At 39.1% G+C, this 68,721-nt stretch overlaps 1 protein-coding gene across 1 annotated transcript; it reads right to left on the bottom strand.

Annotated features, from left to right (window-relative positions):
* Positions 1-12,485: 12,485 nt before the first annotated feature.
* LOC309686463 (collagen alpha-4(VI) chain-like) lies at positions 12,486-55,407 on the bottom strand (the record flags this gene model as incomplete). The annotated part of the gene is given in 33 exon segments (XM_082499163.1): positions 12,486-12,786; positions 13,003-13,096; positions 13,704-14,375; positions 15,491-15,581; positions 17,866-18,385; positions 19,050-19,090; positions 19,685-19,720; positions 21,985-22,047; positions 22,359-22,421; positions 22,550-22,585; positions 25,040-25,090; positions 25,530-25,592; positions 27,227-27,289; positions 29,136-29,198; positions 30,025-30,087; positions 35,693-35,728; positions 36,714-36,767; positions 37,860-37,925; positions 38,939-39,001; positions 39,241-39,294; positions 39,503-39,547; positions 41,998-42,024; positions 42,481-42,552; positions 44,852-44,905; positions 46,356-46,448; positions 46,543-46,688; positions 47,261-47,339; positions 49,248-49,597; positions 53,074-53,354; positions 53,356-53,603; positions 53,607-53,641; positions 54,301-54,605; positions 55,385-55,407. Coding segments are annotated over 33 exon segments (4,251 nt in total).
* Positions 55,408-68,721: the final 13,314 nt, after the last annotated feature.

Below are 68,721 nucleotides of genomic sequence, written 5' to 3'. Positions count from 1 at the left end.
TGCTTAAAAAACCCTACTAACCAGAGGCCAAATCTTTCTGAAGGCCTGTCAGCCACAAAAGAGCATGCTTCTGTGAGGCATGTTCAAGAGGACCCCATCAAGATAGACTATATAACCTATTTCTGCTCTTCCAGTGCCCTTGGAAGTGGTATTTTTTTTCCAGATTCTCTACAGAGTAAGACTTGTAAGGCTATGGTTCATTGTTCATTGCTACATTTATATTTTTCTTTTACATTTTTTCAGTCAGGTGTCCTAGAAAGTGATACCCACTGCTGATTTCCAAGCATTATCATTACATAAACTATTCCTTTTTCCTCCCACTCACAGAACTATTTTTTTTCTATTTATCAAATCCAATTGAATTAGCTTTCAGTTACATTTTAAATATTTTAAATTTTCAAGAAAAGGATCACCCAGCATTGTCCTCATGGCTAGGCCATTACAGCAAACATGATTAGTACCAGCGGATATCATTCATCTCCTATAATAACACTTCTTTTATTAAGTATTGGAGCTCTGTCAGATTTTACCACCATTCACACATAACTACATCAGTGTGTATAATAGATATCACCTGAAAGACTTCATTTACTTTTCTTAAGTCACGACATTTTCAAAATCCTGATTGCATAGTGTTAGTCTGTATGCGTTCACAATTAAACATGAATATATATGCATAGCACAGACGGTGAAAGAAAACAAACAAACAAAAAGAAACAAAAAAAAAAAACAAAAGCAAAACAACAAGTTGAATAGCTTTTAGGGAAAATCAGTAGCAATTTCAGAAACTCAAATCAAACCTTTTGTAGAGTCACATATTAGCAAATGAATACAAAGAGACAAATTTCTCACAAGAATTTTTTTGTTGCTGCTTTTTAAGAAAACCTTTTCTGATGAGCAGAAGAGGCAGTTTATAACACTTACCAGTCAACGAGAAAGGTGTCTGAATGGAACATTTCAGACCATCAGGGTCCCTAAAGGGCTTATGGAGACTGATACCCTTTTATAGGGTTTTAATTAATTAGCTAAGGAAAACCCTCCCACGATGGTATTAAGTAGATACATTCTGGTGGTTTGGAAGCCTCTAAAAACCACGTATTTGTTGCCTTCCCCTCCTCCTATTCTTTTCCCTTCTTCACTTCCCACTCCTTTTTCTCTGGACCGAGTGCCAAGCTGACCTTCAGGGCTGAGCTGCTTCAGACATCAGGAGCAGCAGTTCTGAAATTCACAGCTGGCTCCTCCGTGATATCCCTCTTCTGGGATTTTGGCAGTGCAGTCACCCACGGTATCCCTCAGCCCTGCGCACCCATAGCAGTGAGGCGGCTCCCAGCAGCTCCTTCAGGGTCTTCAAGGTTCTCTTCAGGCTCTCTTCCTTAGTTGGGACTAATAATTTGACGCTCACAGTCACAGTTTTTCAAGTCTTGACCAAACTGGTTGGGGGATGGGGCATTGGCACTGTCTCATTAGAATATATCAGGGAAAGTAAATAGGTTGCTACAGAGATTCACTGGCTTTGAATGCCTCATTAACACCACGATATTTCTGGCCTTGCTATCTTACATTCTTGGACTGCACTTTCATGTTTCACTTCTCAAAATCCAATCCATCTATACCGTCACAGTGACTTCTTGGAATTTAAAAAACAGATTTCATGTAGAGATGATGACCAGTTAGCCAAAAGCTGCAGTTGCTCTGTGTCTATGTAACATGCAGAAACCTGTTGCTTTCAAGCCTAAAATTAGGTGCTATAAGAAGAAAATCTACATAAAGCCTTATAAATCTATCTAGAGCCTTTGTGGCTCGAAATATAAACATCTCAAAATATTTTTAGAGTATTTGTAGGCAACCGGAAATATTTTTTTGAACGCAATTTGTTGTTCTCACATTTATTTCCACCTCAGGTTGCCAGTGGATGATATTGTACAACAGAGGAAATCTTTTTTAAAATAATCCCACAGAGTGATGTGCCTGTCAGCACTAACTGCTTACTTATCTCCATTGATTTCAAAGGAAATTTCACCACGATAAGAATTTGATAGTAAATTAAAGCCTTGATTTGCCAAAATCCACAAATGCTTTCTGGATCCAGGGGCAGCCAGCGTACAAGTAAACAAGCACTCACCCACAGACCTCAACTCACAAAAGGAAAAGCACAGAAATATTCTCCAAGATATTTATGGGAAGATGTATGTTCTCCCATAGCTGTGTTTCACCTTCACAGTGCCTACTCCAGTTCCCTTCAAAATCACAGGAGTATTTTGGGCTTTTTTTTTCTTTTTTTGGTGAGGGATAATACTATACCAGTCTCATGAGATGTTTGCAAAGAGTTACCTCTGTCCCACCTCTGCTGAACAAGTCAGTCTGGCACAGACTAGAGTCTCTGGGACTCAGCAATTAGGTGCTATGAATTTCTGCCTCCCTTTCTCAGAATATAGGACAATGACACTTGTGCAATAACACGGGCTCCCAGCAAAATTGGCTGGTGGATGTAAATCACCTGGCAGAAGCTGAGCCTGAACAGGCCAGAAATTATGAAGATGGCAGAGGAAGCTATCTGGAAGAATTTGTAGCCATGATTCAGTCTTCTTGTACTGGCTGTGCTCACTTTTGTTCTTTCAATGCAGTTTAGGAATATTTTGGGAGTCTTTCTTATCAACAATAAATTCTGATATAACAGCATTTGCTAGTAACGGTTCCTTTCACCACTGCTTGGCTACAGGACTCTGTTCTGAGATGGCCAGCTTTGGGCAAACTTTAGTGTAAACTACAGCAATGCAGCATTACTGGGCATACAGCCAGTAGCTCTTTTAAAACTCCAGCAAGGAGTATCCTCAGGAGCTCAGGCTCTGCTAATTGAAGGAGTCTGGCAGAGCATACTGCCTTCCATCACAGATACTGAGGGTAAGTTAGGCACAGCTGAGACAGGGAGACAGGACCAGAACAGGGACAGTATAATTGCAACATGGTCTTTCACTACTAGAACATCTTTGCCAGTGCTGGCAGTGGTGCATTTCAGCAGTAATTTTCTAGAGAGTTGGCTCCTGATGGCCCTTTAGACATGCCCTTTCTTGGGGCCATGGCTGCTAGCACTGCCTTGCCTTGGCAATTCTGTGGCAACTCAGAGACTTCTTGTCACTGAAAGCATAAAGCAAAGACAAACAGAAGTTAAAGCTGTGGTTTGAATTAGCCAAGAAAACTAACTAAAGAGGAATCATATGTTATTTCCCCCCTAGATTCCCCTAGAGAACACTTGATCTTTTTCTTCACATCACTGTTGCAGTAAACTGTTGCCCTCCCTTGCTGTAGATCTAAGTGAAGTGGTTGTTTATGTGTTCTCAGCTATTTGTACAGGCTTGCAATATGTATCTGGAAAGATGTAATACACAGCTTCTACCTAACAGATGTTTTAATTCAATAAAGACATCAAACAGCCCGTGGTTTGCACAATCAAACACTGAACGAAATTAAATAGAGATGATCTTCCATTAGGCACACTTTAGAGCTAGCGATATTTTTATTTTTATTCAAAAAAAAGTGGGATGGGATTTGGAAGTAAGTAATCCTCGATTTTTCCTAAGCTCTTGAAAACTGCTGACAAACATCCCTGGAGTGTGAAACATGCTTTCACCAAGCAAGAAAGCTGTCTGGGCAGAAATGGGTCATACAAGATGCTTCACAACATTGCTTGACTCCAGAAAACAGTGGATGTACACGGCAAAGGTGCCTATCATCCAGCAGGTGTATTCAGGTTTGATGTGTTAGACTTATGCCAGCTGCCTCTAAAGTCATTGGGATCTTTCCTTTGGCTTCAAGCGAGAGACGCAGTGATGTACACCTGATAACAGACTGACCCGCAGAGTCGGAGAGGAGCACTACTATGGGGCTGCCAAGAAACTTGCTACAGAGGTTCAGAGACTGTCTGGACGCTTCCTTCTCTCTTCTTTCATTTAATGAGAAAGAGTAGGTCCCAAGAGCAGAGCACATACCCTGTAGAAAAGGGCACAAAGATCAGTCTGGGAAGATAAAACAGACAGTTAGCGGACCTTGACCTTGCACAAAGCAGAGGTGATACCAATGAGCAGAAGGTGGCACCTGGTTGAATTTTCATCTGCAGAGAAACCTCTTTTCACTAAAGACCCCAGTGTGGTGTTACTCTGCCAAATCAGCTTCTCAGTTCATGAAAACTCCTGGATTTGTCATTGATGGACAGCCTGATACAACATTAGCACCATCTCCAGGGGCTACAACACTGCCTTCACCTGACAGACCTGACAAAGATCTGGACTACGACAATATACAAGCGTGAAATTATCAGCTTTTACAAAACTCTATTACAGACTGCTACCAGGTTTCCACAGTAACATAGGCTTTGCTCACAGATTTAGCCTAGCTGAGGGGAAGAGGAGAGACAGGAAAGAATGGCTGATGACCACTATAACATACTCCAGAAGCAGAGTTTTATGTGAGCCTATAAAAAAGGCACAGAGAATCTCTGGTCTTGAAATAGCAAAAAAATCTAATTTCTTTGTTGCAAAATAGTTGAATTAAAACTTGCTAGGAAGGGCGCGCTATTGTGCGGGTGATTCCTTTGAGTCAGAGGAAAGCCTATATTTTTAAAGGAAAATTTAAAATTTTATTTTAAGGGGAGCTGACACATACTGTTCTGTATTCAGTTGCACCCACCATTGTGTATAGAATATATGTCATTATATCACTTTATTTCTTCAGTAAGAAACAGTTTGTGTATAATCTTTACAGCTCGTCTTCCATGTTAATCTTTTTTTTTTTTTTTTTCCAAGAAAGCATAAAGAAAGCTGCTGCTAGATCTATTGTAATTTCTGAGTTTGGCTTGTCATGCATCAGTAAAGCATGATGTGTCCAGCTGTTCCCTGTTCAGAGTTACAGAAAACCCTGCTAAAAGCAGTTGCTTTTGGCAAGACATGCAAGGCATTTCTTGAGTGAAGAGGGAGAAAGTAATGTAAATGTTTTGCTAGTTATAATTCAAAGTCTTTATTTAACAAGAAACTTTTTTGTATCTTTTATGACAGTGGCTGGATACCAGAACACGCAATTGCTGCTGGAAGCATGTTTTCCAGCTGGATTCACTCATGCAACCCGACTGCAGGCAGCAGAGTTATTCTGGAGCAACCAAGAGCAGGGTTGGCTAGGAAAGTCAATGTTCAGAGCTTACATATATTTGTACATATATTATATGTATGTACATGACCTGTTAAAAAGCAAGGGTGGATGGTTGTGTTGCACATCCTACTTAGCACAACAAAGTAACTTAATAATTTTGAAAGCAAACACAGTTCCCTCCAAGCCCTCAGTTTCTTTTAGAGGTCTGAGCAGTTCATTCCAAGCAGCCTTTGGATGACACTACCTTGTTCAGCTGTGATTCCATGTACTGCACAAATTATGGGAGAATTTTACTTGAATGTACCAAAATGACAAATGAGGCTCTTTTGCTCCATTGTGGGGCACATGTGGTTAGTCATTAAGTAAAACGTATTAGCTTAAGCCTCAGTGAAAGAGATAGCAACAGGAATGGCTAGTGGGGGAAGGGAATGGAAAAACAAGACATAAGAAGGGAAAATATTGAAAGCCCTTGTGGTAAAGAGAAAAGGGCTTCCTGATTGCCACACACTGGTAAAGGCTCTGTGTCCAATTAACCGCACAATGGTTCTGTGCAATTTTTGTGCAAAAATATCTAACTTCAATAGCTGGTTTGCTCTCATGGCAAATTGTTTCAGCCTGTCTCAGCAAGAGAGAAACTGCTGTATATTCTGGCAGTTAGCAGAGTTCCCACAGAAGCAGTATCTACATGGTCACAGAACCACAGCATCATGGCTCGGTTGAGGCTGAAAGGGACCTCCAGAAGTCACCTGGTCCAACCCACCTGTTCAAATAGGGCCATGTAGAGCCAGTTGCCCAGGACTGTGTCCAGATAACTTTTGAATCTCTCCAGGGAGGGAGACTCTCTGAGCAACCTGAGCCAGTACTCAGTCACCCTCACAGTAAAAAAGTATTTCTTCACGTTCAGAGGGAACCTCCTGTGTTTCAGTTGGTGCCCATTGACTCTTGTCCTGTCACTGGGCACCTCTGAAAAGAGCTCAGCTCTGTCTTCTTTGCACTCTCCCTTCAGGTATTTCTATATATTGATAAGATCCACCCCTGAACCTTCTCTTCTCCGGGCTAAACAGTCCCAGCTCTCTCAACCTTTCCACATATGAGAGGTGGCCCAGTCCCTTCATCATCCTTGTAGCTCTTTGCTGGTCTCTCTCCAGTATGTCCATGTTGCCGCTGTACTGAGAAGCCCATAACTGGACACAGTACTACAACCTCACCAGTGCTGAGTAGAAAGGGAATGACACTCAGGTCTTTTTATGCAAAGCTGCTTTCCAGCCAGGTGGCCCCCAGCATATATCGGTGCAGGGGGTTGTTACGGCTCAGGAGCAGGACTTTACACTTCCTTTTGTTGATCTAACGTTGAACGAAAGATGAGAAAGGAGTTCTTGAAGTCACACTTCTTGTTGAATTTCAAGAGGTTCCTGTCAGCCTATTTCTCCAACCTGTCCAAGTCTCTCTGGATGGCAGCATGACACTCTGGCATATCAGTTATTTCTTCCAGTGTTGTGTCATCTGTAGACTTACTGAGGGTATGCTCTGCCCCATCATCCAGATCATTAATGAAGATGTTAAACTGGACTAGACCCAATACTGACCCCTGTGGTACACTGCCAGTCACTGGCCTCCAACTAGACTTTGCACCACTGACTACCATCCTCTGGGCCCAGCCATTCAGCCAGTTTTCAATCCATCTCATTGCTCATCCAGTACATACATCAATAGCTTGTCTTTGAGGATCTTATGACAGACAGTGTCAAAGGCCTTACTGAAGTCCATGCAGATGATATCCACTGCTCTCTCCTCACCTACCAGGCCAGTCATTTCATCATAGAAAGCTGTCAAGTTGGTCAAGCCTGACTTCTCCCTTGGTTAATCCACACTAATTACTCCTCATGATTTTCTTGTCTTTCACGTGCCTGGAATGGTTTCCAGGATTAGCTGTTCCATCAATTTCCCAGGGATCGAGGTGAGGCTGACTGGCCTGTAGTTCCCTGGGTCCTCCTTCTTGTCCTTCTTGAAGACAGGAGTGACATCTACTTTCCTGCAATCCTTGGGCACTTCTCCCAGTCACTATGATTGATCAAAGATTATGAAGATTGGCCTTGCAATTAAATCTTTCAGCTGCCTCATGGGTGCATCCCATCAGGGCCCATGGATTTATGTATGCCCAGTTTGCTTAAGCATTCCCTGACCTGATCCTCTTCTACCAAAGGCAGTTTCTCCTTGCTCCAGATTATCCCCCTGGTCTCCAGGACCTGGGATTCTTGAAGGCATGTTACATGCTGGGAAGCAGCACCAGTCCACTACCAGCAACCCTGCAAGCTCCAAAGCTCTATGAGTCAGTGAAAAGAGCAACACTGACTTCTTATGAATTGATAACTCCCAATCCCATTCAAATTCTGCACATGCATTGCACCTTGCCAAGACAGGATTCAATTCACCTCATGTCTTGAGGAAGAACATAAGACTTGCAGTCCATTCACACTGTGTTCAAATTATGGGCAGGACACGTACCAGCCTTGTTACAAAAGGTAAAATTTAGCTCTTACATGTTTTAGATGAGCTGGGCTCCTTTCTCATCAGAAAAGCTGGTCAATTCACCTGCCAGATACGCAGCCAAATTCTGCAATAGGAGCTAGAAAGTAACACAAAGCCAGAAAGCCAGATGTTTTCCCTCAAACATGCTTCAGATTTTTTCTCTCTTTATAACAATCTGGCCCCATTAAATTGTATCACTAGGTCTAATTAATATAAGATGCAATCTGAAACCTTTTACAAATTAGTACTAGATTATGAGCATTTTCACATCATTATAAACCTTATAACAAAAAATAACCAAATAAGCAAGGGCATTAAATTTACTTACTTTCATTCAGCAGAACTCACAGACAGTGGTTTGGTCCCAGGGACATCTGTTCTCTGTTCATCACCTTCATTTTCAGAGGATTGGCCACAGAATTCAGCTACTCTGCATTACAAAACTTAGACAGAATATGTGCATTTGGGTTGAAATATGACAGTAGTAGCATTAAGTTTAGTAGATCTACCTTCTTGCACTTTTTAAACTATAGATTATCTTAACTAAGGCCCTCACCAGCATAGACATCACACATGGGTTTACTGTGGCAAAATTAAATTGCTCCCTAAACAGATTTATAAGTGCGTGGCTTGACTCTCTAAACACAGCCACCGACAACATCCATAGAGAAGCCGCTTCCCTGTTACTTCTGAGAGGTTCATGTTTCTCTTATAGCTTGGGAAGAATTTGGGCTTGATCAGGGAGAGGTTGCTCTTAATTCACTCAACTGAGCAGCAGGTACATCATAAGACTGCTTTCATTAGAGGAGAGAATGTTATCTCATGGCAGACAGTCATACCCCAAGTACAGTCATACCCCAGTTTCTATGTTGTTAATGGACAGCTATTCCTATATTAATTAGTTTGTCTTTAAAAAGCAGGGTTCATTAGCATTGGCACAAAGGCCTTGAGCTACTGTCCTGGTTTGAGGTAAAACAGAACCAATTTTGTTCAGTAACTTCGCTTCTTAGCTGGGCCTCTTCTAACTACTGAAATTAACTGCATATTGTGCAGTCAGTGTTCACTCTCTCAGAGTGATAAGACCAATATTTACAGCTGATGCCCAGGCATGGTATGCAGAGAGGCTCTTGCTTATGCTTATTGCTATAACCCCCAAGGCCAACCAACTTTGTTATTTGCCACGTTGGAGGGTCGGAAGCGGAAAAGCATAGTAGGGTCCCACCTGCAGGGAGGAGCGGACAGGACAGGTGACCCAAAACTGACCAACAGGGTATTCCATCCCATCTGCCTCATGCTCAGTATAAAAGCTGAAGGATCAAAGGGTCACGGGCTCTTCCTTCAACGGCCGACGTCTGAGGAGGACTCTGTTCGTCTGCCTGTGATCCCGATCCGGAATCCAGTTCCCATCCGTCACTGAGTCCAGCCTGGGACTGCCCCAGTGCCAGCCAGTGACTTGATTGTCATCTCGGGAGCTTGATACGGTTTTGTATATATTTTTCATTATTTCTTTTTTTTTTTATTATTAATATTTTATTAAAGTAGTTTAGTTCCTTCTAAACTCATGTCTCTTTTTCCTCCTCTGCCTCTCTCTTTGAAGAGGGGTAGAGGGGAGCATCTGTCGGTCCCGTCTGGGGTCCCTCTGGTCCCCAGTGGTGTATTTGGCCTAAACCACGACAGCTACGGTGTTTAAACTGCTTTCAAACTGGAGCCAGCTGCAGGAGAAGACATATGGTAGCACAGGCTATGTAAGCATAGCTGCACAAAGGCACCTGGGGGACAGGGCAGGACGAAGGGCATGCCCTGACCCAAGGAGATCACTAAGTGCCACACCATACACTAGAGACCCTTTTACAGTTCCACCATCTGTTTACATTGCAGCCATTCAAAAGAATGCTAAGGCTTCAAAAAAAGTAGGTGCTAGGTAACCCATTACTTAGAGCAATGTTCTGAAGTTTAGCACCCACAGCACCAAAAGTACAGTATCAACTCATACAACACGACTTCTCACAAAAGGCTGTGAAGTGCCTAGAAGCAGCAACACCAGAATATTTTACTGGGATTAGAACTTAATATTTCACAAAAACATTTTACCATCTGCTAAATGCTGATGTTTCACAATTTGGTGAAATGTAGCAGTCAGAGAAATCTGGTCAGTTGCCTGTAAAATAATTCTTTTCATATTTACATACGAGAAGCCACACTATGAGAATACGCTTACATCCCTTTCGAGAACTAACAGCAGAAGTTAAATATTTGAGAATGATTTTATTCATATGTTGGATTATTGAGAACAAAATTAAAAAGTCAAGAATGACCCTACAGTAGAAAATCCTCTAAATCAAAGTGAAGTAAGTTCTAGTAAGTCCATGTCCTTTGAGAGCTAAATGCTTTTTGGTATTTTCCATAAACAGGATAAATGCAAGCAAATGCATCAAAACATTTTGACATTACTGTCTTGCATCCAATATTTTATTCGGCACATTTAAAGAGTTCACATTCTGGTGTTTATGGAACAAAGTCAAGTTTCAATACTTTTACCCCTTTTAAACAATACACTGCTGGCTAACAGAAGTTTCTCAGTACTCAACAGGTTGTATCAGAACTAAAACTATTTCGCAGTTGATCGATTTTCCCTATTAAGTGCCTAGATAATAACTTCACAGTCAAGTATTTCTTTCAACTGAAACATGGGAGCCAAGTGGCCATGTAAAGGTTTTTCTTTCAATCCATTTTCCCCATCACCCTGATAGCGTAACTGAAGAATTAACGTAATTTAAGCATCTCTGCACTAGGAAAACTCTGTACGCAAGAATCCACATTGTTCCTGTCTTTCAAATCTATTTTTATTGCCTACACAGCCCCTGTACCAGAATTGACCACACATTTTCTGCTTTTTGTCGTAGTACTACTTCAGAACATAATTCTGACATTCTCCACTATCTTGAACAAGGTCACATGCATCTGGAAAAGGCAAATAAGAGACAGATTTAATGAAAGAAAGATTCATCCTTCTCAGCATTGTAATTTCAGGGAAAAGTAACGTTCAGTGCAAACTGGCAGACGAAAGATGTAGCAGGTATTCACGGTCTTACAAAGATTCATTAGGTATTCATCCACAAACCCACAGTGCCAGCATGGCCTGAAGCCTCACTTCTTATGATTGATTTAACCAGAAAGAATGTCTGAAACAACTAGATTTTCAGTGGCATAATCAGAAGGAATGCTAAATGTTCTTTAGTCTTCTAACATAGACTTTTTACTACAATTATTGTAAAATTATTATACCTCTCTACAGGGACTAGGTAAATAAAGCTTTTCAGAATGTCCCTCCTCTTTATTCCAACTTGTTATACTGGTATCCATCAGTAAAATTTCATAAATGAACATACATAGATGGTTAAATTATCCATGATAGTCTCATAGACAAATCCCAGAGTAATACAGAAATAAACTGCATAAATTAGCCCCAAAGTAGGTGAGAATAGCATACTTCATAGCAATCTGTTAGTCAGTACAGAGCTAATCAGCTTTCACCAACATCAATTCAGAGTTACTCAAATGAAGTCAGAAGAGCAGCTCTAGACTTCGGTATCTGTATGACATTGAAAGGGAAGCACTGATAAGTAAAGCAAAATACTGATATAACTACTGAACCTAGAGATTTAAAATGACATAATCCTCTCGTCCTAATCAACTGAAAAACAATAATCTCAAGCAATAGATGAGTACAAAGTACATCTCTCAAAAGGCAAGTTCTGGAACTGGGCTACATGTTTTTAGAAGTAAGTTATCGGGTCACTAATTACAACTCAGGATTGGGAATGGCAGTTCATACATCTCCTGTAAGCGGCTTAGATCACTGCTCATGACATCAGTGCAATGACCCTGACTTAGTGGAAATATTTGATTTGTAAAGTATAAACAGTAACATATGCTACTGAATTTCTGTGTGACCACAGAGTTCATGCACTGGTTAATGGGAGCACTGATCTAAGATTTTACACATGCAGTTAGGCGACGGGACCAATTCCATCTGTGCTCAGCAAGTCGGTCATGCACTGTGGATGTATGGCATTCCCAGAAGTACATTAGCTCTTAATTAAAGATCCAACATTAAAACAGTTTTGCAAAAGCATTTGTCCTCTCTCATCAGGGATGGGGCTACCAGACCATTTTTGAGTGCAGAGGGATGAAAAAAAGGGATGGCAGCTGTAGCAATGAGCTACCACACCCAAAGCTACGCAGACACCATTGCAATTTCTTTTCACAGAAATTCTCTCCAATTGTAGTCTAAACAATAAAAACACTCACTAGTGTTAAAAGAACATTGGTGACAAATTATCTCACTACCAGCATCCCATACCTACTGTATCAAATAGCAAATCTGCAAAGAAAAAGGCATAATTAGGAAGCAAAGTAAAAACCATGAAGAATATAGATTTTGATAGGATACCTCTGCTGAGGGATCCTGTTCTTCCTACAGGAACAGACTGTAGACATATTTAGTTCCCCCATGTTGAGCTAAGTTAGCATCAGGAGTAACTCAGTAATTATAGTGCAATTTGGGGATTTGAAATGATCAGCTGGTTTAGTAAAGAGGATTAGAATTTTGTATTGTATTATTACAAAAAGTTACAAATCAAAGCTAAGATCATAATAACACCTGCAGTTCAGCCTTTAATTACAAACTCTACTGTATAGATTTGGACTGAATACAAACATACGGTGACAAAATGCTTTAGAAAATATAATTAATGGAAATGCTTTATACTGCATAAATAACTCAGCCCTTCAAAATTTAGAGTCTTTTTACTGAATTAAGAGAGATTTTCATATTCTAAAATCATACCATAATCACTATAGGCAGCTATAGTTTTTACTGTTGCCTCAATGTTTTCCTCGTTCTCCTGAGCCTCCCCATGCTCTTGTGACTTTTCTCCTTCAGTATCTTCCTCTGTGGAATACTCATTGTCCTCATAACCATATCTCATTTCTGGCATTGTGTACACAGGTTCTGCGGTGGTCTCTCTAATATTCTCCAGGACCCTACTTTCAGTTCTTTCAATGTCTTCTAAACCATGACTGTAACCAGTTTCACCAGCTCCAGGAAAAGGCAACCTTCCAAGGAGAGGAAAAAGAAAATAAATTAAGTATTTAAGCACCAGTATGGTCTTGAAAAATGCACCTGGTTCATTCCTTCTGAATACCGTGAAAAAAATTTTTGACCCTGATCCTGTTTCTGTTAAAGCTACTTTGAATATAACTACGAACCCAAAAGGAGAAATCTTATGTACAGAGATACGCACTGAAAAAGTTTAATAGGCAATTCCAAACCTTTCAATCATAGACACTTGCTGTTGTGTGTCTCCCTGATCTAAGTTTTCACACTCTTTTTGAAGTTCAGGTGAAGGATAACTGTTCATTTCTTCTGTGGGGAAAGCACAGATACCACGGGTGAGTTTTAAAGTCCTCCAAACTGCAATATGTTTAATAAAAAGCACCACATGATTTTTTTGTTGTGAACTGGAGCTTGCATCTTTCAATAAGTAACACACCACATCTCAGGGACTGACACTACATCCAGGAAAATGAAAACTATGTTAGAGATCATCTAGATGAGAATGACTCCTGAATCAACCTTTTATACTTTTGCCTTGCTCTGTAATACACTATTTACCCTTCAATAGAAACTTTGACATCTCTATACATTTAAATCAGCAACAACTTTAAATTTTAAATCAGTGACAATTGTGTGGTATCAACAAAGCCACACATTAAATGCAAACTTCAGGGAAAAAAAAAAAAAAACCAACTACTTAAGACTTTGGCCTAAGGCACCATTAAAATATAATGCTGTTCTGTCATTACTGGCGCTTCCATTAGTGTCCAGCATCAGTAACAAACTAAAGATGAAAGACTGGCTAGCTAAATTACAACTAGAAACTGAATGATAGCACATATAGCCTGGCTACCTTTTTCTACACAGCATTTCTTTCTTTCTGTAACTTAAGCAAATACCATTGCGTGCTACTTACGTTGTAGAAGATTTAGGAATGCCCGGCTAAACCTCTGAGCATACACCATCTCAGACGTTGAAACCCTACCCAATGTCAGTAAGTGCTGGTCTGTGGGGGTGCTTGACAGCTCAATCAGCTGATTGTCACTCACATCATCGCCAAGTGCAAGAGTGAACAAGGTGAATCCTTGGCACTTGGCTCCGAGTGAAATATCTCTCAGCTTTTCTCTGTCCCACATGCTTGTTTTGCTTCCAACTATTGAAAATATGACCCTGTGTTTTCTTTGTCTGGGAGCTTTAAAGAATACATTTTCAACCGTCCACTGTAGGGCAGAAGCAATGGCTGATGGCCCTTCCAGTTGGTGAACAGACTCTTGGATATGTTTCTTCATCAAAACTTTATTGCTGTATGTGACTAGATCAAACTCCAAGGCCACAGGGGTCTGGTTTCTGTCAGGCAGGAAGCCCCTGGGAGCCTGCTGCACCACTGCCACTCTGATGCCTCCATATGATTCATTTGGCTGCGAGGAAACAACAAACTGATCTAGCATATTGCTCACAAAGTCTTTGGCGCTCTGAAACTTTTCAATGCTGATGCTGCGAGAGCTGTCCATGATGTAAGTGATATCCATATCCATCAGAACAGGGGGAGAAAAGGGCACCTCGCAGTTGGTACTTGGTTTGCATTTATCTAGAGAGGAGGAGTCAAAAGGCAGCAAACTATTTAGCAATACAACAAAAGCACTATCTTAGAAAAAAAAAAAATCACACAGTCCTATTAATCAATTTTATTTTTCTTAAATTTTGATTTAAAAAAGAAAAAATCAATTTGGCAACTGGAAATCTTGTTGTTCTTGTAAAGAAGAACAGGTGAGTCTTGCTGAACAAGGTTTTGAGATACCATGCGAAATTATTCAGGCATGAGAGAAAAAAAAACTTAACAGATAAGAGTTCCCTTGAGAATTTTTTTTCTGTTGAAATCTAAACATTGTAAAAGACACTGGAACAAACTCAATTTTTCATCTCAGACCATTGTTCAGCATTATGAAATATTAATCATTTAGTAGCTTCTCCTCCCCCCCCCCCCCCCCGCCATGTAGAATTTACAGTAAATGAGCCTGGTTCCTGGTTCCCCAGAATCATAATGCTATTTTAAGTCTGTTTCTGATAAAAAGGAAATGCCAAACACAATAATTAATTTTGCATGGCTGAGACAGCAACCAACTAAACAGCTTTTGTGGTTTTGAGATTCTAATTCTTACCATCCACTGAAGGGGAAATTCAAATTGTAACTTCTCAGCAGTGGTAACCTGTAACCAAGGAATGATCTGGCATGGAGGGCAAGAAGGCCCAATTGCAGAAGAGGTTAAACTGGCTGGAAGCAGGAATGCCAGAGACAGAACAACTCTCTAGAAGGGAGTGAAGTTTCCCTTGGTGATGACAAGAAACAGCCAGAATGTTGTCTTGTAGTCATCCCGGAATTCCAGCACGCAGGGGCCACCTTTGGGCAGCAGAGCTGGGCTGAATCACCCCATGCAACCATTCATGGGATTGGCACTGGTGTAAGTGTATACAAGGAATCAACTCTTAAGGCATCTTTGCGGACTCCTTGTAGAACCACTTATGGCAGAAGGACTCTGCCCAATACATTGTTCATTAAATTATTTTTTTATATTTAAGCACAAACACGTTTAGGGGATACCATAAAAATTCCTCATCACCACACTGCAGAATAAAGTCTATAGAAATTTTTATTGAAAGGGTAAAAAGACCAATACAACACCTGGAATTTATAAAATGTCTTACCAAAGCAAAGCGAACAGTCTGTGATGCTTTCCAAACTTTCATCCTGTTGTCTTTCCCAAACAAATAATCGAAATCCTCTAGTATCATCAATCTATGTTTTAAAGCAGACACAAAAGTAACATTAAAAAGATAGAGGCAAAACACAGATGTTTTCTCTTTGTTCTTAACACTCAATTTCATTACTATTTCTCTTAAAATAGATACTATCCCTAAGTGGGTGGTTTCACTGCTATTGTATTATTGAACAGGTACACAGAAGACTCTTTCAGTTGCCATTCTGGAGCATTCCGATTGACCTGGAACATAACAAGGAAACCACTTTGTGCCTAAAGATTTAACTCCATGCCATGTCATACAGAGGTTGCCAGGTTAGTGTAGCTGCTAATGACAATAAATTGGTGTTAGCACAGCTTATTAGCTAAGAGTATTGCATTAAGACAGTCATGATAGATTATTCAAAGCTAGCTCACATATTTCTGCATGGTGTTGAACTTTGGTTCTCTGTTTACACCCATTTTACAAGTCCTCTTTCTGCTCTTCCTAGATTAGGTAGGGACTCAACTTGCTCTGTTTGTATGCGTATGGCTATCCAGGTCTTGATTGGGGTGGCTGAGTGCTACTGTAATACAAATGAGGGGAAAAATGAGTCATTGTGGGTTTGCAACTGAATGCAAATGAAAGAAAACCCTCATGGTTTAAATTCATATACCAAGAGCTTTCTGCGAAGGTCACCATATTCTCCCCTTGACAAGGCAAAGCACTATGTTCTGGCTTGAAAAATACTTTATTTTTAAAAAATAGGGAGACAGCCTTTATAGGTGTGAACAGAAATCTCAGCACAGGTAAAAGATGTTAAGACTTGGGTTTGTTTGGGTTGGTTTTTTTTTGCCAGTGAAGGGCTATCACATTTTTTTTCTTTTCTTAGTAGGGTGCTACAAAGTAAATGGCAGGATCTCTTATCTCAGCTCTTTCTGGGACAAAGAGAAATCCTCCACAGTTAAAATGTTTTCTTGGGAAAGAAAATACTAGCATTAGGTTATTCTAGTGCTAGAACTTTCTATGTGTTGCCTGTGATCAGCTGAAGGAAGACAATCTTCCCCAGTAGAAGATTTGACCACAGAAATGCTTGAGGAACCCTGAAGAAGCTCCAACAACATCCTACAATTTCACTGACCACTCAACGCTATCCAAATGTAGTTCAAGGGAAAAAACCACTTCCTTGTAGACTAAAGTAAATAAAAATGGCTGTAAAATATCATATTGCAGGAAATTAACTATATATATGGGTAAGCTAAAGTGGTGAGGAAAGATATAATTACTTCTTTGCATTAAACTTAAGCTTTTTGTGTGTTATATACAACATACACAACACAATTATCTTCTGATTAATGTCTGTAAAGGATGTCATAGATAGGCCTCTTCAAAGGAATTAGAATTGGCAATGACTGTTTAAGTGACCTCCAAACAGAGACTCCTAAAGCAAACTAACCAAAGCCAGTAAGTATCTGTGGCTACAGGTTGGTAGGATCATGAAGATTAAACCACCTGTCAACTGCAAGGGCAGAAGTCCATCTGAAAGAAAAAAGGGAGGTTGTATTTTCTTGGGTACTGGTGGTGAGGTCGGTTGCTTTCCCATCACTGTAACCATAAAGGAGAACTGGGCAGTGAATTTTTTGCCTTTCCCCCTCATACGCAGCTTTTTCAAACCTTTCTACTCTCAAAACTGATTAATGGGAAGTTGGCACCTGTGTAAATATCAAATGTCAACATACGCATTCAGATTTGTAATCTGCTTATACTAAGTAAACAAAACACTAATGTTTGCTCCTGTTTATCCTGTGGAGCAACCCAGTGCATAAACTGTAAGATTCCTTCTCATGTGCCAGCAGAATTTTTTCATTCTGTAAATTAACATTCAGCCAAATATGTGAATTGAGTTAGAGATATGAGGCTGCATGAGAATAAATGTAATACAAAGATTAAAGGACTAATTTAGATGCTACCGGATCAGAGCTTAGACTCCAAGTTTTGCACTTTTTGTAAGTAAACATAGTTTCCTTCTATAAGGATAATTTTGAAGAAACAGCAGCTGGAAGGAATTTTATTTTGAAAAAGTTAAAACTGAGCACAGATGATACAAAAATAAATTGAAAAAAGAGAGAAAATGGAACCCATAGTATGAAACCTTAAAGAAGCTTAGAATTATTTTTTTGGGGGGTACCTGGTAAAGTGGATTGCTTATTTTTGTTTACTGTATTTTTATATGAAGTCATATTTTAAAACAAAATTTGTTAATTTTCTCCTGTGCTAATGGCAGTACAGCTATGAAAAAGTAAGCAATGACTGACTCAATTCTCTATAGTCTATCTACTTACTGAGAAAGCACGTCTGACATTTGGCACTTCACTGAAAGCAATAACCACTGGAATGATATCCAAGGCACTCAATTCAAGTACAGCTGTGCTGATGGCAACATCATCCTGCGATGGACCACTGGCAAAAAATAGGGCAACTTTTCTTGTGAGGATGCCCTGACGAATACGTTTGAAGACATTTCTCGAAACAAATCTCATGGCTGCCCCAATATTACGTTTTCCAGTGGATCTCTCTAGCGGTATTCTCTGGATTGCTTGTAGCAGCAAGTTGTTTTTCTGGAATTCTGAGAATCGGATGAGATATCGCGTATTGGTATTGAAAGAAACAACAGAGACGCGAGCGCCTGTTGGGCAATTGCTTTCACTGATCTTAATGGTCTTCAGCAATAACATAACGATGTTCCTCATTCTTTCAAATGCAGCTGGTGTAACATCTTCAGACATATCGAAGGCAAACACCACTTCAGTTGGATAAACTGGACATGTGTCTATATCGAAATAAAAAAATTTGTGTGAGAACCTTTCCACAACTCATTGTTAGTTTTTTCTTCAAGTCTATAAAAGAATGAATACGCAGAGGCCAGATGGGCTTACCTGATGAACAAGCTGGAATGAAGAGGTGGAGAGCAAATAAATTATTTTGGACTCATATTCATTAAAATAGTGACACGTACACTTGCTTTCACTAAAGAGCCTGATCCAAAGCTCAGGCAACTGACAGAATCTGCCAGTGAGAGACAACACTGCTCTTCTACAATCAAATACTCAAAACAGTGCAATTTTACTGGATGAGAATTAAAAAAAAATGTTCTGCGTTCTGCTGAGCACACAAGTCTAAGAGAGAATGAACACTCCAAATCTGGAGGACAAGTGGTATACAAATACTGTCTTCCCACAGAGAATTCCCCAAAGAGGGTTGGCACGAATGCCAAAGAATTAATTCATTCTTCAATGAGGACAAGAGACATTTGTTGTAGCTTTTGAAATTAAGAGACAGGAAAAATGAGCAAAAAACATAAGCCTGTTTCATACACCTGTTGAAAACCCCTCACAGTTCATTACTACCAGTCACGATCAAACTGAACCCATATGCAAACTACTAGTCTAAAGGGTTCCCAATGGAAGCTATTCCCTTTAAGAAGAATGACTAGGTGGAATCAGAGGTAAAAGAAGACGCTCCCTACTTACGGCAGTTTTTTCGTGTAAAATTCACAAGTTCACAAGGCTGTAGGAGCAAGACAAAAAAGCAATTAATGGCAAACCCCAGACCATCCCAGACTGGGAATCTTACTATTGGTTTGAGCTGAAGGTCATATCCCAGCTCCTGAACTAATTCTCACTACTGTAAATCCAGATTCACACATTCCAGTTCCTCTTCATTTCAGATAGTGCAGTGGCTCTGCCCCTGCTGCAGCAACTAATGTTGGTTTTGGACATGCTCTGGAGCATTAAGCAACCTTTACTCAGAAGTGTTAATTTTACATGGGATTAGGATTCTGAAGAATAGCCCTGCTACTCCCAGTAAAAGTAGCTGTTGATGAGGAAATGTCTTCCTTTACAAGAAGGTGAAAAGTAACCCTAAAACTGAGCTGGTATGTAAACTGATGTGAATGAAGAAACAAATACAGGAATATTCATGTTCCAACAGTTTGCAAAAGTTTGGATACAGCATTAATCAGAAACACCCACTGCACTCTGACAAAAAGATATGGTTTTCTAACAGCTAATTGTGCTCATTGTAGTCAGTGCTTATAAATGGAAGACAACTAAAACTGTTAGTTCCATGCAGTGTGCAATTAGCTGTAAGGTAATTACTTACTTCCATTACAATGGTGCCCATCGGTCCCTTGGCACCCTGAAACAAATTAAACACAGGCCCAGAAAATCAGATCCTCATAACGTATTTCCATCTATGACTCTGTAGCCCAAATAAAATGCAGGCACACAGTGTTTCCCTGATAACCATTTGTGAATTTGAAATATGAGGAGACATTAGTTCCCAGCATGGACTTCTGTGGACCTGTTCCCAACAGACTTGCAGACTACTTCTCAGACCTATTTCTCAGTTCATTTTCCTTCCTGGTTTTATAAATGTTCAATACTTGTTGCACTTGAGGACCAGTATAATTCAAAATTGGATTTCCTTTCTAAACCAGCAATTTCTGTGCTGTGGTTCAGTTATCTGCACCTTACATCCTTTTCAACCTCTGATGTGTGATAGCTCGCCCTCTACTCCTGCAGGGTACAATCCCCACAGTTCTACCTTGAAAGACCATCCAAGACCATACACACGTCATGACTGCTCAACCCATCTAGCTGGCTTTGGCTACTCTGCAGCCTTCTCCTTGGGAGCTGTGGGCAAATGCCAGGATTCCAAGCACCTTTTTTCAAAATAAAATTACTATTTAATCTTCTTAACAGGAATAAAATGCAGGGAAATGAAGCAGCTTGAAAGTTTTCATCATATGTGCAATTCAGATGAGTAGCAAGACTACTGAAAATTCTCACTTCCTTGCAGGGGGCTGCAGTGAGATAGATAAACCAGAAAAAAATGAACTCCATATCCCATAACCTTTACCTTAGCTTCTCTCTACCATAACACTACAGTTTACCAAAATCATATACTTCCTTACGTCCCAAAATTACAACCCCATCTCCATATTTGGTGCTTTTGCCTCCAATTAACCTTCCATTCCTCCTTTTCCTGCCTGAGATACATTCCTCATCTCCTCTGCTGTCTTACTGCAGCACTATCACAGCCATTCCATGCTTTTATCTTCTTATGTTTCCCAGCAGGTCCCAGCCCTTTGGTACTGTTCAGCAAGAGTTAACTGTGAATTCCCTGAGCTCTAATGAATGTTACTTGCAGCAGCTTATTAGTGGTGATTGAGCTGTGCAGTCTTGACCCATACAGATAATCATGCCACCAAGTTAGGAAGGATGGGTAAAACAGGTCTATTTTGGCTGGCTCTGCCTACTACCTATACCCCTTTCTGCATCCCTATCTCTTCCACTTCTCACAGAATTCCCACCTTTCCATTTCACTGATGGACTGCCACTACAATAATCCCACCAAGCCCATACCTCCGAAGCTCCACTCTCACTTCTACATCTGAAGAGGAGATCTCGAGCTTGAAAACTGTCTGAAGACTTCTTGGACAATGGATTGGCAAGGGCAACAGCTATCTGTCTCATCAACACATAAGGTCTGTAAATTATGTGAGGAGCCAAGCAGCAGGGAGGGCAATGCATTCCAACTGGCACCCTTGGTCATTCTTGTGCCCAGCATCATAAAATAAAGTGGACCAGGTACATTCATGAACCAGCACAGTGTAATGACAAAAAAAAAAAAAAAAAAAAAAAAAAAGATGTTTTACGTGTTGCATGTATCCCATGGGCCATGTTATACAGGTAAAGACAGTGTTATCAATAATGTTCCATATTTAAACCGTAAGAGTAACCTTAAGAAAGTTTGACAAGAAAATCATTAACAGTAGGGATTGTTTCTGGTCACCATGAAGCTCATTTGCAGAACTGCTGTAAAATAAAGATAGACACATACAGGGATTTTCCTAACTGACTACAATGTTAGTCCTAAATCCTACTGAAATCTACAATCCTTTCCCCTGCTTAGATAGAGAATAAAACTTTTTTTCCTATAAAATGCAGATCACAGACACTGGAAAAGTACATCAAGACATCTACTTGTACATAAGGATTAACAGGTTACTCTCAATTTAAGTTTTAAGTAAGTGCCTGTACTTGCAAGCCTGATTTTAAATGGCTTTTCTTTTAAAAAGAAAAAATGCATTGGCTTTCAGCAGAACAATTGAGTTCTACATTTTAGTACTCTATTTTTTTTTATTAGATATTTACCCAGGCTAAAGATGATACCAAATACTGTGGAAGAAATTATGTCCAGCACTATATCTTTGCAGTTCCATTTCCAACAGCAGGTGTTCTTGTGCACACGCATCCACAGGCAAGACATAACTCTATACAACTGCAAGGCTGATTAAGCATAGTTTACCACATGAAACACTATTGAATATTCCATTAATCTAATAGCAAGTTTAAGAGCAGTCTAAGAGTGATTTTTTTTAAATAAAAATATATTACCATAGGTCCTGATGGCCCTTGGTCCCCTGGATCTCCCAGGGAACCTGGTGTACCAGCATCCCCCTAAAAATAGAAATTCAAGTTTTATTCTTTATAATTCCACACAAAGGTGCAGAATTTCAGCAAAGAAAAACCTCTATAGTGTGAGTTGGATCCTGCATTTACATAAAGATAGACTACTAGCCGTTAGAATTATTAACCACGAATATCTCTAAAGACTTAGACCAGCATTCTCTCAAGACCTTTTGCCCAGGATATGGCAATAAAGATCAGAGTGGGAACCGATTTCAAAAATGTTTGGTGAGGAAACTCCTAAGACATAGGAGCTTTACTTATGGAACTCTTCACATAGTTAACAGATTTATCATTCTTACTCTTCTACCCCTAAGTCCTTTGGGTCCTTCAGCTCCTGGAATGCCTGGGTCTCCATCTTCTCCCTGAAAATTAATGAAATCCAGAACTTCACAGGAAAGGAGAAGACACACAGAAAGTCAGATAACCACTTCCAAACAAGAATAATGTAAAAGAAGACATAAAGAAAGCGAACATGCCCATTTAATCATACCTCTGGACCAGGATATCCTACGATCCCAGATTCTCCCTAATAAAAGAAAGGACAAAGACTTTATAAGAATCTAGAACTATGTGATCTGCTTAGTGTTTGATGTCTTCAAACCGAAAACAATTTCAAAATCATTCTTAGCATTCCACCCCATGCAAGTAACAGTGGCCTGTTACTCTCGTCTCAAATGACACAATTTTAGATTAATACCTTGTTCATCTAAAGGAAGAGCATTTTAAAAATTTCCATCAGTTTCTGAATTAGGGCAACTAAGATGATTAAGGGAGTGGAGCATCTCCCTTATGAGGAAAGACTGAGGGAGCTGGGTCTCTTTAGTTTGGAGAAGAGGAGACTGAGGAGTGATCTTATTAGCGTTTATAAATATATAAAGGGGGAATGTCATGAGGATGGAGCCAGGCTCTTCTCAGTAGCGACCAGTGATAGGACAAGGGGTAATGGATTCAAGCTGGAACACAAGAGGTTCCACTTAAATTTGAGAAGAAACTTCTTCTCAGTGAGGGTGACAGAGCACTGGAACAGGCTGCCCAGGGAGGTTGTGGAGTCTCCTTCTCTGGAGACATTCAAAACTCGCCTGGACGCCTTCCTGTGCAACCTCATCTAGGTGAGGGGGGATTGGACTAGATGATCTTTTGAGGTCCCTTCCAATCCCTAGCATACTGTGATACTGTGATACTGTGAATTTTCAAGAGTATTCCATTTCTCAAATAAGTGTTTTATCAAAGCTTATTGAGGCCTCCTAGTAACATACAGTGGAATTCCTGTTCAGCTATTGTAAGTAAAGTATAATATTCAGAACTCAGTGTTTGAAAGCAATTTCAAAATGTTGTACCCTCCATACTAAACAGTGATACCATAATATTTTTTCAGCATATTAGAAGACACTTCATTAATTGTTTTCAGTTACTTCAGTTTTCAGTGTGTTCCTTGCTCATATATGAGATGTCTCACAAAGACCAATCAGAAATTAAGTGCATCTTTCCTTGACATTAGAGTAACTATCAGAATTCACACTATTTAACATATGTCCTTGTTTTAAGAATTCCCTCACACTGAAGGGGGCATGCTTGTCAAAAATCATATGACTTTATCCCACAGTTTCTAGGAAATTCCATGCACATAGGCCCCACATCACGCCTAAGAGAGCGTAATGTGATTGTGAACCTTTATAATTAATAGCAACTTTAAATAAAACCTATTTTATACTGAAGGCTGTTCTCTTAGCTATCAGGGGAAACCAACTCTTTCTGGATCACTATTCTGGGGTGAATTGTTTTTTTGTTTTTATTAATTGCTTTAATTCTGCCAAATCGTGGGCAGACACATCAGCGTATAAGAAGGGCTTTAAGTCAATCCTTTAAAACAGTGAATAATAACAAGAAGATTTATCAGAAACCTTTTTTCCTCATTTCTGGTAACAAGGAGGATGTTCCATGAAATGAATGAGTGGGAGATTCCAAGAGATGAAAAGAACTAGTCTTACACAGAACGTATGCTTAACCTGTGAAACTCTCCCATCAAAAGAAATTCTTGAGGAAAAGAAGGTAAGAAAAGAGATTGAATAATAAGAAGCATCAAGAGTTATTTTAATAAAAAGCCATTTTAGAAAAAAGAGCTCATCAGTTGAAGAGGCTCCTAGGAAGCCTTTCATATCTTTTCTGCAGCACTCTGCTTCTCCCACAAGAAGGGAGAGTGAAACAGATGGGCCTGCAGTGACATCCATTGGACCACTTCTGTTTCACAAGCAATGGGAAGGGACTAGTATTGTAACACTGCACAAACTCTTTTAAAGGAGGACTGCAGCTGTTTCCACCATCCTGACCATTTTGCTCATGGACTGACCCATTGGCACCACTGGTCCCATGATTTTGACCTCTTACTTTCTGTATACTTTTTATTTTAGCTGGATTCTTGTACATTTTTAGATACGTAGGAATTTCACTGCTATTTTTTTCAGGGCTGTGAAGAGAACGATAAGAATTTCTAAATAGGTAGCAATCCAGAAACCCTCAGATCTTGTTGTTGACCACAGGACCACAAGGAACAATATTTCACATTAAAACAGTGAGGATGTTTGGAAAGTACCACCCTCACCTTGGTAGTCAAGGAATGCCTCCTCTGAAAGAAGGAAAGAGTCCAAAGTGGCTGGCCCACCAATACTTGCCAACAAGAGTGGCTAGTCAAGCAGACTGAAGTGGGGAGAAAGCACCATGTGCTTCAAGTAGTACAATCCCCCATGTCCGTATACACACATACACACATCAAGGGAAAGAGTAAGAGAGAATGGCTCTCAAAAGAATATCCTATTGCAGAATTTCTCACAAGGATGGTTATAGGAAGGCTGAGCCTCTTACTGTACCTCAGAAATGCATTGAGGCCGCATGTTACATTTCTCTTGAATTGAATATGGATGGTCATGTTTGATTTGACAGTGCAGAATGGAGACTGTGAGACATCCTGACTCTAAACACTCACCTTTGCTCCTTTGCTCCCTTCAGGACCATAGGAATCTCTGCCATCCACGCCCTGCATAGGTTGAATATACTATGAGTTAGCTTTTAATAGAAGATTAGATTCACATCCAATTCCATTTTGTAATAAATCCCTCTCATTACAATGAGATGTCCAGGCTGTTAGGACTGACAAAGTAGGGCAAGCTATCACAACACATTCTAAAAACAGTAGCATACGGTGGCAAAATCTGTAGAGAGAAAACTAGGATCAAGTTCACAGTTCCTGTCAACTGTATGCCCTACCTCTAGCATATTCTCTCTCTTGTAGAGAACCTGAGGGGAAAGATATTCTGTCTAGCCCACAAGGAATCTGGTGTCCATAATGAAATAGAACCAAACGTGAAATAATTTTAATTGTATCAAATAGAGCAAATAGAAGGGAATTAACAGTACTGATTCAGATGGATGGATATTAAACTACAGAGGCCCTGAATTAGGGCAGAAAGACTCACAGGCATGCCTCTCCATCCCGCTGGTCCCACTGGGCCCTTCTCTCCAGGGTCACCAGCTTCACCCTGTTATAATTGAAACATAAAAGGCATTAGTTTGTCTCATTCAGGAGAATTCTTCTTTCCAAAATGCAAACTTGTCTGCTAGGCTGAAGTGTGCTATTAAATTTTATAGACTACTTGATGCTGGTCAAAAGCATCCTATTAACAGACCATGTTTCATGGAATTTTCCTTGGGGTGGAACTGGAAAGTACTTGGCAAATCAGAATATGCTGAGCATTCATGCAGCTAAACCCCAAAGGCCTTCATCCAATTAAACTCCCATTGTTGCACAGAATAACCAGTGAGAAGATTGTTTTCTGGAAAAAGTTATATTAATGGTAGCAGGACATAGCCTGGAATTCTACCAGCCTGAAGCATCTGTTGATAAGAGACAGTATTTCTCAGGCAGGCTGTTTGCACTGTGCTCTTAGTCCTCTTGCAAGTTTTCTTTTCTTCAGTTCTTTTTTTGATTTTCACTTTCTTAATGATCTTTCCTCTAACAAGAACTCCAATATTAAACAGTACAAAACCAGACTGAGAAAATGGAATGTATGATGGATTAAATCCCTATGTTTCTTCCCCATTTTTGTCACCATTTCACTGTATGTTTTCACACAGTGACTCTTCTCATGGTAGCACTTTGACCTTCCGATACCTCTCTGTCACTGAATGTAATAATACACTGAATGTAATAACCTTTCAAAGAGACTGAAAGGTTTAGCTAACTGGTATTATTTATGCCTTTTAGATCCAGAAATGCAACGAAACCTAAAATTAGTTATTTTTATTTAATAAAGTAAGTCTCCCATATCAACGCCCATTAATGAAAGGAAAGTAAGGGGTAACATTTATTATAAGTAAGTGAACCACAATGTGGACCACTTAGTAGTATAAGCCTTTCTTTTTAACTTCATGTTGATTCGGTTCTCCTCAACACATTCATTCCTGTATAATAGACATCATAACAGTCAAGGTTCCTTGAACTGGTTAGGAATCTTTAGAACAAAAAAGTTAAAATAAGCAGCTATGCTTCATTGAACTGGAAAGTTCAGATTGGACATTAGGAAAAGGTTCTTTACTGAGAGGGCAGTCAGTGACTGGAACAAGCTCTGTAGGGAAGTGGTCACGGCACCAAGCCTGTCAGAGTTCAAGGAGTGTCTGGATGATGCTCGTAGTCCTACGGTTTAGTTTTAGGTAGTCCTACGGTTTAGTTTTAGGTAGTCCTACAAGAAGCAGGGAGTTGGACTCGATGATTCTTACGGGTCCCTTCCAACTTGAGATATTATGACTAACTGGTACATATTTTCAATGTATTAGACAGATTCTAGGAATCATAAAACAAGCTCAAGGGTCAGCACTGCCATATCCCTACTGCATTTTGTGAGACTCCAGGATCCACTGAGAACCATGACCACAACAGCAATTAGAACAGCAGTTATGGCAACACTAAAAACTTCTTAGTATAGCTCTGACACCCATAAAATTACCTTGAACACACCACTTGCCTTCCCATACAATCTAAAAATGTCTATAAAACTTAACATTCTTCACATGTTCCATATGAACAATACAAGTGTTAGGTCATGCTTCTTCAGGCAGATTCTTGAATGAATGATGCTGTTAGATTGCTGTAATTAGGAACCTTAAAAATCTTTACCTTTGCTCCTCTTGTGCCTAACTTGCCAACAGAGCCAGGTGAACCTGGGGACCCCAGACTAGCCTGTAATCAGAAATATCAATTAAAAGGTACACAATGAAGACTCAAGGGCTCATCACACTCAAGGATTCATTGCCACTTGAAATTATTACAGAATCAGTATAAGTATTAGCACAGTAACAGGACTTTGAGGACCACAGTAAGAGATACTGGTCAAGCTAACATTCCAGTTATTTCCTGTTTTCTGTATGGCCGCTTTAAAAATCTAAAAATTTTATTAAGTATGACATGAATGTTATTTTCTATCTACATAGATACCTAGTGAATACATGCATATGTGCACAAACAATATGAATATATAAACACACACATACAAATGGGTGTGTAATCATGAGCATCATTACATGACTGAAGCAGATCATAGAATCATCACAGAATCATAGAATCGCTGAGGTTGGAAGGGATCTTTAAGATCATCAAGTCCAACCATCAACCTACCCTGACAAAACCCCTTCTAAACCATGTCCCTAAGTACCACATCTACCCTTTTTTTAAACACCTCCAGGGATGGCAAATCCACCACCTCCCTGGGCAGCCTATTTCAATGTTTAATAACCCTTTCAGTGAAAAAATTTTTCCTAATATCCAATCTAAATCTCATCTGACATAACTTGAACCCATTTCCTCTCATCCTATCACTTGTCACCAGGAAGCAGAGGTCAGCCCCCACCTCTCTACAACCTCCTTTTAGGTACTTGTAGAGGGTGATAAGGTCTCCCCTCAGCCTCCTCTTCTCCAGGCTAAACAACCCCACTTCCCTCAGTCATTCCTCATAAGACTTGTCCTCCAGACCCCTCACCAGCTTTGTAGCCCTTCTCTGGACATGGTCCAACACCTCAATGTCCTTCTTGTAGTGAGGGGCCCAAAACTGAACACAGTACTCGAGGTGGGGCCTCACCAGTGCAGAGTACAGGGGGATGATCACTTCCCTAGTCCTGCTCGCCACACTATTCCTGATACAGGCCAGGATGCTGTTGGCCTTCTTGGCCACCTGGGCACACTGTTGGCTCTTATTCAGCTGGCTGTCCGCCAATACCCCCAGGTCCTTTTCTGCCGGGCAGCTTTTGAGCCACTCCACCCTAAGCCTGTAGCACTGCATGGGGTAGTTGTGACCCAAGTGCAGGACCCGACACTTGGTCTTGTTGAACCTCATACCATTGGCCTCAGCCCATCGGTCCAGCCTGTCCAGATCCCTCTGCAGAGCCATCCTACCCTCAAGCAGATCAACACGCCCGCCTATCTTAGTATCATCTGCAAACTTACTGAGGGTGCATTCGATCCCCTCATCCAGATCATTGATAAAGATGCCCAAAGCTGACAGAGTAGGACATTCCAGTCCTGAGTTACTCTGGTGTAACTCCAGAATAAGAACCCCTGAATCAACGGCATCACGCAAGTGAGAAGATCAGCAGTCAGTGCTCAATAGGTACAACTTCATCATACCCTAGCATTAAATCTCACAGGCCATATTTTAATGAAGCCACTGACCAGTATCTAACTTTGGCCTCAACTACACCACAGTACATCTGGATTTATACATGCTGCAAGACATGCTGTTAGTCCTGATACTATAGAACTGAGAGTGGAATCTAGAGCTAAAGCTTTTCATTGCAATCATGCAAAAGCTTTGTACTACTGAAACTCACTTCCTATTCACCCACCTAAACTTATTTTCAAAGCTGTCACTTTATCATATGAGGCTGCAAATCAGTTTCCTGAAGTACTATACTGAAAACCCCTCAGTTTCTTCTTTCTATAATTTTTTTAAAAACTCTTTATAGGAATAATATCAACACTGAGAATGAAAAGCCCTAATGTGTACAGCAGGAATATATTATTTAAAGCTAACCAGAGGGCCTGGCATGCCTTGTGGTCCTGGAGGTCCTCTGATTCCTTGTAGTCCTCTTGGGCCCTAATGTAGAAAAGTCATTGAAAAAAAGGTTAGTTCAATGGTGATAGCCATACAATGATTAGATTGCTGCCACAACCAGAATCCAAGTGCCTGTTTTGCAAGCCTTAATGCACAGGTGAAACTTCTGGCTGTTTGGTTGTAAGGATTTGCCTGTGCGAAGTAGCTGAGATGGTCACTGCCTGAGGGCCATATTCAGAGAGCCACTGCGGTGTCCAAGATACCAAGGGAGCCATAAGCAACCCAGTATCAACTAGGCACACTTTCTTCAGATGCCTATATCTTAAAACTTAAACTTAAGAATATCTTTAGAGCATCTAAGACCATCTTAAAATTGGAAGTTACTGTACGCAGTCTACCACCATAATTCTCTTCAAAATTACTCCATGAAGCAAATTTTTAAAACACACAGCTTCCTCATTGGTTTTGTCAATCAGTATATCATTTTTATTGTTTTATGCACCCTGGAAATACAGTACATTCAAAAATGCAATAGATTTTATGGCTTATTGCCAGCAATTTCTAATGAATTAATTTTGAAGATATCTGCTTGATAACATCCTGTAAGCTAGAGATGTGTTGGTTAAATTACTTATTTCTGCTGTTCACTTTCCTCTTTTAATTTCACTAGAAGCTGCACCCACATAAACCGAAAGAGAAATTTAATTCCTCAGGGTTACAGATGAGATTTGCCACAGAAGAATCTTACTCATAGTATTCATTAGTTGAAGTAAACAAAGCATTCCAAAAAGAAAAACAAAAGATCAAGACTGGTAACTCATCTTCTCCATAGGTCACATAAAAATAACGCAGAATTTCTTTTAGTTACCTGTGGGCCTGGAAGACCAGAGTCTCCTGGGTAACCTGTCTCCCCCAGATCTCCTTGCTCACCCTGCCAGAACAAAACCAAAAAAACCCCAACAATCAGAGCAAATAAATTAACACCTGTCATACGTCCATCAACAAATAATATCTGCAGAGTATCAATTGAGAGAATGTTTTCCAACACGTCCAAATAGCTTTCAAGCAGCTTCAAATTCCTGTTGAAGAAGACTCAATTATGAAGCAAAAGAGTTCAGTAGCTTTTTTTGATGTTTAGGGTGTGTGATGAATATAAGAGCTGCAGTGCAAGAGGTCAGTTCTATCCGCTTTGCATTTTGCTAAGTGCATTTTACACCACAGTCTCAGCAATACTCCTGCATTACCCTTGTCCTTATCCACTGCAGAGACCATGAGAAATCATAAAGCCAGGGCCACAACTGCAGATCCCCTTCACCCTTATCCATGGAGAACTACTCTGAGGAGGAACCACGACTTCACAATTCATTCTAGAATTAGATGTCCTTATACTCCCCATCTTTCACTCTGGTTACTCAGTGAGGCAAGTAAAATCTTCCTTGGTCATGGAAAAAGAAAACCCAACTTTTCCAGCTCCCGTCTACTCAAAGTTGCCATCGAAGCATGAGTCAGTTTAGCTGACATCCATAAGAACTATTTGCTGTCTGCTGGACTGAGTAAAATGGTGATAATCAGCACCAAGATATTGGTGTCTTGCTGATCTCCTTTCACTGGAGAAATTACAAACACAAGTCTGAAGATTCTCAGGAAACAGATGGTTCTGGAAATAATCTCCTGAGGAAACCTGCATTCTGGTTGTATTGCAAACGGCTGTACTCCCATTGTCCACAATATGAATGAAAGGAAAGATACAAAAAAAAAAAAAAAAAGCCAAGAAAAAAGAAAAAAAAGCATCGAGCAAGCTTATTTGTAGCCAGACTAACAATACTGTAACACAGAACATCAGTTAGTAGACTAATGCCAGGCTTATGCCAGCTGTAAAAAAATGAAATAGAAATAGATTTTCACAAAAATCACTTTGACTGCAATGAAAAGGGACAAATTTCTTAGGCACCCTCTACTGGAATCCAAAACCGTAAGAAAGTTTTCAGCTACTTTGAATCAAACCCAGAAGAGCTGTTCTTGTTCTTTTTTTTTTTTTCCCCCTCCCTTTTACTTTTCCTCTCTCATGCCTTCCTTCAGTTTATTCTCCCTTCTGTCTTCACTGTTTTGCTTTGCTTTTGGAACACACACTGCATTGTTGTTCTGGTCTGTGACAAACACCCCTCTGAGGCTACACACCTGCCCCTTTCTCCCGCTGACTACTTCTGACTGTTAAAAATGACTAGCTGTGCTTCTTTATTTTTTTAATAGTTAGTCTTTTTTTTTTTTTTAAAAAAGTTAGTTAAATAGATAATTTGAACAAGCAGTCCTGGGAAACTGTCCTTTTCAGGATATGGTGTTCATGTTGACTGCAAGGGAAGTTAACAACTTTGTTGACAAGGGCGTCAGTTCAGTGTCCGTTATTAACAAGTAAACCCAGTACAAGTCCTTAGGCATTAGCTGGGAGAATTCTGGCTCACTGCCTGTAATCTGATTATATGTCCCTGAGTACATCACCACCAATATCTAGCTTCATCTGAAAGAGGGATTCATTTCCATTCCATTCCAGCACAAAAACGTCCTCTTCCAGAAGAACTGGCCGTACCATATTTCCTTATAGAGCCAGAACCTGTGGTACACCAAAAGGCCCTTGAAGATCCTGCAAACATTAGGACTACACAGTTTGGCTTCCTGCCCAGGGACATCAGGAAGCCTGCACAGTGAAGTTCTCATACCTTGTGCTGACAGAGCTATACCCTGTGGCAGCTTTGCAACACCCTGCCATGCAAGAGATCTAGGTGAGAGGACACAAGACCCAAAATCTCACCCAAAGATGGATGCCAGCACCATATTGCATGGTTCCATCTTGTTCCTCCAAGAGATGTGGAAGACAGCAGAGGGTAATTCTCTTTGTCATTTGCTTTTTATACCTCTTCAATGAACAGGTGATTTATATAAGCTGTGCTCTGAACATAGGCTGGGACCTAGTTTTTAATCCCTGCTGACCTATGCAAATGTTTTTGTTACGCTTTTAGAAGTCAAAGCTGGTCACCAAGTATTCAAACAAAAACAGTTTGGAAGTTCTCTGTTGCTGTGAGGTTCAGCCATCTCTCTTATTCCCTACCATATTACAAAAGGGTGGCGTCATCGCTGGGGGAGGAGGCCCCCATGGAGATGAAGAGGGTTGTCTCAAAAGGTTCAATTAATTCTGCACCCTGTGATTTTACTAAACAAGTTGAACATTTTTATTTTCTAACCACACTAGAGTTCTTGTGCTTGTTAGTACAACAAAAATAAGGCACAAATCCATTTCCAGAGATTTCAGTTTTTGTTCTGTTACCCTCATAGCTCACTTGGATTATTTCTGGCACCTGATAGAAAAATGCAAAGATTTTCAGAGTTCAGCAGCAATCAAATTGGAAAAAAAAAAAAAAAAGCAAGCACAAAGTTACATAATTACTTAAGAAATGGATTTCTGCGCTATTAAGCAAGAATTGGAATAATTAAGAGGCAGGCTTATCAAATATTGCTCAGTATTTTAATCTAAAATGTCTGCATAAACCCTGTAAAGAATTTCTGAGATGGAAATAGGAAACAGTAACTAAAAAATGCTTATATTCTACTAAGTTAACGCTGATCCCTGTGAGTAGCCAAATCATGGCGTTTTCCTCCTACAGGCAGATAGTGTCAAAATCTTCCAGAATCTATTCCCATCTGTGATACCCCAGGCAGTGAAGTTCTGGATTCTCAAAGTGAAATCCAAATTGGGATTTTCAGAAACCAGGTGGGGCAGAGGTTTCAGCACAAAGCCTACCTGTGTATTGCATGAAGCTGGAATGTGACTGGACTACAGTTTGGGGAACTTGCAGGACTCTCTCTTCTGACTGTCATTTCCCAGTGCTAAATTAATTTGAATTAGCTTAAATGTAAAAAACTTGTGTTACCTGGCTGCAGCACTCAGGAATACATTAGCAAAGGTATCGCAAAGCTCTGCTCCTCTCAACACGAGAGGGACAGGAAGCCCAGAAATGTAAGTCAAATCAAACACTGTGCTGCTGAAGAAATATTACTACTATAAAAGACACTCCACCCCTCCCGGTAGCTTTTTTCTTTGCTGAAACTTATGTTCTATATTGCATCATTATGATTATTCTCACTGTTATTTATTAACATTTTCCACTTGGCCTTGAGCTTAAATGCTTGTTGCTGTTGCAGAAAAGGCACCCAATCCATGCAAAAGTTTAATAAAAAATCATGAACCTTTTGCCAAATTAAGAACACAGCAAGCACTTCAGTTTGCATACTGAATCCACAATTAAAAACATGAGAAACACATCAAACTTATCAGCTGTTTTGTACAGGTTGAACACTTTCATATTGTGAGCTCTGATAAAGAAAACAGGACTTTGAAACAATTGCTACTTGAGGCTTGAGACAAAGAGTGCATGTACTTCATCCTGTCTCCTCTTTAATATTAGGACTGCACTGGAATTACATGAATATGTCTTGGAAAGAAGAGATTGGGTAAAGCTGGTCTGAATTTTGTCTTGACCATGTTTTTGAGTGAAGAGTTGCTTAGAACAACCTTTACTCAAAATGCTTGTTTGCATGTTTATTCGGAAGCTACAAATCTGCCCATTCCCCAGATTCCAACACAGGGCAAGACTTCAAGACATACTCCATCCTGCAGGTACTGACAGTGTCATACACAAAATTGTGATGTTTCCCTGCGTTTATATGCACTAAGATAAAGGAGAAATGCTATACCAAGGGATATACCATCTTCCTTATCTGTGTTAGCAACTCTGCAGAAAGATTGGGTCAAATGTGATCTACTTGTGCTAGAGCAATGTGTTTCCTGGAATGATCATATAACCTATACTTCAGAAAGCAAGCAATAGAGATAAAGGATATATCTTGCAAGCAGATGTTTGGCAATCATGGTTTTAGATGTTCTTCTAGACTCCTGCCAGGATGATGGACAAAGGAAAATGTTTGTTTACCCTGTCCTAAAAAGAAATTAAAAGAAGGAAAGAAAAAAAGGAGAAAGAAATCTGCATCTTCTCAGGTTCCCAGAATTTAACTTTTACTTGCACTAGTCCACTCTTGAACATAGCTGCTTTTAGATTTGCTTTGATAACTGTATTTTGTAATTTATACCCTGGGGGACACAAGCTTTCTTTTCATGGAACATTACCTAAAACTTCATTAAAGAGAATGGAAGTGATATCTTTACCAATTACATCTCAGGAAAGTTTCCTTTCATTATGGCTCCATGGGGTACAGGTCTAGGAAAACCAGGGCTACCACCTAACAATGACATGAGAGAATTTTCCACCAGAGGATCTTTCTGGAATGACAAGTCAGAGTGCACTGAGGTTGACCTATTCCTTACATCTTACACAAGCATCCAAACTACACTATATTCTTAGTTATCTACTTGGGAAACTAAATTGTTTTAAAAATCTTTATTTCTTTTATATGCTTTGGGCCAATTTTCAGAGCTGCAGTTAATGCTCTGTTATGTTTATGTTTTAGTAAAGCATCAGTTGGAACTTGCCTTAATTTTGTCTCTGCTGCATATGTAAACTTCCCCAAATAAAGACTGCATTGACTCAAATGCGATATTATTTGGGGCAACTCTCTATAGGATTGATTTTTATGTGTTGGGGCAGAAGTACAAGTCTGGAAAGAGCTACTTACTCCAGTAGTTATACCATTACCACAACATGATTTGGTTTTGTGCTGTATTTAAGAAGCTTACAATGGAAGGTCATTCCTCCTCCTTCTCAGACATCAGAATCTGCCCTCGCATACCATTTTATTTCTTTCAGCTTTGGCTGAATAGTGATAATGCATATGCATTACATATTGCCAAACATTCCTTTGCAATATACGTATGAAAATGCAATCATTTTAATGGAAGCTGAAAATGTCCCTGGTGAGAAACCCAGATGTAAACTTTCGTGATTCTTTTTTCCTGTAATCAAAACCAGCATAAGTGTTGTTTTGCACGAGGATACAGCTCAACGGTTTGTTTCCTCCCTGTTACAAGACCACCACACAGGATGGCTAACCCAAAGATCTGAGGAATACTAGGAAGATAATTCTTCGCTAAACCCCTCACTAAATGGCAACATTCTACACAGAACTGAGTTTTGTGCGTGTCGTGCATATATCTGTGTGCATGCAGCAAAGGAGAAAAAAAAACTGTCAGACTTTTGGCCTTATCATGCAGGAATGCACCCTGACTGTTCATTCCTGTCATCTTTATTGACAGTCTCTCCTCTATTTACATTCCCACATTTGCCTTAAAAATAAAAGTAACTGTCCTTTTATTTCAATGAAAGCTCCTTTCCAATTCTAAATCCCTCAAGTCAGGAGCGCCTCTGGTACCTCCACTGGAGATGCAAAGGCTGCCTTGGCTTGAAATAGACTTTTGATTGTTAAACACTTCTGTCTTAGATCACACTGAAATTTCTCCCTTAAGAGAACTGAACACTGAGGCTGGACATATAGCTGCATATACATAGGTAGCAGCAGCATCAGCCACTCACCTTTATACCTGGAGGGCCTCTTCGACCTGCTGCACCCTGGGAAGGAGTGGCATGAGAGATTATATCCAGAACACCAAGCAATATGTGAAACAACAACTTATAATAAAATATATTATACATACAATCCAATCAAATACAGCTTATAGAAAGCTGAGATTATTTCGAAAGAAAGGTTTAAGGTAAAAATGAGAAGAGAGTGGATTTGGGACAGAAATTCTTACACAAGTAAGCCTTATAAAAAAAAAAAAGGGGGGGGGGGTGTGGTTTAGACCCTTAATGAGTGCAGAGGAAAGGCATCTCAACAGAATTCTGGAAAACATCTTCCCAGTCAGCTGCCCCTTGGCTAAAATAAAGACAAGAAGAGCCCTCTAGTTCCCCTCCGAGCCAAGAGGTCTGCACTGCTTCTCGCTTCACACTGCTCAGCAGCGCTAGCAAATGTTACTGTTAAACCTCAAATCACCAGAGGCCGTTAGGATGTTTCTGCAGCCTGAGCGAGTGATCGTCATTCCAGACTTTAGCATTAGGCATCTTTCTGACAGACAAGAGGTGCCCTCATGAGTTCCAATCTCCAGTGGATTAAAAAGAACAGCTCAGCTGCCCGTGGGTTTATATATAAGCTTGAACAGGCATATGGAACTTGCAGTCACAGGGAGGAGGAAGGGATAGATTTATCTGTGGTGAAATTATGAAGCAATTGAGGCTCACAGAAAAGGTTGCATAGAGTTTAAGCCTTGTGACTTGAATTAATCAGACCTGAAATTAATGGGACAGCAAATTCCTGATTTTTTTCTTAAAAAAAAAAAAAAAAAACAAAAACCACAAACACATTGCAATACACAAACTACTAAATTTGAAGCCAAATATGTTTCACTATGAAAATTTTAGAAGATTTTTTTTCCCTCTCATTACAGGAGTTTTAACTGTGGGATAAAAGGAAGAAGAGAAAAATTGGTTCTCTTGATGGGAACTGCATTGTATTTTGTATCAGTTACTTCTACCCTGTATCGATTACTATTCTTACATCAGGGCCAGCATCACCCTGCTCTCCTTGGAGTCCATGTGGTCCTGGATCTCCCTGTAAAACCAAGTAATGAACAAGCTTTTTAAATACTCTTTCTTGTACCTACACACTCTTTATACATTTATTCTTTGTTTCTTCTCCTAAGTAATTTCATTGCAATCAGTTGTATCATGCTAAATGCTGATTTTTGTTTTCTGCAAATCATTTACAATCAAAAATTATAAACCAGAGAGATCATGCTTCCTTTGGATTTCCAATCCATCAGTTACTAACAGTTGATTTGATTAAGGCTCCTGTTAAATCACTTTTGTTGACTTCAACCTTACAGTTAGACTTATTAAGATGAGAAAGTTTGATGAGGTTTGTTTCCAAAAAGTCATCAAAACACAATTATTCTCCAAAGAGTGACCCTCACAGTTTTTCTGCTGCTTTCAGCACACCCTACATAGACATATATGAACACATGTGTCTGAACATGTGCACACAACCTTACTTGTTCAGATAGCACCAAACTTCCAAAATAGGGGATTTTTCTCACGTGTTGCTAGTTTTCACCCTCTTAAGCTTTCATCCACCATCACCTATATACTACTGTCCAACTACTTATCATCTTTGCTTATTCTTTCCAAAGTGCAACAGTAAAATGGGCTGTGCTTTTTTTTTTATATTTGTTCCCTTGCAGTATTGCTCAAATACCTCTTAAAAATTCAGACATCACTATGTAAGCACATATCCCAGCTCTTATATTCTAGATACAGATCAAAATGGAGTTTATCCACCACCCTCAGGAAATAGCAGTTCCATAGTAAAATGAGTACAGCCTGTGGATACCAAATGCATTTTTCCCAGCATGGTTTTTAACAGTATCCTTAAAACCCATTACTAGAAGGTTGATTATGTAGATTTGTGGCAGAATATTTATACTAAATCCATACCTTCTCTTAGCTCTACGTTATGACAACATTTCCACGGTCTTTAACTTTAACTTTTTTTTTTTTATACTATAAAGCACTTCTCAAAGCTTTCTGTGTTGCAGACATACACTGAAGGCAAAATACAAAATAAAAGAGCTGCTTAGTCACTGGACAGCCAATAGAACTCAGCAATTATTCAAATCCTCTCTGTTATATAGAACTACTTACTTACCTGACATGCTGGGTTTCCCTTTTCACCCTTAGGACCAGGAACATTATTGCTAGCCCCAGGATCTCCCTGGAAAAGTTAAGCAGAAAGCTTAGCATTTTCAGTGACCACACCTTTATTACTCTGATTAGAGGCAGGATATGCAAAAAGGAAAAATGAGATTTGTTATTGCAGCCAATGAGAAATACAAAGGCTATTTTAAATGAAGATGCTTGTAAGAACACTGTATAGGAAGTTCTGCAAAGTCCAAATGTTTCTTTTGCAAAGACATGAAAAGAAGTATTACTAATGGGCAACAAATTAAAACCTGAAAACTGAAGCGGTTCTAGTTGTTTGGGTATAGTTAATTGAGTTAAAGCCATAACTAGTCAGTGAGTTTCAGGTGGGGTTACACTAGGAGTTCCATTTAGCCACTTAATGCTAGACACAGCTGAAATCCTGATCTCTCAAAGATGCAAGTTCCCATGAAACCTGATTTTTTTTTTTTTTATAAATGTTAGAAGACAAGAGTCAACACTATATTTGACTGTTCGGAACAAAGGTCTTTGAAATATGCATGAGAATATTTAAAAGTTGTGATACAAGAAGTGTGATGTCTCCACTGAAATTTTAGTCCTTAGGGACTGCATTTATATAGGGCTCTGGAGCATGCAAGGAAAAAAATATCAGCATGGAGAAGTAACTAGCCTTTGCAGCACTATAAATTGCTAACCAGGAGTCAGTGCACAGGGTTTTCAAGTGATCCAGAAATTCCTCTGTAAGGTGGGAACCACCAGGGAAGTCTAAGTAGCTCCAAAAGGAGTACGTTGCCCATGGTAAAAACAAACAAACAAATAAATAAAACAAAAATGCAAGGAACAAGCAGGAGACCTGAGGCTTAAACACCTGCTTCCAAGCAACACATCAAAACACATCAGTCTATCTGCACCTAAAGAGTTCAGGGTTTCTGGAATATGCTTGCAGAGTACTGCACCACCTAGGATTGTGAAAAACTCTTCAAATCACATATATTTCAGGCAGTTCGATCACAAAATCTAGGTGCAAATCAGTGCAACCTAATAAAGATGAAGGAATACACTTACATGATCTCCTCTTAGACCAGATTCTCCTCGTTCACCTGGTTCTCCTCTGGGGCCTTTTCTCCCCTAAATTCATAAAAAAAGCACAAGCAATTCGGGTACATGTAGAAATAGTATCTGTGGAAGGCTTGGTAAGATAACACAGATCTGCCTAAGTGTGTGGACCTACACTGATTTACAGCAGCAGCCACATCATATTCAAGAACAGGCAGCTATTAAAAATAACTCACAGGCATTACAGATAGCATTACACTTTGGAAAGATGTTTCTATAAAATCTAAACATTATGATAAAGGATACTTCACCTGTTTTCCTGGGCTGCCTTTATCTCCAGAAGGTCCAGGAAATCCACGTTCTCCCTAGATGGGGGGAAAAAAGAAGAAAAAAATTAATGGTTGGTCTTTCTGATAAATGTGGTTCCCAAGTTTTGTCTGTCAGAATCCAACTTCAATCAGATATGCAGCTCTTAAAAACTAAAAAAAAAGCCCATTCAAAGGCACAAAAGTCTGTACTTTTGAACTCTGTGGCAGGTGTCTAACTGCACTGCACATTTAAAGTAATGATTACCTGCTCTCCATCAGTGCCATCAAAACCACTCTCACCATGTTCACCCTGTAGCAAAAAGTAAAAAAAATCAACCCTGTTAGCATCAGTCCACTTGCCTCTTTGAGCAAGGGAAAACGTGTTCACCCTGCTTTTGGAAACTTGAATAAGAATAGCAATAATAATTAATAATAGTTATAAATAGGGATTAATAATTCATATTTTAATGAATATTACAGCATAATTCATATTTTAATGAATTATTAACTTTTAAAACAATTCCTAGTTAAGAACACCTAATTAAAATGATGGTTATTAAAACTATAGATCTTCACCAGGATCAAAATTCTGCTTTTCCATCTGTTGGTTTTCAAATCTTTTTCCCAACTGCAGCACCTTCAAAAACTAGATATATTCCAAAATATGACTACTAGTGTCTGATCTGACACGCCAATAATCTTGTAATTCTGGTGTCAACCATCACATGTGTGTTTGTATTGTGCCTTTTTTTTTTTTTTTTTTTTTTAAGAATTTTTATACCATGAACAGTGTATTGAAAAACTAGAAAGAATAACCATGATAAAAACAATTACAGAAGATTGATCTTAGGCTTTAGGACTTGTTAAAGAAACTTCATTACTGTTTCAGCAATGTGATGCTTGCTACATAAACAGCAGTCACATTCCCATTCAAACACACACTGCTCTTCTCTTCCCTTTGTCTGCAAAAATGAATAACCGTATTGCAACCATTTATGGCAGCCATTTTCTCACAAAACACCGATCACAACCTTACAGAGTTTGCGATGTCAACTTGTTGTTCAGATGAAGAGTGAGGCTTCTGAATAGAGTCATAACTGTGAGAACCTTATTTCATTTATGTATGCTCCACAATGTTTCAGACACAGCCAAATAACATGCTCAACTTCTAAAGGATATTTTATTCTTTCCTTACTAGGATAAAAATGAGGAATTAACTGTGATGTTTTTATTTGCAGTAGGAAATTAAATTAGCAGAGACCACTACCCTGAAAGGATATTCAACGATTCACTGAAAGTGGCACAAGAGAACGCTATAAATGCTAGTTAAACCAACAGAAGTCTCACTCTGATAGAGACTACAGATAAAATTGCTTTGTAGGTTTTGATGCTAAATTGACTTTGTAAAACCATCTAGTTAAAGTTCCTGAGGTAAATTTTCATTCATTTAACAGTTTTGTGTATGCTACAAGAAAAACTAGCCGTCTGTACATTTTCATAAGATTAACATGTCACAAACAATAATTTCCTGAACAAGTATTCCAGAAAGTTTTTGAGCACTCATGACTCTTATCATTACTTTTATTCAAGTCTTAATTTTTCCCTCACTTATTCCTACCTCAGAAAACCTGAGCCAAGCTTCATAGCATTAAATATTCAGTGTTGTCTTTTTTCTCCAAATAGCTGTACTAAAACGCCTTGCAGACTTCAATAAACTGCCTCAATCTTGCTAAGGTAGCAGTATTGAATCACATTTTTTATGTCCTGAAAGTTTCATATTTTTAGTTAAAATAAAATTAATGGATACAACACAACATAATGAAGACATTCACATATTCATTGGATTTCAGTAGGGTTTGTGCTCCTGATAACTCCTACTGTACAATTCAACTTGGACAAATCGCCCTCTTCTATAATCAGATGGTTCATATATTTAAAGGAGGACAAATTACCTCAGGGAGCAGAGCAGAAAATGGAAAAAGGAAGAAAAATACATGGGAGGATTAAAAAAGTCAGTACAGAGCAGTACTTTAAATATAGCCGAGCTATTAGAAACACTCTCTGAACTTTATCACATGTACAGCTGCTCAGGTTTGGAAGTAAATATCTTCTGAGTCTTTGAGGCTCCTAAATCTTTTCTAGGAGTGGTTTTGTATCAGAGCACCCAATACAACTTGAATTCCACTTTAATTGCTCTAGCTTGGGAACTAATAATGCCATTATAGATCATCGTCTTCCAGGCTTCACATTTTATTAGCCAATTGGTGACAACAGCTCTTTGATGAACAGGTATGTTTGAAAGAGTTGCAAGATCAGTGGATGACAAAAACAGCTGAAGAGAAGTCTGGACATTGAAAAAGTGTCAATAATGATTCAGTGAAAATGCTGTCCAAATCTGCAATAAATATTAATCCAAATTTTTCCTCCTTTCTGCTTTGCTTCCTTAACAATTGGAATATGAGATTCAGCTGACCAGAATTACCACCTTGACAGATTATTAAAATAGCCAGTAAATAAATTCCTTTCCTGTCAATTAGACTAAATCAACTATGACCGCAACCATGCTAAAAATACAACACAAGCAAGACTGCTTACTTAAATCCATTCTTACATAACCATAGCAAAAGTACATTAAATACTCTGAAGTTTTTACACTGTTTTCCTTCCTTGTTGATATTTTCATCTTACAAGGTAACAGGAACTTAAAAGGAAGAAGAACACTGCTCTCAAAGAAAATTGATCACACATGAAAACACAAACCTGACTTCCTCTGTAGCCTCTGGAGCCCTGAAATTGAAAATAAACACAGATGAAATTTGGTGAAAGTATTTTTATTGAGCTTGGGAAGCAGGGCACAATAGCTTGCTGTGCAGAGGCATGCTGGGCTCAGTATTCATCGTCCCTATTGTAAAACCCTCTACTACTACATATGGGATTGATCCCTTTCCTGTGGGAAGACGGTATGGCCCTCATTTTCATCTCCGTTATGTAAAGCTTTATAGCTTTACCCAAGGCTAGTCTGGAGTTGGTGGTGGAAAAGTCACTGGCAAGTTGCCATTTGACCGTGCTTTGATTATACAAAGTACCTCTCAAAACGAGATAGCAAAAATTGTCTGCTATTGTTGCAGCTGGGTTTTGTTGTCTATCCATGCTTCAAGAAGACAGCACAGTGATTTGTCCTCAGTACAGAAAACAGGTTTGTTGGAAACAAAATTAGGAAATGCTTCAAAGTGACATACTTGCCTTACGGCCTCTGGAACCTGGGCATCCCCTGTCTCCTTGAGTCCCATTGAAACCAACTGGGCCTCTCTCTCCCTAAGAAATAAGAGAACGTTCAAACTCATCCATACAATGATGGCTATTGGTTAAGTTACCATATAAGATTAAAGCAAGACAGAATTATATTACCATTCACTGCACTAAGGACACATATAGAAGTCACCTGGAAATTTTCATACTGACCATAGCAGAACAGTCAATAACTAGTTTGAGTTGCACCTGGTTCTCTGCTTTCACTATCATGCCATGTTTTAGACTGCACTGCCAATCTCGGACTGAAATATCTGTACTTGAAGGTAGGCCTTTCAGTGGGTTGGCCTTTAAATGAATATTGAATGACTTTCCTCTAGCCACTGATCTCTGAAGATGACTCCTCCAGGTTTGTTAGGATAGAAGTTCTAAAAAAATTTGGGAAGAGAGGAGCATCTCCCAGCAGATCCCCTTAAAATTATTGTCTAAAAGGGTAAACAATGAGGAAAAAAAATGAGAACAAACACACGATAAACATGAGAGCTCCTTTGCTACCATGCAAAAGAGAAGACAAACTTGAAGAGCCTAAGATCAGAAAAACAAACACCATTCTCTTTCTTTTCTCATCTTTAAAGAAAGGTCTCTGTAAACTAGCAAAAAGGCAACATGGATCACATTCTAGATTAAGTTAGACAATGGTGCCACAGAACTACACAATATGAAAAAACAGAAGTTTAAGCATTTTGTCCTGGCTGTATTGCCCATGTGAAACATTAAGACTCATTCCTGAGCTGAGTACTACACCATGATAAACCAAAGCTGTCCAGCATTATCTCCTCAACCTCCTTTCCTTGTGCCATCTTCTGTAGTCTATTATCAGGAGTCTGCTTTCTGCTGTGTATTTACTACATTCAACTGTTTTGGATGCTTCAAATACTTATCTTGTAGCTGGAAAAAAAAAATAGCCTTTAGCAAGGAAAATTTACCACATGAAAGTCACTTTTAGGCTTCACATGCAGGAGATGGAGAAAGTTTCTGAAGGTGTGGACAAGACTTCTTCTCATCCTTCCACAGTAAAGAAAAAGAAAGTGAAGGGACCAGAAAGATGACTACTGTAATTTATCTGTTCTAGGACATTATTCTGGATTCTCAGAAGGTCAAAAAGAGAAATCCAATTTAATACATAAACCAAATTAAAAATCAACCCCTTCATCACCTCAAAAAAGACAAGATTTAGAATCTTTCAAATCAAAATGTTGTGCTGAAAAATTTGGGGCATCCCATTTCAATGTGTTCAAAACGTTTCTCATTTTAGAAACCTCTCAGGGTTTGAATTCTAATTCCTACTTATATCATTCATATCTGTGAAAGGATGTGATAATAGTTCTATTCCTAAACTAAATATTTTCAAGTCATTACAGAAATTAGAATAAAATTCCATATGAGCATTGTTCAGCAAATGAGACCACCTGTAAAAAAATAAAGTCTGTGGAAACTGTTTCTGTGGAAAAAGCTAGTGATTTCCAAAGTAATTGTGAAAACACCATCACAATGCACTTTCTTGATAATCCCAGATGACAACTGTTCTTTTCCACTACCGCCTTTCTCTGAATAGACAGTAAGCTTGCCCCAGGCTGCCTCACCAAAGGCAAATTGAGGCTGACCGCTCTACTGTAAGAACTGGAATTACTCCAGTGTGGATTTTACAGTTAAGTACAGAGAGAAATCCTTGGACAGTTCTTGGCTTGCAAGCTTCTCACTTGTAGTTAGGAGTAATATTCATGTCATAGGTACAGTGCTGTAAACCTAGTTCTGTGCTTATGTTGCTAAGGAAATTACATCTTATTCTTTGTGGGATTTTTGTTTGTTTCTGGACAGCAAAAGAGGAAGAAATACCCCCAGTGGGTTGAGCTTTGACTTGTGCACATTATGTTGAAGTTCAGGTCAAGGACAGCATACTGCAAAGAATTTGGAAATCACCAAAACATACTACAAAATTTAGATTTGTTATCCAGTCATAAGATATGCACTCATGCTACGAAGGGAAGCGATGGCCTTTTCTATAAGAACTATCAGCACAAAATCTGGCACATTCTGTCATGAAAAATGAGTAAGAGCTAGCCATAAATATGCCACATATGATGCTGTTGTGTGATTCTTTCCAATTGATTCTTCTTCTGCATTACAAGTTAGTAATAACTATGGTGAGGTGCAGATGCACAGAGAATCAAGTCCGTATGTTTACCTTCAGACACATGTTGCTTACACGCATTTTAGGTTAACATTGACGAGCACTGAGTGAATGAGTAAGTGCAGACAGGTTCAGGCACCAACATCTTAGCAGGTAGGAATAATAATTACTTACAATTCCGCCTTCCTCACCAGGATGGCCCGGAGATCCTCTGTATCCCGTACTTCCCTGAAAAACAGGAACTTGGGAGATAAGTAACACTGTTCTCCAAGCACACTGGGTTCATTTCTATCAGATTACTCTGCATATGGAGATAGAAAACATTTCCTGAAAATTAGATCTGGTTATGCTGAGGAGGGCAGGCTCAATCAAATACATTTACACAGATACTCTGAACAGTCCTACGCACTTGACATGGCTGTGAAAAAAACAAAACAAAACACAACAATGTTTGATATAAATTTCAGTATGTTATTTCAGGAAACTGCCTGAGGGGTTAACAAAGCTCATTGGGATATTTAGTCAAATTAAATATCTTCCTTAGTGATTTGGAAAAGCAGGCATTATACAGTAATGAGATTCTACAGTGAAGTGAAAAATGTAAGGAGTTGAAAACTTGTTAGGACAAAGCTACCACAATAGCTTACAAAGACTTTTAGGAATATTGCAACTTTGTATCTGAAGTGATGCAAGCTCATATTCTCAGGGCAACAACTTGAACAGAGAGAAACTAAAACAAACGGATTTTCTAGGAATGAAAGTGAACAAAAATGAGACATGAATTTGTGCTGCAAAACCATGCTTTTGCAACTGTAGGCTGTACAACCCAGGCATCATGTTTGCCTGCAAAACAACTGCCTACATTCTGAATGCTGTTTTGTCTAAGCATGTTAATCTAGACATTTTAGTAAAACAGAAAGGTATAAGAAAATGAATGAGTAATGGAAGAAATCGGTAAATTGGTTTATGAATAAATATTCAAATCTCTTTTGCTAAGAGATAACCAAAAATTCATTTAACTGCAACCACATAACTGAAGAGCGTGATCTACAGATACAATTTACTTAGCACGTTACTGGAATAACTAGAAATAATGGAATGAATAGTAGTCAAATGGAGACTACATATACTAAAAACCTTAATAATGAAGTCTAGTAGCATGCTGTAGGAGTGGTGATATCTTTAATACTTGAAAGGCTTAAAACAGACAATATAAAATCTTAAAGAAAATAATGTAAATTAGTACTGCGTTTGATAAGAAGAAACTTATAGAAGAGGGTATTTGGAATAACCAGTGGCACAAAAGGATAAGGCACACACCTAGTGAAGAAGGATTATTTTCTACTCTCAGCTTGTCGGCTGGAAGTTTCTCATTCACAATAACTAATAAGCCTCTTGGTTAATCAGACTTAATTTCTTAAATCCCTCTCCGTTTTCTGCTGAATTGGTGAAGGAGCACATTTAATGCTTTTTATATGTACAAATTATTTTCATTACAAAAATACTTCTGCAATAGGAACACGCTGCAGAGAAATGATCACATTTCATGTTTCTCCTTCATCTGTCCTAACAGCTAAGGTCATGGGCCCTGAATGCATGTTCTGAAATAGTACAAAAAAGGAAAACACTTCAAAAAAATATATCAATTCTTAAATAATGTCTATCTCAGCTCTCCTACCTTCTTTCCAAGACTTCCCTGGCTGCCATGATCACCATTTTCTCCAAGACATTTACAAACAACCTTACAGCATTTCCTTTCTGCAACAGTATCCTGAAAAATGACAAAAAACATTTCATTTATGTATATTACTCATAAAATAAAAACTGATTTTCCCCCTTTTTATTTATATCACAGAAAGACTTACAAGATTTCTCTGCAAGACGTTTGCAATCTCTGCAAACCCAACACTCAGAGGTTCATTGTATCCAAACCCTCTGCCAAACTCTATTTCCTGGAGTTCAGACAAATTCTGTGTATTATCCAGGCCAACTAATAGAAGTGCATCAAGACCTTCAACGTAAGCATAGATTTAAATTAGTAGATGCCTGAACTATATTATTTAACCAACAATATCATTGCGAATAGCAGCAGTTCTCTAAAAGACTTACATTTCATAGCTTCAACACAGTATGTTAAAAGAAATTAAACTGCTGAAAACAATGTAGAAGAGAAAAACCCAGACCAGTAATTTTCCAATTTTCCAATTTCCCCAGTTGTCAGACCAGACTGCTACTCAGTGCCAAAACAGAAGCATAAAACTGTTTTCTCCTGCAGAAGTCAGAGCTGGGTCTAATCTCTGGTGCTGCACTCATCAGCGAGGGGCTACCCTGAATTGCCCCAGCTGCTGGAGCGGGACTCCAAAAAGCAGAACCATCCTAGGACCTCTGCACCCCTAGGTGTGTTTCTGGCATCATCTGCCAGGCAAGCCATCCTGTACACTGGGTCACATGGAGAAGCAAACACTCTCGCAGCGACTCCTGAGGAATGCCATACAAGTGTGTTATGTGGAAAAGCTGCAGTGGGGGAGCAACTGGGCCATTGGTAGTAGGATGCTGGAGCACATCAATGCAGTACTGTAATACCTTTAAAGCGAAGTGAGTCAGCTGCTTTTCTGAGATCTTCCAGTGAATCATCCAGCCCATCTGAAAATACTAACAGAACCTACCAGGAAAAGGAGTAATGCCAAGTCAATTGAGAAGAGACTAAAAGTTATACATGTTTACAAAGCTCTAATTTATTTAAAGCTCTTGTTGGAACACATCCGAGTCTTGCTTTGTCAAAAAAGCTGGAATTAGGTCCAACTCTTTTGCTGAGAAACAAACAAATTACAAAGAAAAGAAGAAATGCAAACAACAGAGAATCACTATCCCTGATGAAGTTTACAACTAATAGTTTCTACACAACAAGCATGTTATTGCTCAGGATCCTAGAGAGATTAAATTGTGATTTCATGTGCATTCTAAAGTCTTGTATTTTCAATTTGCACATAAACAGTACCAGAAAGGAATATTAATCTAGTGGTAAAGTGCTGAGATATGCAGCATATTTTATTTCTAGTAATAATGCATAAGCAGAAAGAAGCCTTGCTTAACTCTAATCTTCAACAGAGATCTAACAGAATTGGCAATTAGAAAAAAAAAAAAAAAAGCACTGCTTTTACTTGTATGTCAAACAAATTCTCTCTACTGAGGCCCAAAAGAAACAAAATTGTGTGTGGTCACATTCCCCATTCAGAATAAAATGACATTTTAAGAAATCTTTGGGAAAAAATAGTATTAAGTATGTACCAAATTACAACCTAAATTGGTAAGCCATACTGATGCAAATGTAAGAAAAGAGAATGCCAACTTTCATCTGAAAGCAGGGGAATTTGTAACAATATGGTTTTCGCAATCCACATCAGATTAAAATTAACATCGCAGATTTTCCTGATCATCAGTTATCCATAAGCAGAACTCAGCTTTGTTATTTGAAATTATTTGACAAGTTAACTACACAAATAAACTTCTGTAAACAACTTTCTTGGATGATGTTTTCTGTGACTTCTTAGAGCTGTCATTATTCTGAACGGAGATTCAGGATCAGGATTTACAGTTTCTGAAAGAGAACTCTTTCCACTACTCAAAGCACAAAGATATTCCATGGTAGATATAAGAAGGTCTTCTGCATGAATACTCGTGATCATATGTATTAACCCAAATGTTCTGAGTACCATCTTACTGCAGGAGTGCCTAGGGAATCTGAACTGATATATGCAATTGATCAGGGCAAATGAAAGAACAAGAGGTTCTATATAATCCTAAGGAAACACTTTTTTTACCATGAGGGTGATTGAGCACTGGCACAGGTTACTTAGAGAGGTTGTGTAGTCTCCACTCTTGCAGACACTCAAAAGCAATCTGGACATGGCCCTGGGCAGCCTGCTCTAGTTGACCCTCCTTGTGCAGAGGGGCTGGACAAGATGACCTCCAGACCTTCCTTCCAACCTTAACCATTCTGTGATTCATGGAATCACGGAGTTTCAGAGTTGGAAGGGACCTCTAGAGATCATCTAGTCCAACTCCCCTGCTAAAGTAGGATTGCCCAGAGCACATTACTCAGGACTGCATCCAGGCGGGTCTTGAAAATCTCCAGAGAAGGGGACTCCACAACCTCCCTGGGCAGCCTGTGCCAGTGCTCTGCCACCCTCACTGTAAAGAAATTTTTCCGTGTATTTAAACGGAACTTCCTATGTTCTAACTTGTGCCCATTACCCTTCGTCCTGTCACTGGGAACCATTGAAAAGAGCCTGGCTCCACCCTCCTTCAACCCACCCTTTAGATACTTGTACGCCATAATAAGGTCTCCCCTCAGCCTTCTCTTCTCCAGGCTAAAGAGTCCCAGCTCTCTCAGCCTTTCCTCATAAGGGAGATGCTCCAATCCCTTAATCATCTTAGTTGCCCTAAGTTGTTTATTGGATTCACCAACTCCTGAACTATCTTTTTGTCTTCCTGGAGTACTCAGCATCAGAGTCCGTAAACATCAAACTGCGTAATTTTTCCAACATATACGTTCACACCATTAAGTTACCTTAACTTTAGCAGAGGTCACACTAAAGAACTTCTCCTCAAGTGCCTGTAATAAATCTGCATTCAGGTAGGTGTCCACAGTGGTCTGTGCATCTAAGAACTTCTGGATGATCTCTTCATTATAGTCTTCAAAATCAGAGTCAAAGACGAATTGTTTGGTCTGTGACAATACTTGGAACTTGAACCTAACGTTGACTGGAGAGCCAGCATTACAGCTGGTATTTGGCAGTGATTTCATCTGAAGTAAAAGCTTGGGGAGGAATGCTTGCAATTTCTGTTTCCGAAGCACTGTGGATGCTGGCTGCATGCGCCTTGAAATATCAACTGCTATAGAAATATCTATGCTGCAATCTGAAAAAAGTAGAAGAAACAGGAAACTATAAGCCTACACTATTTGAGAACTTGTCTTTTGTCAGAATCATGGGAGTGAAACAAAATGCAGTATAATAGCTTTAAAACCAGAAGTCAGAATCAGTGAGACAGGCTTTTCCATAAACAAAAAATACCATCAGCTCCCCAGTTTCAGTGGGGCTATGTGAACTTGCAGATACTAAGGACTACATAACTGAACGTATGTACATACCCAAACTGCAAAACAGGTCACTGTTCTCTAGCTGTCAAATGTCCTCAAAGGGCCTAATCTTGCAAATGTTTCCATGAGCTTTGCTACCAACTGAGAACGTGCAACACATATTCCAACTGCAATGGGAAGCTTAATGGCTGACTGTGCTTTACCATGTTGTCACAAGACCAGATGATACATATAAATGTAGAATAGGCCATGTGAGAGAGGCAGCATTGCCTACATGCAATGTCATATAACCACTGTGAAGAACGGCTGCTGTAATGTGAGGGCTACCTCAGTTACGGAATTGCTTGCATAGCTCCTGGTAATAACAGCAAATACTGTAATGTGGTTAATTCCCCCCACCTTCCCAATCATCCTGCCCCCATCAAGCAGCTAAACCACCTGGCTTACTTCTTTTGTGCCTTGATTCTTCATGAATTTTATTTTGTGAATTTTATTCTGTGCTCCTGCATGTGTTATCATCTGTTGTTGTACCTCTGCAAGGAAGTCAGAGGAATGCAATTTTATCTGTAAAACAGCACTCTCCCTAATTTTGTTCCTTCTTCACCCATTGACTCTGAAACACTTATCAAACACAAGGTTGTTTTCCACACTTGTTAGTTTGGGCTAGTTCCTGTAGACTATTATTCCATATAAGTTTCATTACAGTTTTCTGTGTTTTCCCTCACACATGAAAAAGATGAATGTGCTCACCTCTTTAATGAAATAAATCCAGAATTAATTTCACCTCAGAGTGGCCATCATTGTTTCAGTATTTTCACTTGCAGTACAAACTGCCCTCTGGAGGGTATGATTTGCTGATAAGCAGCATGAAAATCTTTAAATGTAAAAGGTCACACTGAATGAGTTTTTATGGCGAAAAAATCCAACATTCAGGCCTCAGAGCAACATAAAAATAAAAAACTATACAGCTTTTCTGTTTAGTCCACAACAAGAAAAGATTTCTCTTAAACAGTTGAATATATCTATGCATACATATATGTCTACACACACACCTCCCTCAGTCATGCCCCTTAGCCAGGTTGTGAGGCTGCATCTGATTTCAAGATTCATAGAACACCTGTGATGCAAAGGCCATCATCAGTTCAGGGAACAACATTTTTCTAGCTGTGAGGGATACTTCTGATTAAACATTTCAGTGAACATAAAATTTATTGCATATTTCTTCCACTGTGTGTTCATGTCCAGCGCACACACAGTATGTTTTCACAATGAGATTTTTCTGACATCTGGGTCATTTTAATCACATAGTTCGAGGACAGTGTGAAGGGCCACCATGGATTCAACAGTTTAGCCCTGACAAGTGGTCATCCACACTGCCTAGCTCTTAAAACATTCCCTACCAACTCCCCAGCGTACCAGCAATAATATCAGAACAGCAGTAAAGCATTCACTGTTGTGCTACTGTGTTGTGCATGAAAATGTGTAAAACAGTTACAGGTACTCTATACTCTGTTGATAATCTCTATTTATTTGCAGAAGTAAACAACTCTGTGTAGCTAACCTCTTTTTCTAATCACCTGTTCTCCCCCCCACATCCACATTGTTAAACTGCCCTGTCTTACTGCTGCAAAGGTATCTTTTTCCCCTGTTGATGTTCCGTACCTTGAATGCAGTTTTTTAAATTTGAAAAATCTGGCAGTTTAAGAAAAGGTGACCGGAGAAAGGGGAATCCATAGATTTGTTACAGGAAAGGTCAGCAAATATGAGAAAACAGATGACAGGACAAGATAAAACAGGCTTCACAGGAAGTTGATCTTTGTTTTATGAGACAAATTTACGCAGAACTTAATAATAAATACATGCATCGGTGAGATCAAAGCCAATATGGCTTCTTTAACTCCTCTCTCTGTAAACAAGCATGCCTGTATAGATATTAAGTTTACTGCTGTATCTCCCACTGAAACTCCCTGTTCTCTGGCCATGGAACACCAGGAGGTGCTACTGCATCATCCACGGTCATGCTGTTCCACAGCAGCGCACTCCACTTTCACAGCAGCCCTCTCTCTGCTTTCAGGAGCCGGGGGATGCCTTTTCACGGGGAGGTATGCTCAGCTCTCAGTGGGAAAAAACAGGGAGTGGGGGTGCAGAGCTCATACTGAAACAGGCCCGGCTGCCCTCCTCTCTGAACACCAACTGAGGAGATATTCACACACAGAGTAGCTTCTGGCTTTAGGAGGGAAGGCTCAGCTCTTCATTTTGGCCCCCAACACCCTGGCAAATGCCAGCCAGTTTGGGGGTGATTAAGATCTCATGAGCCATGAACAAACTGATTGTAAGTTCACTTACAGACTGTGAAGAGAGATACGCATAATCTGGAAGGCACATCAGATGCAAGACAACTGAAACTGGACCTAAATGCATCCTTTAGTGTAACAGTTTATGACGGAGAAAGGAATTAAAGCCAAGTGCCTAACTACCAGCATAGTCTCGAACCCCTAATCTTTTCTCTTCATTGAGAAAAACTAGTGGAGGTATCCACACGGACCTCTGCAAAACCAGAAAAAAAAAAAAAAAAGTAGTTTCCTTTCAAAATTATAACTACACTACATTTTAAACATTCATCATTGTTTTAAACAACTTTTTGTTCTGATTTTACTTTTGCTACCATGCCTCTTTTATATCCCTCTCTCTTTCACCATTCAACAATAACAGTCCTTAAAGAAACAGGGAAAATACATTTTCTGTGAATTTTGCTGTTCAGCAAATGTATTGAAAGGGAAAATATGACCGCCCTTCATTTTTGTAACTTCTAGAACGTTCAATTTCTGAACTAGGTTTTATGAAGAATTAAAGAGTCACCAAAACCATAACTTAATCAAGAAATAGTTCTCTGTTCAACTGTTCAATGACATCAAAACAAACTGTTTTCTAAAGAAGGCTCCACCAGCTCTAATGAGAGGAAATTGAATGTACTTCATAGAATCCATGAATCTGACCCTGATTTTCTTTGCAATACATTAAGGCCCAGCTTTAGATAGCACTGAGCATGAGCTTACTTTCCTATTTTAACAATTAAACCTCACTGACTTCAACGCAGACATTGAAATATATTAGAAAGAACAGGGATGTCATCCTGAACTGCAACCTAACCAAAAATTAGCCCCATTGTTTTCAATCACTTTACATGACAGTAACACTTATGTAAATAACATCAAAACCAGGACCACTTTTCTATACCTTATTTTCACAATTACACATTATGAACAACTGAAACGGCATAAGGACAACTTCTTACTTTCTCTCTCACTTTGAACTCCAAAGCAGAAGTTTCCCAAAAGTCTTGTGGAGAGATCTTGAAGGTCATCAAAACGACCAGCTCTATACAGATACTTACCAAAAGGTTTGCTGGCTATTTGCTGAAGCTCAGCTGTATTCTGGACACCAGTTCCTACAACATAGCGGGCAATGCCTCTGTTCCTCAGTTTCCTGGTATCAATGGATTCTCTACCAGTGATTAGAATGGCTACCTGCAGGACATAGCCCTTAGCTCTGCTAAGAGCAGTTTCAGTGAAATACACTGCTGACAAAATCCAGAGCTCTCCCTGTGAAAATTTCTCCACTCCTATATGGCAAATTCTCCATCTGCTCCAAAACATCACTTTTCAAATACTGATTCAGCATGAATTCTTGGTAAGTCTCATCACTGTATTGTGCCAGCCCAATTTGGATCGCATCAAGGCCAACATCAAGACTTGATTTCAAGGTGGAGAGAAAGTTCTTCACCTTCTGAAAGCCTTCCTGGCCAATATTTGTTGAAGTATCCACTTAAAAGACAACATCTGCCAACGTGACTTTTCTGCAAGCTGCCCAAAGAAGATCACAAAGAATGAATTACTATAGCTTCTTCTGCAGCTTTGTTCATGAGCAAGGAAGAACTGACTGTACGTTCTACCAGTCATGAAAGAAACTGCAACTATGTTGTGTGTTTCTGCCTTCCCCTTCCTCCTGCTCACCTTCTCCCCTCCCACCAGTATTTTTAAAATTTTAAAGATAGACAGGTACTCAAAATTTATCACAGTTATGAGATGATATTATTGAAAAGTAGTTAGCAATATATAGCAGATGCAAGAAGCTAAAATCCATATTTTGGCAACACACTGCAATTCCACGTACTTCATCTATGAATAGAAAAAAATAAATCTGGGAAGAAAACAGCTCTTACAGGACATACCGTGGGCAACCCGAGTGGCTGGTCCAGTTATCTCCTCTACACTAATACAAAGCATCTGTAGAATACTGTGAGAGTACCTGCAGAGAAGCAAAATCTTCCACTTCATAGACATGCTCATCAGTTAGCTCACTAGCTATTTCCTGAAGCTCAAAGCAGAACCTTGAAAGCCTATGGCATACTATGTGATGCCAGTATCCTTGATTGCTGTGGCTGGGTTTTGAACATCATCTTCAGCCTGTCCATTTGTTATCACCACAGCGATTTGAGGAACACCTTCTTCCTTTTGGCTACCTGCACTTGCTGCAAAGTGATTCTTTAGCATAAACTGGAGGCTGTGGCCAGTTTTGGTGCCTCCTCCTTTGTAATGTAATTTCTGTATCTTCTGTAAGGTATCATTCTTGTTATAACAAGTGTTCAACAAGAATTCGGTGTATGGCACATTACTGTACTGAATCATACCAACACGGATTTTGTCTTGCCTAATATCAAAGCCATTGACCATTGTGTACAAGAAGTCTTGCATGATCTTGAAGGTCTTTGTCCCTGTGCTCCAGGATCCATCTACAAGGAAGATGATGTCTGCTATAGAAGCTTTGCTGCAGACTGAAGAAGTCTTTTGTAACTTTGCTCTTTTCCTACAGCATGTCTAATCTAATAGCAGAGTAATTTTGCATCCTGATTACTTTTCAGAATCCAAGACCTATTGGCCCTTTGCAGAATAATCCTTCCATCTGTCCTGGTAAATTCTCAGCACCCATTAGTTCCTTCTTTTCCCCTGCTCATCATACAGAGGGTCAGAGGCTACATCCTTCTGCAACACCAATCTCAGGCAAAGGAGAGATGCTGAAATTCACACCAACACAATTTCCATACGCAGCCTGCTCAGAACTCGTATGTAGTAATTGCATATGGTAATTGCTGTGCACACTTCTGCATGTGAACCACAATCATAAAGAATGCATCGACCTGCTGTTAAGTGAGTGCCCTGGTTTGAGCAACACAGGATTAATCTCTCTTTCGGTAATTTTACTTTTCAGTAAGGTCTCTTCTAATGCTAGGGAAAACTGCATTTTTAGAAGACTCTAGTGTCTGAATTTGTGAAAATATTTACTTTATAGCCAGCTATGGTATACAGGTTTCAAGGTCTCAGTGTTTTCAAGATAGCCAGGTGCAGGGACAAGGAAGAGCAAGACCCGGGCACTTGACTCAAGCTAGCCAACAGAATTATTTCACATCATGAATGTCACATTCAATATAGATTAGAGAGCTTGCTGAGAAGTTTCTTCTCTTCTGTGATGGCTGTGATCCTGACAATTTCTTGCCCCAGTGCCGGACCCCTGAGGCCTTCCCTTCCTCCTGAAGTCATAGCACTCACAGTGTCCGACATTTGCTACCCATTGCTGCGAGTGCACAGTTTCCTACTGATAGAATTGGCTGAGTACAATCCTTGTATATTTTATATTGGTATTGGGATCAATATTGGTTCTTTAGTACTATTAATGTTAATTATTTAGGATTATTCTATTAAATCTGTTTACATTTCAACCCTTGGTTTTCCTTGGTTTTTCCGATTCCCCTTCCTGGGTGGGGAAGGGGTCATTGGTGATAGAATAATTGTCTAAATGACAATAAATTGTTGTGGGTTCTTCAAATCATAATAGTGAGGCCAAAGGAAAAGTTACTTATGCACTTTGAGTTCCATTCTGCAAGCATACATTACTAATAAATATTTATTATCTGAGGGGAAAAAAATAATATATATTCACACCCACTTAAATAGGACTAACCATATTACTTGTAGTAAATACTCAACTCACGTTTCCAGACCTTTCAGAAGCATACGACACTAGCAGGACATGGATGAAACAGTTATTATTTCCTCAAACCAGTAGTCATGCAAAAAATGTTCTGCAACTAGACAGAACACTTTCTCAAGCAGGTGTTCCAGAAGACTTGACTACCAAAACGAAAATGCTAAATCCTATGTCTTATCTTGCTTTTGGCAGTCTTACAGTTGTAAGAGTTTTTCATTGCTTTTTCAAATGTGGAACCTCAGCATTCATGAACAAAAAACAAGTTTTAATGAGCTGTTGCATTTAATTTTGCACTTTTTTAGGACAACTCTCCTATCCTAGTTTAAATATATGTTTCATAAAGACATACTATGTTATCCCTAGTTACAGTTACTCTCATCAATTCTTCATCTCTCTCTGGCACTGGGTATAAATGGAAAAAATGAATTTTGTTCTTGAAAAAGTCATTTCTTTAGAGTATTACCAGTCTGCTGTGCATCTATAGAGCAGAAGGTGGAAACGAAGAGAAGAACAAGAAGTGGTTTCCAGTCATCCATTTTGAAAACCTCCCTGGAAAAAAAAAAAAGACAGTAAGAAATACAGAGCATAATTTCCTCAGAAAGAGATTTTTAATTGTGAAGGAAATGGGTTAAGTGCATTTTATTAACAACATGGACACTTTCTAGCTGTATGCAATTCAAAGCAGCACTTTAAATTCATATTTTCTTCCCTCAGCTTTTAGCATACAGGCTTTGAACATGAACTGTTCACTGCTCTGCTCTCACAAGCATGCTTTGTTCTGATTCACACAGCTATATTCACTATGATCCAAATTCAACTAAAAGCAAGCTATTCACAATCTAAGATTAATGGGAGTTATGCTTCTAAGATTCCCCTCTAGCCTTGAAATTCCTCACCCACACATCTATATTCAAAAGAAAAATTTTGTAGTGGTATCTATATACAATACACATAGATAAAAATAAGCATTCATTTACAAATGAAATATGGCAGTTGGCCAGTAACGAAGACACTTGCCATATAAAAGTGCTGCAACTCAATGCTGTGGGAAATGGGAATGAAAATCTGTTAGCAAGAAAGTACAAAATTAAGCCACATTGAACTTAGACACACTAAACAAGTGAGAACAAAACAGTTTTGAAAAACTTTCAATTCTAGAACACATGTACACTAAATAGTTTAAAGAATAAAAAGAAATAATAAACCAGAACCTTGGAGGCCAAGCATGCAAAAAAGGATGAATACGAAAACACTGCATATATTGGGGGTTTTTGGAGCTGCTGAAGTCGTCCTTCTTTTCTGACTAGTTCCAGCTGCTTTCCTCCTAGTTCCACCCTCACATTCTGTCCCAGATCAAATCTGAGCTGTATCACACAAAGCTGATGTCAGCAGGCAGATAAAAAGATTTCTGGTAAAATTTATGAATATAAAGGCTAAATGCTTCTGCATGGTGACATGAGTAGGACAGAACCAGGTTGGCTAGGTATGTCCAGCGGTGAGGATGAGAAAACCAGGTATAGTGCTCATTTATTCTATGGCCTTTGGTTTTCCAAGTATTTAAAACAGATGAGTAAAAAATGTCACTGCAGCAGTTCAGCCAGCCAAAGTCACTCCTCTCACCAGCCCTTTGTAGCTGGTCCTCTGTCAACTGATAGCATCTCTTCCTATTCTATGGGAAAGAATGGCTTGACAGAGATGCTATCCATGTTGTACTTCTTTCCCATGGATGTGCATATCAGAGGTAACACTGTTCAACACTGCATGTAGTCTCTTCCTCAGGCCTCCAAAACACACCTGTTGGCAGCAAGGGTTCTGTAGAAATTAGACTGAGGAATAAATCACTGAGGAGGGTGAGGTAAAATTCAGCAACCTGACATAACTCAGATACTATGCTCAAATGCTCAGTGACTGAAAAGGACATCCCACTGGGGCTATGTTAAGAATTTCATCCTTAATATACAGCTTATGTTAGAGGTATATTGTTGTGGAAGATGCATGGCTACTTTTTATGTGCCACCACCTTATTACCAAAATGTTACACAAAGCACTGTTGAGCTACCAGTAATACAGAATAAGCCAAACACTGCTCTGTCTCAGGCTACCTTTTGAACCTGTTGGTTGATCCTGGCAGATGCTCAGATCAGAAGAGATAGCTTGAACCACTTATATTACAGGCTTGGGTTTGACACAGAGTGCAACCTCAGTAAACTCAGGATCCTGGCTTGGCTTCCCCCACCCCCCCAAAGGTTTCTCTCTTTTGAAGCCAGCTATACTTTTATATTAAAATCACAAACCAATTCGATTATTTAATCATACTGTAAAAATCATTTATATTCTACTGAAAAAGCAAGTCAAGTATCTGTGAAAACAGAAGTTGATGATCAAATGCTGCTGTTAACAATTCATTACACTGGTTTTTAAATTATATCTTGGATCTACAAAGACAATTTAGCGGAAAGGCTACAGCTAGTCTAACATCATAGCACAGAAATCACCTGCTTGACTCTATACTCTACCCTGAGGCAATAGCAAAACTTCATTTCCAAGTATCACCACACCAAGCCCCACTGTAGCTCTTGAAGGGTTCTTTGGAACCTCCTGCAGAAAGAAAAAAAAGCCATGTTTCCTATATTTCAAGGCTTTTATCACATATGGGCACGCTTTACTATTATTAATACTGCAGTAACACAGAGATTCCAGATGTAACTGAGGTCTCTATGCAACTAAAGGTGTTCCAAGTCCTTAAAAAGAACAGAAGGCAATGTTGCATTGTGGAAAGCTTCTTCATACCTCTGCACATCACAGTTTTCTTTAATAAGCACTTCTAACATAAAGGAAACTATGGTATGTCATATATGAACCCACAGCAAATAAAAATGTTTTGCAGTCATCTTATATGGCATCTTCACAATTAACTTTTGTCTTGAATTTAATTATTTTTTCTGTATATATCACTTATAGTTACTGAACCCCTTAAGAGCTCTCCTTGATCACTTTGACAGATTTGATTCCCAGTTATCTATTTTCACTACTATGTCTCATGACAGCAGCCTCTTTTTTAGATGTTAATAAACAAAAAGTTTATACTGACACACAACTAAATATTTTAATGGTATCCAAAATAAAAGTAATCATCATTACTAACTTTCATTACAGTACTATGCAGTACATACTTTGATAGCACAGTTATTGCACCAGAGGAGCAGTAAGCATTTTGAACTATCTGGTTTTAATAAATTGCACATAGATCTCTAGACACAGCTAGAAACATACATATTCAAGGGCAGATAAGTAAAATGTTGCAGTATTCCATAGAATCATAGAATGGTTTAGGTTGGAAGCGACCTTAAGGATCATCTAGTTCCAACCCCCCTGCCAAAGCCAGGAACACCTCCCACTAGACCACGTTATTCAAAGCCCCATCCAGCCTGGCCTTAAAGACTTCCAGGGATGGGGCCTCAACAACCTCTCTGGGCAACCTGTTCCAGTGCCTTACCACCCTCAAAGTGAAAAATTTCTTCCTAATATTTAATCTAAATCTACCCTCTTCCAGTTTAAAGCCATTCCCCCTTGTCCTATCACTACATGCCCTTGTAGGACTTTTTAGTCCTTCCCAGCTCTCCTGTAGGCCCCCTTTAGGTACGGGAAGGCTGCAGTAAGATCTCCCCGGAGCCTTCTCTTCTTCAGGCTGAACAACCCCAACTCTCTCAGCCTCTCCTCACAGGAGAGGTGCTCCAGCCCTCTGATCATCTTCGTGGCCCTCCTCTGCACCCACTCTAACAGGTCCACAACCAAAGCCTCTAGTTATAGTGGTGGAGATTTTTAGAGCAAAACACGAAGTTTGTGAAAAACTCAAGGGCACCAGTATGACCGTGCTTTCAGGGGGTATGTGGTTGCCCATAGTCAGATATGCAAAATGTTGTTGCTGTTTTAGCAAGGGGCTAGACTTTCCTCACTTATGTAAACATTTGAATTTCATACCAAAGTCTAGCTCTCACTGTTATACCATACACAATAATCAGTGACTGTTGAGCTATGCAACTGTTTCCATACCTCCCAACAGCTGTAGTCCGTTTGCCTCCTTCAGCTTTTTTCAAGCTCATGATACAAGAATGTTCCCTGCTCACAGGGTCAGACACCCTACACCTGAAAAAGCTCTCCTACTCTTTCTAAACAGTGAGTGCATATGGGAACCTATTTCCCACTCACACTTTATTTTTCCCTTCAGTATCCCCTATTGACATCAGGCAGCTTCTTTAAATACACAGGGACATTGCAATTTAAAAACACGTGGAGACTAATTTCCCTACTTGTACCATTTATTTTGCCTTATCTTCACAGAGGGAATTCCAATCATGCACTACAAGCTGCATAAACAGAGGTACTTTATGCATTCTATGTATATTCTTCATTATTTGCTAAGGTAAAATGAAAGAAGTAATTTAATGGAAAACTCATGTCATACAGTTCATAGATACTAAGGATCAAAGCCTAAATAAACTAAAGAAACATGCAGTGTCACAGAGCATTACCAATTCTGCATATTAATCTAGCAATATGTTAATTCTGAAACTTATTGAACATAAACCAGTATATACAAGGTCTTAGCATAAGCTACTTAAAGATGCATAACTGTAGTTGTGTACATAAATATATATAAAGGCATAACCTACATAAGATGCTAAGAAAGCAGTTCTCCAAAACTCTGGGTTCTTTCCATTTTAATGCTATTTTAGGAGACAACAGTATGAAAATTATTAAAAGCCCTTAGAAAACAGTATAAAAGGATACATATTTTAAAGCTTATTTTACTGCCAGCATTTTTCCTTATTTGTTCCCACAAATATGTATACAATAAATCTCAAAGGAAGAAATTACTATTAAACAAAATATTAATAATTAGGTAAATCATAATAAAATTATTACATTAACTCTTGGTTAATTTTTGTATACCAAATAAACATTAAATTAAATATCCATATTTAAATATAATAATTAATATACTATTAAATATCCTGAATTATTTAAATGCTTCACAAAGATTGCTTGCCACTATATTTTGGGTTTTTTTTTTTCTTTTTTAAGCAACTCATGTCCAAATTTTATCTTCAGCTCCTTCAAGGTTTTACACAGGTAAAAAAGTCATTCTGTAGATGTTTGCTGCCAGAGCAAAATGCACGGTCAAATGTTAACACACTTCTTAAGCACACTATCAAAAGCATGGAGATTTTGAGGCAACATCTGTTTTTCACCTATAATTTATAATCATGTTGCAGGAAGGATCTCCCTGCACATGCTGGTTTGGGGACATTTTCCCTTTTCTGTTTGTATACAGTAAGAGAAGGAACACAATCTTTCTTGTGACAACTTCATATCCCATCTCACCAGTGCAAATGAATATGATAATGTAGCTCTCTCCTACCTACTGAAGTACTCCAGTTAGATTTCTTCAACTTTTACATGCCGATTTAATTCCTTCTGAAGTCTTTGGAAAAAGCCTGAGTCCTGGAGTGCAGCAGACAGACAGCTTCAGCTCATATGCCTGTTAGTTATCCCCTTCCTCTGCCATCCCCTTTTCTCTCACAAAGGCAAATTTACAGCCTGGATTTCATCTGTGGAACTTCCTGGTTTCACCAAACAGTAAAACCAGGAGAAATCCATCCCACGCTCCCACCTCACCACTCTCCTCATCTGTCCACATGAACTTTCACCACTTGGACATACTCACACTAGCAAAAGGACAAATGTTCCTGTAAAAATAAAGCAAGATATTTTGTAGATGTCAGCTCTTTATGTAAATTTAGAAATCTTTTTATCAGTTATCTCCTCTCTGTGGGCACATTTCTTCCTACAAGCACATTATCTTTTTGTTAGCACTGAAATCTCTCAGGAAGAAAGTTGCAGCTTCACTCGCTGCAGGTTTCTCAGAGAAAAGAAAAATTTCCTAATGATTCCCAGTACAATCACATGGCCAGCCACTGATGAAAGCAAGGAGACAGGGTGATTCACCTGACTTAGGAAGTCAGTGTGATGAACATGAGGTTCCAAAGAGTGGTTTCGTTTAGAAGGGCAAGCAGCTGGAAAGGATGTGGCCATAAGGATAGGAACACATAGATACAAGCACACAACCAGCCCATTAGGTGTCTTAAATAGAAAAATTGACTGACATTGAAAGTCAATTTCACTTACTGTTAGAATTGGTGTCTGCCTGTCTGTGAGCTAGTGGGATGGATGTTTACTTGCTGACTTGATTTTAAAGAATGGAGAGACATAGCAATTTTCCATTTCAGTATTTGGTGCACCTTTTATAAGCTTATTGTCTATTTTGCTTTTCTGACTAAAGCTTAATAGCTAGCATGTTATCATTCTGTAAGTCTTAAACCTTCATTATCATTCATACTTGTATCTTCCTGCTGGCGTAAACAGCACAAATTGCAATGAGTACACATTAACTAATTTTTTAAATGGACCCTGGTATCCTAGCAGCATCAAACAGTTCTTAACCTACCACAAAATTAGAAATCAAATTATTGTATCTCTCTTCAGTCAAGAGGATCCCCCAAAACCAAAGCATCTATCAAAGCGCCCAACTAATCATGATGTCTCCATATCTGAAGTAACCATACCCATGCAGTCCCTCCTGAAGTCAAATGTGTTCAATGTATTAAGCAAATATTTATACTCCTTCAGGATCAGGACCGGAACTCTCAGCTTCCTTTATAAACCTGCTCTATCTACTCACCTTCCCCTAGCTCAGCACTTTCCACAATGCATTGTAGTCTCTCCTCCTCAAGGAAGAGATGAAGCAGGTACAAGAGCAGAGCTGTCCTTGCTTCCTGCCAGGTATCAGAACTAAAAGTTCCATAAGATTCAGGCAATAGAATTTCTGAAACTGCTCTGCTGCCTGCTCCAACCCCCCAATACTTTGCTTTTCTGGTTTAGTTTCCCCAAGAAAGAAGTCAGGCTGAATGTCACATTTCACCTTTCATCCCAGATGGGGGAAAGAATTTGAAAATCAAACCCTGTAAATGTAGCTGTGAAGCTGGAGTCTTGTAACCTTGTTAAATGGGTACTTACCTATCAATGGCTCATTCTGACCCAGAACAAGTTCACTTTCAAACTCCTAACCAATTTGTTCTTTGGCCTCAATAAAAGAAGGGGTAAAAGGGACCTCATATGATAATTTAGGACTACAATCAATAACATGTATATATATTTTTACATATATTTCACAGCAAGGTGGGTTTGCCTCCTACAAAGAGATTTGTCAAAAAGGAATAAAAAGGAGCTCAAAAGAGCTCCTTGATAGGAGCAGTACATTTCCCAAATCAGAAACTCCTTATGGAGCAGGATATGCATTTGTTATTTTCTATTCATCCTGGCTTTAGACCAACTTCGCGTAAGACATGTACTATCATGTCAGTATTAAAGAAGTATCATGTCAGTACCAAGGATCAAGTTTGTTTGCTTATAGAAAAGAATACAAAGGTGACCAATAAAAAGCACTGAAGCAGGAAACCAAAGCCATTTGACAGGTCTTGTAAAATGGACCAGCTGAACCAGGAGGATGATACAAGTAATTTGTCATATCCTTGCCAGTTCCTTTGACTGGAAAGTAGACAAAGGTGAACAGCATAAAGGCTAAGAATATTAACTTTACCCACATGTGCTTCACTGACTCATTTAGTAAAGGATATTAAGTGAACTAAACACAAACATTTCTTTCATGAAAGTAGTTTCTCAAAGCCAGAAGTGCTTAACAAAACTAGCAGATGTGATTCTCCTGCTCCCAGGAATACTGAGTGGGAAAGTATCCCATAACCAGGAGTAAGGACTCAAATCCAGCCTCATCTGGAACAGATTATTTTTATAAAAAGTCTTGCTTTAGAATAGAAATAGTGTAATTCACCTCATCTTGAACTATGACAAAGTGGGGAATTAAAAATTCAGGGCAACAACTTACACGTAATGTTACAGAAGTTTTTGAACCACCACTACATTATCCGCTAACATATGTTAGATGTACCTTTGAAATAGGAGTCTTAAACTGAGCTTACTAGTGGTGGCACAATGCAGGTTCTTGGTTATGTAAGAAAATTGTAACCTTGCAATAGTCAATAGATGTAAAACTTCTGCTAACATCACTTGGCTAAAAGAACTTAATTGTCCTCTCATTTCTAATGCTGTAAATGATGCAGTTTTACCAGAATCTATCACTTTTCATAGTAGGAAAACAAAGCTAGAAAAAAATCAAGACTTTTGCATGTGAATATCCTCACAAGATCTGCCCTGAAAACAACTAGAAAACTGTCATTTTTTAGCTACAGATGTGAGGTATATCTCCTCTTTCTTGCCAGTTCTAGGCTTACAATTGCTTATAACTAGTCTTAAAGTAGTAAATAAAATTTAAACCAAGCTTTCACTAAGATGAAAATATATATATCCTGTAATAAGAAATAAAGCAAGATGCTGTTCATTTTATTGTCTTCTCTGAAGCTTTCCAGTGCTTTTCTCATTGCCATAATTCTTAGAAAACTGAAAAAACAACAGCACCTTTTCTCATCCTACCTTTCCTTACTGCAAACCACCCAAACTACCATATCACCTATAATTAGTTCAAAGCTCATCATGTCTTTTCAAATGAAACGTCTTTATAATATCAACAAGCCCAGAAATGTATATGTAATGTCCTTGAAGCATACTAATATTATTATTAGGTGCATATTTTACTTTGAATCATTTGGAATAAATTTGGTTTATCCAAAGGCGCTTTGCTTATTCACTGAAACAAATGGGATTTATTTGACTAAATGATACTATATTTGGATTTGAATGTGTGGAAGGATTATGTAAACAACTGTATGCAGGCAAATCAGAGCTGAATAGCTTTATGGCTATCACCTTTACAACTACAGATGTTGCAAAAGCAATGAAAGTTAAACAGCATCTTTTAGATATTGCCACATTGTGAGAACAAACCTAAGTAAATGCTAGAAGTGTGGAAAGCTGAAACTTTCTGAGGTGTCTAGAGTAAGCAGGTAACTTAGAAAATGCTTTTTGTGACACTCACCATGCACTAGATATAAGTTATGCATATGCAAGCATTCATTAATAACCCTCAGAAAAAGTATCACTATATTAGAGCTCTTAGGAAAAACAGTTTTGCAAGGAGCTAAGGAACTTTAAAATGTGGCTTCACACTGAAACAAAATAAGAGCGAAAAATTCCAATTTCTCCTTGAACGGAAATTAATTTGAAAATAATTTAGCATCCCTCAAAGTACTGCATTTTCTAAAAAAAAAATCAGTGGACACTGATTTTTTGAAAATACTATAATATCAAGCTTTTAAACACTGAAATGAGCTGTATCACACTTGCAAAAGGAGGGTGCTTTTTGTTTCATTTTACAGAGGGAAGCCAAGGAACAAAGTTGTTAAGAACAAAAACATCTGATAATACAGTGTACTCAGCTACAGATGTGCCATTCCAGAGTACCTAGCACTCAAAGCACAGCTCTTACTGATCTCAGTTTAAAAAAAAAGCTGGACTCCATCATTAAAAATAAAAAAAAAAAAAAAAGAAAAAGAGTCAGGCATGCAGGAAAAAAAAAAAAAAAAACCAAACGAAAACAAAATCCCCCAACTCCTAGGACACACAGTTAGAGATTACCTGCGAGAAGCTTGTCATATATGATTAGGCAGCATTACACAGAACTACCTAGGCAGATGCATTAATACCATTTGATTCTCTAGAGTACTACTGAAGGTGATGAGATCTCTCCCTTCAAAGTCCTGTCCCTTTTGTCCTAATAAATCCAGCAAGAATTGTGCACATAACCTCCTTCACTACATTTTTTTTTTTAAATCCACAAAGCCAGTTCATCATGCACACTGAAAAACCTATGTAGGAAAAACATTTTGAGACAACATACAATTAAATACTGGTTCATACTGCATATGCACAGGGTGTCAGTCATGGAATTTGGCCTCTACAGCATCACCTACAAAAAGAATCCTCTGTTTCCTTAGGACCACACAAAAGAAAACAACAAATATAGCATCACTGTTTTTTCCCTGAGCGCTACTAAGATTTCCTGGCCAATGTCTCAGTTCAAAACTACCATATGCCTTCAGTTATTTACCAACTGGAATTCTTACATGAGCAATTATGCTTCTACATTATAATTCTGCTTCAGAAGGTTGTAGGTTCAGTTCAGTTGCAAAAGGGCTTCAGAATAAATGCTTTTACTTTGTCTGGTGTCAAGAAAGCTAAAGAGTGGAATCTTACACGCTGTATTGCCCAACATAGTGACATACAGATAATTTAACTGCAGTTCAGTCCCTTTTTAAAGCATGCTAATTACTTCCAAACACTGAAAGCAGAGCTCTTGGGATCCTCTGCAAGTTGAGCACGGAAATGGGTCACATTACCACCTGGTCATGCTGGCCTCAACACATAGTACATATCCCTTCAATGAAAGGGAGACAGCAAACATATCTACACATCTAGATATGTACCCAAACATATCTAGAGTTGTTCTAGGTAAGAAAAACGCTTGCAGATGCTGCAGAAATGTTTGAGATATCTCAAACTTAAATTGGAGAAAGCTCACTTGCCCAGATCAGAGATAATGACTGAAGACAAAATTCCCAAAGGGGAGAGTGCACAAGCCTAAATCTTAAAGAGAAAATAAAGTTAATTCAGTTTAATTAAAAATACTTAAGCTTGTATGGAATTAAAAATAACCATCTTCCTAGGTATCTTCTCACTTACATACACAGTACACCAAGCTTGTGGCTCATCAGCTATATATAGTACAGCTACATCTGGATACAACTTCTCTTTCAGATTCTTTAATTAACAGATTGGGGACAGAAAAGCACAACACTCTTCAGAATTGTTTCCATGCGGGTTATGTTGTCCCTTGCTACCTTTTTATAATGTACTCATCAAGTGCAGCGTTTAAAAAAAGATGTCCTGCCTTGCCACTCCCTATTAATTACTCTAGTCTCAGGATACAGTATATGTAATAGCCACATGCTGGAAGACTTAAAAAAAAAAAAAGAAAAAAAAAAAAGAAAAAGATCAAACAGCATAACAGAAATAAAAACTCTCGTTCTGCTGAAGCTCACACAAAGTTTCTAGAAATTGTATCGCTGCCAACAGCTAATACAAAAAATCCCAGATCTTTGCAGTCAATAAATGCATTGTATTCCAGAGTTTCAAAACGTTTTGAGTGCTTTATGAGGAAGTTAGAGGTTCATCCATTAAAAAAAAAAAAATTACCTGGAAAGACTTGAACAGATTGACTAGCAGAAAAGCAGTGGCCAAAATGTCCATAACTTCATGTTGGTCCATCACAATGTAATTCAATAGGTATTACTTGCATGAATACATGAAAAACCTAAAAGATTCTACTAAAAATAGTAAACTCTGTCAACAAAATCTCATCTGTGGATTAGGCTGATACAAACCCTGTATCACTTATTCTTCCAATTATTGAAGCAAGTGGTCTCTACAATCGTAACCTGACAACATAAAAGCACAGATATAAGTACTGGCTTGACCAAAATATGTAAGAGAGACAGGCAATGAAGTGAAGGAGAATTTTCAGGTCATTTCAATGCTACTTTTTAATAGAACAGACAGAAAAAGTGGCCCCAATTTCCAACTGCTTGCTCAGGATATTTCTAGAAACTTGACAGAGATTTGCTGTGCTACTAGGGTTATCTTTAGCACACTGTCAGAACACAGAATCACAGAATTGTCTGGCTTGGAAGGGACCTTTAAGATCATCAAATCCAACCATCAGCCTAACACTGCCAAATCCACCACTAAACCATGTCCCTAAGCACCACATCTACCCATCTTTTAAATACCTCCAGGGATGGCAATTCCACCACTTCCCTGGGCAGCCTGTTCCAATGCTTAACAACTCTTTCTGTGAAGAACTTTTTCCTAATATCCAATCTAAACCTACCCTGGTGTACCTTGAGGCCATTTCCTCTTGTTCTATCACTTGTTACTAGCGAGAAGAGGTCAATACCCATCTCTCTACAACCTCCTTTCAGGTAGTTGTAGAGAGCGATAAGGTCTGCCCTGAGCCCCCTTTTCTCTAGGCTAAACAACCCCAGTTCCTTCAGCCACTCCTCATGAGACGTAAGACCACCCGTGCAAACATGCTTTATCCAGAGTTGAACAACTCTGGTTTGAGGCAACCATTTCAGGAAGAGTCTGAGGAAAATCTGCTCCTTTTTCCCCTGTGACAACAAGTACTGCAAAGGCAGCAGGAGAGAATCTGTCTCTATACCTTCACCCAGTAGTAAATGGACACAGTACTTTTCCTGAGCACAAGCTCCTTTGAGCTAATCCACTGATGAGTAGATTCTGCAGCCATATAAACTTAACATTTGCATCTGTGGATACTGAAAGAAAAGAACAGCCAAACCTCACTGTGCTCCTCTCCCTCATACTCCCAGACTGCTCCCTACCATAAAAATCTAAAAATTTAGCACCTTTAAGGCTCTCTTACCAGCTGAGGAAGACCTTTGCAAAGGAGATGTTCTCTGGAACTCTTTACGGTTCCAAGAACAACAGAAAGAGCCCTTAGCACAACTAAGGAATAAACCCACTGTGGTAGCTATGCTAGTGCCAATAATTTTCCTGAGCATTTAAGATGCCACTAACTCATGATCAGTCATAAGTTTGCATCAGGATCAAAGGAATACAAAGATGCGTCATGCGTACTGCTACACCTCATATCACCATGACCTTAGCAGCTGGGACACAGGATCAGGCTCAATACTGGAAATTGCAACCATAATAGGAAGAGTCAGGAGTGAACTTTCAGTCTCAAATCTACCTTTCCCAACCTGTAAACACTGGGTTTAATCTAACA

Source organism: Vanellus vanellus, assembly GCF_965231255.1.
Source record: "Vanellus vanellus genome assembly, chromosome: 2".
NCBI classification, from domain to species: domain Eukaryota; kingdom Metazoa; phylum Chordata; class Aves; order Charadriiformes; family Charadriidae; genus Vanellus; species Vanellus vanellus.
Note: the sequence above shows the minus strand (reverse complement) of the source record. Positions and strands in the feature narration are given on the sequence as shown.